The 68,724-nt window shown below is 39.2% G+C and overlaps 2 protein-coding genes and 4 non-coding genes across 6 annotated transcripts; 1 reads left to right on the plus strand and 5 right to left on the minus strand.

Annotated features, from left to right (window-relative positions):
• Window positions 1-9,659: 9,659 nt before the first annotated feature.
• LOC130456756 (small nucleolar SNORD12/SNORD106) lies at window positions 9,660-9,754 on the minus strand. The gene has a single exon (XR_008915799.1). It is a non-coding gene; the product is annotated as a small nucleolar SNORD12/SNORD106 (small nucleolar RNA).
• Window positions 9,755-10,076: 322 nt separating this feature from the next.
• LOC130456753 (small nucleolar SNORD12/SNORD106) lies at window positions 10,077-10,168 on the minus strand. Its single transcript, XR_008915796.1, has one exon. It is a non-coding gene; the product is annotated as a small nucleolar SNORD12/SNORD106 (small nucleolar RNA).
• Window positions 10,169-10,481: 313 nt separating this feature from the next.
• On the minus strand, window positions 10,482-10,573 carry LOC130456754 (small nucleolar SNORD12/SNORD106). Its single transcript, XR_008915797.1, has one exon. It is a non-coding gene; the product is annotated as a small nucleolar SNORD12/SNORD106 (small nucleolar RNA).
• A 1,296-nt stretch (window positions 10,574-11,869) lies between these two features.
• Window positions 11,870-11,960, minus strand: LOC130456755 (small nucleolar SNORD12/SNORD106). Its single transcript, XR_008915798.1, has one exon. It is a non-coding gene; the product is annotated as a small nucleolar SNORD12/SNORD106 (small nucleolar RNA).
• A 794-nt stretch (window positions 11,961-12,754) lies between these two features.
• Window positions 12,755-30,802, plus strand: ZNFX1 (zinc finger NFX1-type containing 1). The gene is made up of 14 exons (XM_007475761.3): window positions 12,755-13,213; window positions 16,041-16,142; window positions 18,879-20,705; window positions 21,197-21,328; window positions 21,565-21,713; window positions 22,439-22,582; window positions 22,806-22,932; window positions 23,151-23,395; window positions 24,169-24,308; window positions 24,786-24,940; window positions 25,687-25,832; window positions 26,397-26,507; window positions 26,732-26,827; window positions 27,298-30,802. Exons 2-14 carry the CDS (start codon window positions 16,082-16,084, stop codon window positions 29,734-29,736), a joined length of 5,772 nt encoding a protein of 1,923 aa, XP_007475823.1. The 5' UTR covers window positions 12,755-13,213; window positions 16,041-16,081; the 3' UTR covers window positions 29,737-30,802.
• Window positions 30,803-31,009: 207 nt separating this feature from the next.
• Window positions 31,010-49,163, minus strand: DDX27 (DEAD-box helicase 27). Its single transcript, XM_007475763.3, has 21 exons — window positions 48,958-49,163; window positions 47,835-47,981; window positions 41,551-41,610; window positions 41,131-41,296; window positions 40,542-40,585; window positions 40,309-40,392; window positions 40,061-40,166; window positions 38,986-39,159; window positions 38,286-38,436; window positions 36,847-36,946; window positions 36,559-36,700; window positions 36,284-36,437; window positions 35,700-35,781; window positions 35,395-35,572; window positions 33,972-34,078; window positions 33,349-33,439; window positions 33,070-33,164; window positions 32,878-32,998; window positions 32,492-32,579; window positions 31,663-31,737; window positions 31,010-31,573 (listed from the first exon to the last, which is right to left on the minus strand). Exons 1-21 carry the CDS (start codon window positions 49,048-49,050, stop codon window positions 31,555-31,557), a joined length of 2,277 nt encoding a protein of 758 aa, XP_007475825.1. The 5' UTR covers window positions 49,051-49,163; the 3' UTR covers window positions 31,010-31,554.
• Between the last annotated feature and the right edge of the window lie 19,561 nt (window positions 49,164-68,724).

Below are 68,724 nucleotides of genomic sequence, written 5' to 3' on the forward strand. Positions count from 1 at the left end.
CCTTTGAAGATGAGCGACGTCGACGTCTTGCCGCTGCGCGTGAACGCCGACACCAGGCCACAACCGCACCTCCCGTAACAACTGGCGTCCCAGGCCCCATGTGCCACAAACTGTGCACCTCAGCCTTTGGACTCCAAAGCCACATGAGGGTACACCGTAGATGAAACTGCACAAAGACAACAGTCATTCTCGGTCACCGAGAGACTACCACTATACATATACATATACATATATATACAGACATATATATATATATATATATATATATATATATATATATATATATATATAGTTTTGGTTTATATTTTTTATATTTTGAAGAGAGTGAGTTTATTTAAATTCAAGTGACACAGGGTATAGAGCACTATATCTGGAATCAGGAAGACCTGAATTCAAATCCAGCATCAGATAGTTACTAGTTTTGTTTCCCTGGGCAAGTTACTTAACTTTGTCTCACTTTCCTCAACTGTAAAATGGGAATAATAATAGCACCTACCTCCCAGGGTTATTGTAAGGATCAAATGAGATAATATTTATTTGTAAGGCATTTAGCACAGGATCTGGCACATAGCAGATGTCTAATAAATGCTTGTTCTCCACCTCCACCACCCCCTTGAAGAAGGCAATGTGGTTTAGTGGAAGGAGAGCTAGATTGAAGCCTCAAAACCTGGATTTGAATTCAGACTTGGTCACTAACTTGACCTGGGACCATGGACAAAATACTTCCCTCATCTAGGCTTCCATTTCCTTGTCTTTACAATGGGAAATTATGTAAAATAATCTCTGAAATAATCTTCCATCATTGGTATTCCATGTTCTAAAGCCCCTTCTAGGTTTAATAGTCTAAGTTTCATGTTCTAAAGTCTCTTCCAATTCTATCATTTACTATCTACATTCTGAGGTTCCTCCCAGATCTGATGGTCTAAGTCTCTATTGTTAAGGTGAATGAGCCCAAGAAAAGACTGGAAAGAAGATGACACCAATGATGAACAAGGTGGGGAACACTATGTAATACTGATATTTTATCCATGGGTTGATGTCATACCCATAGAGACACAGAACTTCAGAGCTAGAAAAGCCCATTGAGTGAGAAAGTAAAAATCCTTGGTTATACCTGTAGGAAAAGTGAGACCCAAAGAGAAGCAAGTTAACTTTCTCAAGGTTGCATAGCAACTTTGAGACACAGTCCCGGAGCAGAGATTTTCTTTTCTTTTTGTTCTTTGTGTCCTTACACATTTGATCATCCCGCTCAAATAGGGATTTGGTCTTTCTTGGGCTAACACAACTCAACACTGTGAAGATTAAATTTAACTCTCCCCTGATTGTGAAATTGAAATTAATTAGCTCTCTCCTGATTGTGAAAATCAAGTTAACTCCCCTGCCCAATTTTAGATTTAATCACCTAAAGTGTAAACACACTACTTAAAGTTGTGGGGAGATTTGCCCATTTTTAGATTTAATAACCAAAAGTATAAACACACTACTTACAGTTGTGGGGAGATTTGCCCATTTTTAGATTTAATCACCAAAGGTGTAAATACCCTATTCACATTTGAGTGGGGGAGGTCTATGACCCACGTGTGCAATAGCGGGTGATGGATCAGAATTAAACTGACTGCCCCTGGGCAGTCCTAAAGAAAAGCTTCAATTGTGATTGGTAGATGTAAAATTAGGGGAAGGCACAGGAAATGATGCAAAAGAAAGTGTCTTTAAAAGGGAGTGACAGCTTCCTGAGTGAAGTTCAACTTGGACTTCAGCTTCTTCTGGAGTTCTGAGTTGCAAACTGGAGAAGAATCTACTGACTGGACCTGAGACCCTATTCCTAGTGAGGCTGTTCTTAAATCTTTTCCTTTGTACTGACACATGGTGAGTGAAAAGGGCTGACTCCTTCCTGTATTTTCTGGAAAAAAAAAAAAACTAGCCTCAGGAGAGACCTACCTCTTGAGAGAGACATCCCCAGGTCCTTGGCTACAAGGGCCATGGCCTCTCTGGTTAAGGACTAAACTCCCCTTCCTGGTTTGAGCCAGGGGTCAGAGTAAATTACTTAGTGCTTAGGCTAGATATCTTACCCTATTCTCTCTGATTTCCTAATTTCACTCTTTCTGTATTTTGTAAGTAAACTGTAAATAAATCTCTTTGGAATAAACTAAATTTCTGGTGACCCTATTTTAAATATAATCCAGTATAATCTTTTTAATAATTAAACCTTTTTTCCCGTTACAACACAGAAAGAATCCATGTTCTCTAGCCTGAGAATTTATTAGCCCAGTTTTATGCTGACAAGTCATAATTCACTTGCAACCTGGGAAAGTCACTAAGAAACTCATGTCTTCATCCTATCCTATTACATTTGTTTTTAAAATCTTATCTTCCCTCTTAGATTCAATAATGTGTATTGATTTTAAGGCAGAAGAGTGACATAGTCTAGATAATGGAGGTTAAGTGACTTTCCCAGGCTCACAAAGCTAGGAAGTGTCTAAGATCAACTTTGAACCCAGGATGGACCTCCTGTCTCTAGGTCTGGCTCTCAATCCACTGAGCCAACTAGCTTCCCTTTACCCTGTTACATTTGATGAATGAGATATTCTTGATTTAATGAAAGGTGACCAAATTACACAGGTTCTGCCCTCAGGATCTTATGACCTAGGAAGGTCTTAACAGATCTTCTAATCCATTTTGCAGAAGAGGAAAATGGGGTTCAAGGAGTAAAAGTGACTTACCCAAGGTCATGCAACATGTTAATGGCAGAGCTATTAGTAGAACCCAAGTTTCCTGGCTTGTAGCCCACTATTCTTTCCACTACAATAATTAGGAAATGTTGGCAATATGTCAGAAATTATCTACCTCAAACTGCCCTTTTGGGAATTACCTCAGGGAGATATCAGTCAATTAGGGAGTCAGCAAACATTTATTATGCACTTATTATGTTCAGGTACTGCCCTAACCATTGCATATACCCACAAAAACAGTCTACTTTCTTTTTTTTTTTTAACCCTTACCTTCTGGCTTAGAGTCAATACTGTTGTATTGGCTCCAAGGCAGAAGAGTGGTAAGGGCTAGGCAATGGGGGTCATGTGGCTTGCCCAGGGTCACACAGCTAAGAAGTGTCTGAGACCAGATTGAAACCTAGTACCCCCACCACCACCCACCCACCCACCACCCACCCCCGTCTCTAGGCCTGGCTCTCAATCCACTGAGCTACCTAGCTGCTCCCCAAAACAGTCTACTTTCAAGGAGCTTCTGTTATAATGGTAAAGACAGTATGAGACAAATGACACATGCAAGATATAGACACCATAAATGGAAAGTTATCTCTCATCTAAAAATTTAATCCATTAAAAAATAGTAATAGTCATCAACAAACATTGATTAAGCATCTACCATGTGGCAAGCATTGTGCTTAGCACTGGAGAAAGAAAGAAAGAAAGAAAGAAAGAAAGAAAGAAAGAAAGAAAGAAAGAAAGAAAGAAAGAAAGAAAGAAAGAAAGAAAGAAAGAAAGAAAGAAAGAAAGAAAGAAAGAAAGAAAGAAAGAAAGAAAGAAAGAAAGAAAGAAAGAAAGAAAGAAAGAAAGAAAGAAAGAAAGAAAGAAAGAAAGAAAGAAAGAAAGAAAGAAAGAAAGAGAGAGAGAGAGAAAGAGAGAGAGAGAGGGAGGGAGGGAGGGAGGGAGGAAGGAATGGAGGAAGGAAGGAAGGAAGGAAGGAAGGAAGGAAGGAAGGAAGGAAGGAAGGAAGGAAGGAAGGAAGGAAGGAAGGAAGGAAGGAAGGAAGGAAGGGAAAAAAGAAAAGAAAGAAAGGAAGGAAAAATCCCTGCTCTCAGGGAGCAATATATGTAGTAATGATAATGTCCATTACATTAAAGGTTACAAAGTGCTTTCTGACCAAGTGCCCTATCAGGTAGATGGCGCAAGTATTACAATTCCCACTTTACAGAGGAGAAAAATGAGGTTCATAAAGGATAAACGATTTTCTGACGGTCAAACGTCAAGCTCAAGTGTCCTAACACTATGTCTTAAAGCTCTTTGCAGGACATCAAATGTTTCATGGTCATCTAACTTACATTATCTTGTTTTATCCTCACAAAAACCCTTGGTTCTTAACCTGGGGTATGTGAACTTGCCTTTTTTTGGGGGGGAGGGGTGGCATTTTGATCATTTTATTTCTATGTCATTCAGGTATTTATTTTATGCATTTAAAGCAGTATTCTGAGCAGAGTCCATAGGTTTGAGCAGTCTTCTCTAATGAAAGTAGTTTCTATATCATTATCCTTTTTTACATATGAATAAATAGATTCTGCAGGGTTGAATCAGTCTTATCTACTTGAACCCAGGTCTCAAGACCTCCACTGCATCAAGCAGTGGATCTGCAAGCTGATTATTGAAGCTCTACTAATGAAGGGGAGTAGGGAGGGGACAGGGAAGAAGTAATATTACTTTACAGCTTGGACTGCTTTGTCCCAGACAGAAAAATCAGTCCAGACTAGCTGAGCTATGTGCACACAGCGCCATCTGCAGGCAGAGCGAGGCTGATTCAAACAACCTCTCCAAGCATATGCCCAGCGGGAAATTCAGTGGCCAGGCCCCTGGATGGAAGCCACAGGTTTAGCATTCACAGGGATTGATAAACAGGGACACTTGGTTCCTTTTGTGTACCAGGAAGGACCTTGGAACATAGAATGCCAGAGCTTAGAAGGAGACTTTAGGACCCAAAATATGAGATATTCAATCTGAAACTTAAAATAAAACATTAGATCTGGGAGAGAAACTTGAAGCATTTTTAATCTTTTTAGATTAAAAAAAAAACAGATTTAGAGAGGGGAGGTGATTTGCTCAGGCGAAAGAAATTAAGTCATAGTAGGAACCAAGAACTCATGCTTCCTGACTCCCAGACCAGCACTCTTCCCAACACACTCTCTTTAATAAATGTCACTTACTGGTGAAAACACCAAAGAAAAACAACTGCTCAATGACATGGGTGGATGGGGAGATAGCTGGGGATGTAGACTCTAAATGAACATCCCAGTGCAAATACCAACAGCATGGAAATGGGTTCTGATCAAGGACACATGCAATACCCAGGCTATGGGAGGGGAGGGGGGAAGGGAGGGAAGAATAGAAAATGATTTTTGTCACCAAGGAATAATGTTTGAAAAAAAATTTTTTTTAATTTAAAAAATAAATAAATGTCACTTACTAGATAGCTAAGTAGCACAATGGATAAAGTTGCCAGGCCTGGAGTCCAGAGGATCTGGGTTCAAATGTGGCCTCACATACTTTCCAGTCTCTTAACCCTGATTCCCTAGCTGTTGCTGATCTTTTGTCTTAGAATTAATACTAATTAGAATTAATACTAAGACGGAAGGGACAGGTTCTTAAAAAACAAAATAAAAATAACTATCTCTTACCTAATCAATCCAAGAGAAGTTTAATTAATCGGCACTGGAAAGGCTTCCCTTCCCACAAAGGGACTTAGTGAGGAGGGAAGGGGACATGAGAGATAGTTCAGAGGTCATCGTTACACATTTCAGATGCTTGGCCAGGCTATTCCATCAGCCTCTGATTGCAGCCCCGGGCTGTTCTCTCCTCCAAAGAGCATTTCCTGGTTCCTGCTATCATTACTCCCTTCATATAGATATGGCATGATGGTCTTTCCTTCTGTCAGAGTCCTTGTTCTTGCCTTTCTACAGTCCGAGGGGAGGGACCAAAGGAAAAGAGCAGTTTCAATGGCTTTTCCTTAGTGGTAAGTATCTGAGGGGCACAAAAAACAACTATTCTCAAAAAGAGATGTTGGAAAGGGTCTTCCTGAACAGCAGAACCAGTGGCTCAGCTCTTGTTTTCCTAGATGAAGTGTTCCATACTTGGTACCACCTACTCTCTGCTGGGGGGGAGGGGGGATTGCTACCTAATAGCCTTCCTCACTAAATTATTAAGGCCCTCCATAGAAGCACCACTCGAAGTACTCTCATCAATAAGAAAAGTCCTAGCTCATATTTAAAGAAACCCTTGGAATCGTGACTCCTCCAAATGAGCAGATTCACTTTGAGGTTTTGAAAAATTGCTTTTCCCACCAATGGGACTCATTTCTTCCCATGTTGGTCTGAAACAAGAATCAAAGGCCACCTGCCTATTAAAGCTTCAGGGCTCTAAGGGGCCAGTGCTATCAGGCTCTGAGCAGGCACTTCCTATAAACAATTTTCCATGCATTTTATTAATTGAGCTCATGCTATCAGGAAGAAGATTGATGATAGCCAGGGAATTACTATAGAGATAGATGAAAGAGATTGGCAGAGGAGTGGAATGGGGGGAGGGGTCTCTATCTAGCCTTCTAGTCTTCCTGATGGCTAAAGATCAAAAATAGTCTTTATCAAGGTGCTGACTCAGAGAAAACAGATCCTCAACCCATTGGCTCTAGGAGGCTGAAGACAAAGGGCTGCCAGGAGTCCATCTTGGGAGTGCAGGTTCAGCACATTAGCAAATATTCTGGAACTAGAGATTTATCAGGCACTTCCTTTCACACCTTGAAGGTACATATATCTTCCCTTTCCCCCACAGACCAATGCAAAAAAAAAAAAGGTTATTACCAAGTGTGCCAATAATTTCTGCTTCTCTTAACTCAACTCATATTCATTTCTGTGTGCAGACTACTAGCTAAGACATGACCATAGAATTAAAAGATTAAGAGCAGGAAGGGGTCTTAAGAGATAATTTTAGTTCGATCCTCTTATTTTACTGGGGGAAACTAAGGACCACAACCTGGATGGTCTGAAGCAAGGTCACATGCCCCCTCTGGCATGTTTTCCTCAACTATAAAAACAAAGGGGTTGGACTAGATCAAGGGTTCTTAACTTGGGGGAAAGGGGGTCACAATTTTTTAAAAAATATTTTGAAAAGTGTATTTGGTTTCCTTAACAATCCTATGTATTTTACTTTATGAACTTAAAAACATTTTTCTGAGGAGTCCATAGGCTTCACCAGACCTCCAAAAGGGTCTATGACACAAAAAAAGACTAAGATCATCATGACTAGTTCCCTTTAGCTGACCTAGTCATAGTAAGAATAGCAAAGGAATTCAAAAAACAGTACAAAGGAAGAATTGTCAGTTTTACAATTAATTGAATATAAAGGACAAAAAAAGAGGATGAGGGGAAGAGAACCACGTTTTTTAGCTTGGGGAAAACCCTTCTCTAGCAAATTGCTCCCACCACCAATTTCTCTTCATCTTCCTTCTATTAGTTACTATCCTGCTATCTATAAACATGCCTCAATCTCCCCATCCTTAAAACTCTCTGCTCTCATCTCAGCCAAACATTGAGCTAAATTGTGCAAGATTCTTTCTCTCAGGAGCAGCTGGGTAGTTTAGTAGATTGAGAGCCAGACCTAGAGATGGGAGGTCCAATGTTCAAATCTGGCTTCAGACACTTCCCAGCTGTGTGACCCTGGGCAAGTCACATGACCCCCATTGCCTAGTCCTTGCTGCTCTTCAGCCTTGGAATCAGTATTGATTCCAAGATTAAAAAAAAAAAAAGATGCTTTCTCTCACTCAGTATTAATTGGCTTCACCATTCAATTAATACTGCTCTCTCAAAAAAAATGTATTTCATTTCAAATAACATTTATCATTTTCTTTTTTTATGGGGCTGGGAATGGGGAATCCTTTCTAATAAATATACGTAGTCACAAAATTTTCTGAATCAGCCCCATCCAAAACTATTCTGCAACTTAAATCCATCATCTTGTCAAGAAATGAATGACATGGTTCACCATTACTCCCCTAAAATTGCAGTTGGTCATTATATTGATCAGTTCTTGACTTTCAAAATTGTTTTTCTTTACATTATGTGAATTGGTTGCCCAGACCTTATTCCTTTCACTGTATCACCAGTTCATATTTTTCCCAGTTTCCCTGAAGCCATCTTTCATCTATTCCTGTGGCACAATATTACTTCATTTACCACAATTTGTTCAGCCACTGGCCAAATGAGGGGCACACCTTAAGTTTCCAGTTCCAGCAAAGGCCTAGCCTCAGACACTTCCTAGCTCTATGACTAGGCAAGACACTTGAATACCATTTGCCTGCCTTCTCCCTTGCCACTCTTCTTAGAATACCAAGACAGAAGGTAAGGGTTTAAAAAAGGGGGGCTGGGGGGGGAGGGGAGAGGAGATGCTATAAAGCACTTCTCTACTTTCTTCGGAAGTAATAGAACTAGTACTGGTATCACTGGATCAAAGGGCCTCCAGTTTTAGTGATTTTGAGGTATAGTTACAAAGTGCTTTCTCCAGTTACTATGTCCCAACTACTTAATCTAATGGTCTTATTCCTCACCCTTCCTCTCTAAATTTTACTGGCACAGTATTACCTGGGTTTTTTAGTGTCCTCCAGATTCAGAATCCCTTTCAAATTTCAGCTTAAGTACTTCACCTAATGCTTCCCCTTAAAAGAAATTTATTTCCTATACTTTTTCTCATACATATAAACATATAATGGCTAACTGAAATCAGAGAATGGTCAATTCTCCATGGTCTCCATTTTCTTGGCAGATACTGGTGTGGTTTGCAATTTTTCCAGTTCATTTTACAAATGAGAAAAATGAGGCAAATAGCACTGATTTTCCTGGGGTCACAAAGCTTTTGGCCATTTCAAGATCAGATATTAACTCGGGAAGATGAGTCTTCCTGACCCCAGGCCTGTATTGCACCACCAAGCTACTTAGAGAAAAAGGGCCTAAGGGATAATAAGGAATGGCTATTATAGGCAAGCCACTATGTCAGATTCTAAGGAAACAAAGACAGCAGTGCTGATTATATTCTTGGGAAGAGGTTCACATTCAGTACACAAATTAAAGCACTGGCAGCAATTAATTGGAAGTAATTTACTGACCAAGTATGGTTATTCTAATAGCACAGTTGAAGCAGCTCTGGAAGGAATAGAATTGCAAAAGAAATGTAAGTAATAAAGGGAAGAAAGGAAATAGTATTGACTTCAAAACCTGGGTTACTAGACCATAAAGATGACACATTTGGAGATGGAACGGAAAAATTAAGCTTCTTGGTATTTTTTGAAAGAGCCAAATTATTCTAGCAGTCTACTGGAGAAAAGGTTCAATGTCTGAGATAGTAGCAACCTCTGGAGGAAGAAATCACACTGGGACAGAAATTAGAGGAAGCACTTATACTACGGGGACCACATATTTTAAAAAAAACTAAAGAACTAGCTAAACTCCTGAAGACAGATCTCCCTTAAACCCAGATTAAAACCCAAACTCAAATTAAAATTTCTCCTACAAACATCTTGAAACAAAGACAGATGTCCAAAATATTTATTTGCAAAATGTAAAACAAGACTTGTTTTTTTTAAATAGCTGGGACAGGTACATATTTAATATTCAAAAGCAGGTTTGTCTCTTCATTTCAAGACCACACTTGGATTTTTCAAGTCTCAAAATTTCACTTCCTTCAATTCACTTAAGTCATTCATCCTATAAAAGAAAAAAACATTTAATAGCAACCCTTTAAATGCTTAATCATACAACTTTCTGTTATGTGCTCCAACTTTATTATGCTACAAGTTTAATTTATGTAAAGAATTTAATAGGTTCTTGTATTATTGGTCAGTCCCCACAGAACCATATGGGGGTGGAGTCATTCATACAACTACTCCAGGATCTGATGGAAATCAGACAAGTTTTGGCTTAAATGTATTCCTGATCAGCATTGTCGATCAGTTGGGGAAAAAAGTTTTAGTCATCATGTAACCACAGACCTGAAGGCACTTTATTTTAAAGGAATCTTGAAATGTGATCACTTATGCCCACAAAAGTTCATCTCCTAGACATAAAACTTTTCTTTATACATTCCAAGGAGTAACAAGTTTCATCTGTAGCAATTAACATGAGTTTCAGGAAATTCACCTTTTAATGAATGCTGGATCCTTTAATACCATTCTCCTGGTCTGTATGGTAAGGCTTGACTTGAATCTAACTTCTGCTCATTTTAAGAGCTAGCCTGTAAAATATAAGTCCCCATGAGTGAGAATGCTATTTTTAAAAACTAAATAGTAAACTATTAATAAACTATCTTGAAGCTGGTATGTCAGAAAAAAACTGGCAAAGATTAATTAGGATCAACATGGTCGATCTGATGGGGAAAAAAGTTTAGTCATCATACATACCAGCATTAAAACCTTTAGCATATATTACATATTTAAATACTTGTTAATTGATATCTTAGGAGAAATCAGATGTATCTGACATTCCTTGAAAACCCAACATTAAATAAGAGGCAATACCAAGTCATGTAATCACAAGTACTGTAGCACTTTAGATGAATGGGTGTTACTTACCAATCCTGGGAGGGACTGTCAAGGAAATCCAACAGTTCAGATCCAATTCAAATAACCAGAATGGCTATCAAGTCTGAGAAATTATAAATCCAGACGCAAGTTAATCCAACACAGGACACCCAATCAACTTAGAGCATTTTTTTAAAGCTGGTATATCAGAAAAAACTGGCATAGTAGTAGTACAGATCAACATAGTCGATCAGATGGGGAAAAAAGTTTAGTCATCATATATACCAGCAACAGAAAGGTCCAACAGCTATGAAAAAAGGGGGTACTGCAAACAGCCTCTAAAACTACCTTCCTTTAGGGGAAGACATCATTTATAGAATGTCTGCTGATATTAGTGGGCATGCAGTTCTAGGTAAATCCCTTAAGCTTCATGATTATGATTTATTTCTGGCACCCTAGAAATAAATTAAAATCATAACTGGGGGCACTCAGGTTGAGCCAGGCATAGAGATGGGAGATCCTAAGTTCAAATCTGGCCTTAGAAACTTCGTAGCCATATGATTCTGGGCAAGTCAATTAACCTGCACGGCCTAGCCTTTGTTACTCTTCTGCTTTGGAATCAACACAGTATTGATTCTAGGACAGAAGGTAAGGGTTTAATAAATAAAAACATACAACTTTCCAAACACCCTCATGAGAATTCAAGATAACTAGCAAAGCTCTCAGAGCCCCAATTTCCTAATTTCTGATTACCAGGGATAACTAGAACACTTGGAGAAACATTTAAAGGAGTTTTAATTAAATTCATCTACTTTTTACTGCCCACTTCACTGGCTGCCTCCCATTCATCTCCACCAAGCTTCCCTAATACCTTCCTTAGAAGTTCCAGGTAAAATCCCACTTTTTATAGGAAGCTTTTCCCCACCTTTCTTAATCCCAGTGTAGACATTGATTATTTCCTATGTAGCTGGCTTCAGATAGTTCTTTGCTCATATTGTCTCCACTATTAGATTGTAAGTTCCTCAAGTGTAAAATGTCTTTTACTACAAGTAAAGATGGGGGTGGGGAGAATTTGAATAAGGATTTATAAAGATGCTTATTCTGTCCCAAGTGCTTTACAATTATCTCATTTGATACCAGTTAACTCAAGAGAAGGTGCTAGGTGCTGTTATCCTCATTTTTACAGATGAAAAAGTGAGCAAAGCCCAGTTACATATCTGAAGCTGGATTTAAACCCAGATCTTCCCAAGGCAGACCCAGCACTTGTATACACTGACCAACTACCACTATTATGGACATAAACTCTAACTAAGTGTCAACTGACACTACCCATGTACTTTAAGAGTAATCTTGGCTTTGATTCAATAGTTACATCTACAAATTTCCAAATGCAACAAGTAATTGCTCACCAAAAGAGAAGTCAGCATGGGCATGGGCTCATGGTGCCCAAACACCAACATCTCCAAAATTCCCATGTGTCTTCCTCCTCCTTCCAGAAGCAGTCCTGTGAAATAAAAACCAAAATGTAACCACCTGTCGAAGGGTTGATTTAGTTACGATTCAGTTATGGCCTGACTTTTCTGGTACGGTGCATCAGAATCAAACTGGCAAAAATTCAAAGAGATCAGCAAGGTCGATCTGATGGGGAAAAAAGTCAAGTCATCATTTGCACCAGTCTCTATTTTAAACAATTTATTCTTTTGCCCCCAAATCAAGAAAAATTACAAAGCTTGTAGCCCTTTTCTGATTACCTGGGGATCTAGTCTGGGGGACAACTGATAGGAAGGGTTGAGAAAATGACCCAAAAGGACTGAGGCTCTGGATAGAAATCCAAGCCTTTTCAGTCTTCAGGGGGGAGAAAATCTGAAGCTCAGTGGAGGCCGGGCAAAATGAGCTCAGAACTCGGGGACTTAAGAACTATGATCTTTACAAGTCACCACTAAAGACCCCCGCCTTCCTTGGCGCCTCGCTGGACCACATAAACCTACCTAGAACCGCCGCGTGGGGGGCAAAGCACGAGGCGGCCGGGCCCAAGCCTGGCTGGGAAGGTATGGGGAGCCAGGCGTGTTAATGTGGAGGTTGGGCGAAGGGCACGTGGGCTTCAAGCCGGTGGGGGCGCGAGACATATAGTAATCGAACCCTGGAAGATACAAGTAAGGGGAAGATTGAACTCACCACCAAAAGGCATTCCGGGGCCACGATGACTCCGGATGGAAGACGATTCCTTACAACTAAGGAGCAAATCGAGAGGAAAAAGGAAGAAAGGCCGCGGACCGCCCTTATATAAGACAAAAATGCCCCGGCGCCTGCGCGTTGCATACATCCTGGACCCGCATGGCTCTCTGGGATGTGTAGTCTTCGGGCTGAAGGAAGCTGCAGGGTGGTATAAAAGGTCCTGCAGCAGGTTGCTAAGGACTGATGTCGGTTGCTAAGGCCTGATCCCGCCCCGGCCTGACCCCTCCACTAGGCCCGGCCGGAGTCGAGTCTCCGCCATGTTGCTCTCGCCTTTCTTTCTCAAACTCCGAAGCGACTTACGGCCCCGGCCAGTGGGTGTTCCTTCCCTCCTTCCCGCCCTTCCCCGCTCCGGGGCACATTATCGGGGGCTGGGCCGAGCGCTGCCCTCGGGGCCAGGGGGGCAGTCCCAGGGCCGGCCAGCCCTTGGCCCCCAGGGCCCAGGCCCAGCCCCGAGGAGTTTCCTCCGCCTCCTAGGGGAGGGAGGCGGGCCCAGGCCGCGGGCCCCGGATCCTCGCCCAGATCCAGCTCCTCCCTCCGGCCCTCCCTCGCTCCGCCCGCCCTGCCCTGGCTGTTGGGGAAAGGAAACTGAAAGTAGAGCCGGGGCCGGGCGGGGCCAGACCGACCTGGGCCCGATTCCTAGCAGGAGCCAAACCCGGAGCAGGCGGCGGTGGCGAAGGGAGCCCCCGGAGCTCCGGTGAGTGTCGACCCTCTCCCCACCCTGCACACTGGCTCCCCGCATCCCCCCACGGGTCCCCAGCATCCCGACACCTAGCCGATCATTGCCGGCCTGCTTTCCCCAACCCTTCCCCATCCTCCCCCCAAACCTCTTCTCAGGCCGGGCACCCCATTTCAGCCCTCGCTCCTCAGGATCGCTGCTCCCAGGAGTTGAAGACATTCCTCTCCCAGCCACATTTTGGCTACGTTATCGCCAGCCTGGATCCCCAGAACCCTGCAATTATTACACCTCCCCCAATTTTCGCCTCAAACCCCATATCTTTCTACCTACTTCTCTTTCCTCTAGATCGCATCTCTGTTTATCACATTGTTCATCTGTGGATTTGTGTAAACCCTCCTTCCCCTTTCAGCGAGCCTTCTCCCCCACCCAGATTTACATCTAAATACTTCTTTAACCCCCACCCCCACCCCCTTCTTAAGCATCACCTCTTTTTTTGTTTCTACTCTTCTTCCCTGTTTCCTGCCTTTCTCTCACATCTTTAGGCCAGGTTTTGTCTCCCTCCAACACACGGTTGGAGTGTGTTTCTGTGTTGGTATTTTTAAACAAGACGAAGGAAAAATTTTCCCCTCAAGGAAAACAAAAGCTGAGGCTGTAGCCTGCATTATGAGGCCCAGTTTGATGATGAGCAGAAGAGATCCGGGCTGGAAAGGAGTCACCAAACATTCCCAAGCTAGTGGACTTCTTTGTGATAATGAGTGCCCCTCCCCGATATCACTAATTTCCTCCTAATATAACCAATTTTTGACCATGAAAATTTTAAACACATATCAATAAAAGGCATAGATTCAAAAAGCTATTTTCCTCTGTGAGTCACACCCCCAGCACTACTACCCTGATGAAATAGCATTTATTAAGCTATCACTTTGTGCTACCTGATCCATGGAGATAGGAAGTCTAAGATCCAGCCCCTGCCCACAAGGAGCTTACATTCTTATGAAGATAACATGCAAAGAAGACATCTATTGTGAAGATGGAAGATCAGTGGAGGGGGGGGCCTAGCAGAGGGAAGAAAGATTAAGATTTGGAGAGGGATGAGAATGGTTGCAATCTAGTTATAGGGGAGATCTTTTGGAAAACCAATGGAGGCTAGTATTTCTGGATAGTAAAGTAAGTGGAAGAGGGAATAAAGTATAAAAAATGGAAAGGTGAGATGGGCTAAGTTGAAAAGGATTTTAAAAGCCAAATAGGATTTTATATTTTATTCTGGAGGTGAATAGGGAGTCATTAGAATTTAGTGAGTAGTGTGGTTCCATCCCATCCCATGACTCCCATTTGCAGTTTACTCCAGTGGTGTGCTATTTTCCTTTAGCAAATTTTACAGATGAGGAGACAAATAGAGTTAGGTGATTTGCCTTGAGTCACCCCACTAGAGTCTTGAACTCATGAAGATGAATCTTCATGACTCCAGGCCCAGTTCTTTATCCTCTGTGCCACCTACCTGCCCTAAAGTTTAATGAATAGGAAGATTTAATGGTCAGGCCTACTTAAGAATCAGGATGTTAGACCTGAGACTACCCCTGAGAGAGCTCTCTTCCAATAATGGTTATAATAACCAGATAGATGAAAGATGTAGGCATATTTTTAACTCAAAAAAAAAAAAGGACCTCATTGAAGATCTCAAGACTAAGAACTGAGCCCTTTTCATCTCTAAAATGCTAATTAGGGGGTAGGTGGGTGGCTCAGTGGATTGAGAGCCAGGCCTAGAGAGAAAAGGTCCTAGCTTCAGACACTTCCAAGCTATGTGACCCTGGGCAAGTCACTTAACCCCTACTGCCTAGCCCTTACCATTCTTCTGCCTTAGAATGAAGTATTGATTCTAAGATAGAAGGTAAGGGTTTTAAAATAAAATGCTAATTAATCATATGATAATAACTATTGTCCCTTTCAGACCTAACTCTTCATAAATCCTTTTGGGGTTTTCTTAGCAAAGATACTGGAATGGTTTGCCATTTCCTTCCCCAGCTTATTTTATAGATGAGGAACTGAGGCAAACAGGGTTAAGTGACTTGCCCAGAGTCACACAGCAAGTTTCTGAAACTGGATCTGAACTCAGGTCTTCCTAACTTCAGGCCTGACGCTATCCACAGCACCACTTTGCTGGTATTTTTTCTTTGGGGAAGAAAACTTCTATAGGAGGCAAGTATGAGGATTGCTTACTATATGTAATGCTTTTAAAATATGAAGACTATGAATATAAAATGATATAAATCCATGATGCTAGGTAAAGAAATATATAGCCCTTCTCTGCAAGTATTAGCCTTACTGTTTTATAGGTGAGGAAATAAAGTATAATAATTTGGTGTGCAGGGCATATGTTAAGCAAAAGTTTTATATGAGAATTTTGAAGAGAATCTTTGCAACTAAAACTGGATGTAAAGGAAATTTAGTCGTAAATAATTATAACTTACTTATATAGCACTTAAACCTTTACAGAATACTTTCCTGATCCCAATGAGATGTGAATTGCAAGGCATCTTCCCCATTTAAGATTAAGAAACAGAAATTAAGAGCCTTGCTCATGGTCTCACAGCTAATATGTAGCAGAGTCATCTGACTTCAAGTCCAGTACTATTCTTTCCACTCTACCACACTGTTTGTCTTTAGATTAGAAATCAAATACTGTTTTAGTTACCTAACATTTGAAGTGTCAGATGACTACCCATAATTAATAACCAAGTTTCTCTTGATTCTGTTTTTAAAAAATAAGTAAATTATCTTAGTCAAGACTTTGCTTCTTAGTGTTCAAGTAGTCCTGAAAGGTAACCTAAACATGATTTCTTTGTAGCAAAAAGCTGATTGGACAGATAACTGAAGACACTTTCTGAAATGGATGGCAGAAGACCTGGCCCAGACCCCCCACCACGGCCTTCTAATGTCGACCAAAGAGGTAAGCAGTATCTTCCAGTTTTAAGAGGAAAACTATAATAAGAATTAAAAACCTATTGCAGTGGTGAAGCCAAGACAGAACTATACATATTTCTCTTTAAAATGAAGAATAGAGCCAACCATTCTGGAGGACAATTTGGAACTATGCCCAAAAGGCTATAAAACTATGCATACCCTTTGATCTAGTAATACCACTACTAGTTCTGTATCCCAAAGAGGTTTAAAAAAAAGGACCTACTTGTACAAAAATATTTATATCTGCACTTTTTGTGCTGACAATGAATTAGAAAACAAGGGGATGTCTATAAATTGGGGAATGGTTGAACAAATTGTGGTATATATTGGTGATGGAATACTGTTATGCTATAAGAAATGATAAACAGGATGATTTCAGAAAAGGCTAGAAACACCTCCATGAACTGATACAGAGTGAAATAATAAGCAGAATCAGGAGAACATTATACACAGTAACAACAATATCATAAAATGATCAACTGAAAGACGTAGTTGCTCTCAACAATACAATAATCTAGGACAACTCTGAAGGACTCGTGACAAAGAATGCTTTCCACCTGCAGAGATAACTGTTGGAGTCAGAATGTAGATCAAAGCACAGTACCTTTCTCATTAGTCTAAGGTTTTATGGGGGGGGGAGGGAGATATGAGTATTCACTTACAACAGTGATCAATATGGAAGTATGTTTTGCATGATAATACATATATAACAGATCAAATTGCTTACCATCTCTAGGAGGGGGATAGAGGGAGACAATTTGGATCTTATAATTTCAGAAAACATGTTGAAAATAGTTGTTGCATATATTGGGAATTTTTTTTAAAACATTTTTTTAATTAAGAATAGTTTGTTCCATAGGAATGGTACAAATGATCATGATAATTGACGCTCTTCCCCCCACTTACCCAAGAGAGTTAATGCACTGGGATGATTCATGCAAACAAAAACTGATAAGAGAGTCAAGGACTGTAGTAACTTTGTAGTGTATTGTCCTATTCACAAATGAAGTGTTATTCCCAGATAAGCCTTCAGCTTTTTTATGGGAAGTACAATGGCCCATTTAACTTACTCATAATTTCCCAAAAACAAACTTCTGCTTTACCCAAGTATGCTGTATGTCACAGAAGTTTTAGTTGTGGCATAAATGAGGAACATTGGTTATCTTTGGGGGACAGAAGGAAGGTGGTAAATCAAACTGTTAGTATTGTGGAAATAAGAAAAAAATAAAACTTTTCCACAATGTAATGTCACAAAGAAATTTTGTGCTACCATAAATCATTTCAGAATGTTATATCATTAGTTTTCTTGAATTGTTTCTGCTGACCCACACTTAAAAAAAAAGTATTAAAGAGTAATAATAGTAAAAGCTTTAATTGCAACACTCTCATATGTATACTATTTATCTCATATGCATATCACATTTCCTTATAATCTACAGAGATTTTCCTGAATAGGCATTTTTACGATATATAATTAAGCATTGCAAAGTTCTTGTAGTTAATTGCATGTTACATTTTGTGCTTTTAGAATAATTTGTTCCTTAAATTGAAAACTCCATTGCTACTTCATTTGTGCTACCACACAATCATTTATTTCTCATTAAATTCCCAAGTTACTCCTTTTTATTTTTTTAACCTTTCTCTTCTGTCTTAGAATCAATTCCAAGAAAGAAGAAGAGTAAAGGCTAGGCAATGGGGGTTAAGTGACTTGCCCAGATCCACATAGCTAGGGGAAGTATCTGGTCAGATTTGGATCCAAGACCTCCTGTCTCTAAACCTGGCCTTCACTCTGCTAAGCCATCTAGCTGCCCTCCTAAACTACTCTTAACTTGGATTGATGTTATCTCTGTTCATAGAAAATGAAACTGAAAAGAGGATATATTTGGCTAAAGTTGAACATGAAATGAAAGTCAGTTTCAAGAATGTGTCAACTCTAGTTTCAGTCTATTAGGCCACAGTTGCTTTTTACATATGCTTCATGTCTTGTCCCTTTTCTTATATTCAGCATTAGTATTTTTAAACCTCTACTGTGAGTGAACTACTATTTTCATGAACTTACCTCCTACAATTTCCTGATTTCTTTTAAATTTGTACACTAGCATTCCATTAACTTCAACATATAAGCTCATTAAAGCCTGCTTTTTAAAGTTCTCTCATTGATTCTGGGATAAGTTCAAGAAATTTCTCCCTTTAGTTTATTGCATTTGGTATCATTATAGCCCATAAAATAGCTAGAATTTAAGACTACCATCAGAACTGCAGCCTTAGAAATAACAGGCTTTGGCGGGATCTAGAGTCTCTTAGCTTAAACTTTAAAGGAATAGGAATTCCCTCTAATATTCCCAACAACTTGTCATAGGCCTCTGCTTGAAATCAATAGGGAGCATCCAATAGAAAAACTGTTAGCAGCATAGTTGTGAGAGCAAGTGAACATATTTCTGTCTGAAATTTAAGCTGCAGCTAACCTCTTCCAGATTTATATACTATTTCCCTTCTTAATTTTGCTGTTTTATAATAATAGTTATTAACTGGGCTTCTGTTATTTTGTTCATTACTTTCACTATTTTTTTTAAAATTGCCCTTTATTCCATAGTAATCAAACAAGTTATTTAAGTTGCCATAAAAAAATGACAGCATGTTCTTTGTGGTTGTGTTAAGAGCCTTGCCCTTTGATTTCTGTGCCAGGAGCCTCTTGCTTATTGAGTATTTACTTTGCATTTAGGTCACATGGATGGAGAGCTACCACACAGAACAAGAAATTGGGCAAACCCACAAGTTAATGTTCTAAGAGGAAGAACAGACGTACCCAGAAGGGATCCTAGAGCTAACAACAACACCGTTCCTCGATGGCAAAGGGAAGAAAGATTTAGTGGCATGGGAAGGAATCCTCATCAGAGAAGGAGATACCATGGTGGACAGGCTGATGATGAAGGCAGAGGACAAAGAAATGGTCAAGAGAATGAGGGCAGAAGAAGAAATGGGAACCAAGATGGGAGAGACCGAAGGCTTCAACCTGCTGAAAATGTTCATTTTCGAAAGGATCCCATGAAATGGCGGAATCCACATCAAAAGGCTGGGGAACAGTCTCAGCAAGTTAAGAGGATTGGCTTTGGGTTCCTAGAAAGTCTCCTTCAGAAAGATCCTTCAGAGGTGGTCATCACACTTGCTGCTAACTCTGGATTTAAGGATCTTCTAGATAATACAGTCATGAAACCCAACTTACTTCAGCTCATCTGCCAAGTACTTAGGAAGGCATGTAGCTCCAGAATGGATCGACAGAGTGTTCTGCACCTCTTAGGCATTTTGAAGAACTCCAGTTTCCTCAAAGTGTGCCTACCCAGTTATGTGGCAGGAATGATAACTGAGTCTGTCCCTGCTATTCGACACCAGTACCCAGAGCATATTAATAACATCCTTTCACTTCTCCAAGACTTGGTAAGTGTGTTCCCAGCCAGCTCTGTGCAAGAAACCTCCATGCTGATGTCCATTTTGCCAGCCTCTCTCAATGCTTTGAGAGCTTCTGGCATTGATATTGGAGAAGAGACAGAAAAAAACCTGGAAAAGGTTCAAACCATCATTGAACACTTGCAGGAGAAGAGACGTGAGGGCACTCTAAAGGTTGATACCTATACTCTGGTGAAACCTCAAACTGCAGAGCATGAGGATAATTATCGAACAATGACTATTTACCCTACATATAATGAGGTGCACCTGGATGAAAAGCCCTTCCTGCGGCCAAACATTATCTCAGGGAGATATGAGAGCACCAGCATCTATTTAGACACTCACTTCCGACTCTTACGAGAAGATTTTGTTAGACCCCTGAGAGAAGGGATTTTGGAACTGCTTCAGAGCTTTGAAGACCAGGGCTTAAGGAAGAAGAAATTCAATGACATCCGAATCTACTTTGATACACGGATTATCACACCTCTTTGTGCATCCTCTGGTATTGTATACAAGGTACAGTTTGACACAAAGCCTTTGAAGTTTGTGCGTTGGCAGAATTCCAAAAGATTGCTTTATGGTTCCTTGGTCTGCATGTCCAAGGATAATTTTGAGACATTTCTTTTTGCAACTGTATCTAACCGGGATCATGAAGACCTTTGCCATGGAATTGTACAGCTTTGCTTCAATGAGCAGAGTCAGCAGCTATTAGAGGTTCAGCCTTCAGACTCCTTCCTTATGGTGGAAACAACAGCTTACTTTGAAGCTTACAGACACGTGCTAGAAGGACTCCAAGAGATTCAGGAAGAAGATGTCCCCTTTCAGAAGAACATTGTTGAGTGTGAATCATATGTGCGAGAGCCTAGTTATTTGATAAGGGGAGGAAGATATGATTTCACACCCCTTATAGATAATTGCTTAGCCAGTGAAATGGGAAAAGCACCTCTGAGGAGCATTCAAGACTTCCGAAGACCAAGAGTTAATATTTTAGACCTTAGCCAGTGGCCCTCAAAGGAAGCTCTGAATCTAGATGAATCACAAATGGCAGCCTTGCAATTTGCTCTTACTAAGGAACTGGCCATTATTCAGGGACCTCCAGGGACAGGTGAAGTTCTTTTTTTTTCTTCAAGCTTTATCATATTACCATTGGGATGGGCAGGAGAAGTAATTAGGTTTCTGAGGCATACCCAAACTATGATTGATCACCCAGAATTGTTTCCCAAGAAATGGTAGAATAAAAACATATGGCTGGGAAGGATTGCTAGAGGTGAAAAGATAGGATGTTATCAATCAAATACAAATAATTAACATTTTCCATCTCTTATCAAGGGATACTAGAATATAAATATTAATGAGCTTGTCAATTTTAACTTGAAGAAAGATGCCCATAGCAAGTATTTAAAATCTCACTAGTAAAAATACTTGATACTTTATAAGAGCTTCAAAGGGATTTTTTGTAGGTAGCTTAACTGATAATCCTCTCTGGTTGTACTCTTATTCCTCAACTCCCCCCACTCCCTTAGGAATGAAGACCACTAAGAATATCAGAAATAATTTTCCTGAATACTAACCTTTCTATTTTTGCTTATCTTATAGGGAAAACCTATGTGGGTCTGAAAATTGTCCAGGCCCTTCTGACTAATGAGCAAGTATGGCAGATAAACCCATGGAAGTTCCCCATCCTTGTTGTGTGCTATACCAATCATGCCTTGGACCAATTTCTGGAAGGTAAAATTTGCAAGATAACTTGTTCACTACTAGAAAGTCAATATTGCTATTAGCATTTACATGTCACATTATCTTATTCATCAATACCTATATGTTCCAGTCTTTTCCGTCAAGAAAACACAAAAAATACCAGGATTCTACTCAAACCAAAGCTACCCAATGTACTACTCATTCCAAAAGGAATTTTTTTGTGGCTTTTATCACTCGCCTCTTAAGTTCATTTTTTTCCACCTCAGGAATATACAAATGTCATAAGACCAGCATTGTTCGAGTAGGTGGAAGAAGCAACAGTGAAGTCTTGAAGCAGTTCACACTAAGAGAACTTCGAAACAAACGTGAATTCCGAAGGAATCTCCCTGTACATCTCCGGAGGGCCTACATGAGTGTATGTTCCAAATTAAGACTACCTAGGGAGTAAAAATCCTAAGAGATTGAAGGAAAACCATAAAATGAAATAATAGATATAAAGCACTTTAAGTAACTTGTAATTTGTATTTCTCCTAACTATTTTCTAAAGTGTATTGCCTTAGAATTTGGTTTTGAATGAATGGAAATGGAAATCCTCAAATGGAAATCATAACTCTAGTTTTGGGACTTGTGAGGGGAGGAGGGAGTTGTTGTTTTTAAGTACATGCATTTCTTTCCATTGCTATATGTTTTCTATGGGCCCAACTGCTTACTTAGAATACTTCCACACAGAGGTTCAAAAAATATTTGTCCTTGCTTGTAATTTTTTTGTTTTTGCTTTTTTTGTTTGTTTGTTTTTGCCCAGGGGGAGAATGGGGCAGGGGGGAGAAGGAAGACCTTTCCTTGCTATAGGGAAATCTCAGTGAAGAAACTCCTCCTACCATTGCAGACCTGGAAACTGTTCTGTAACATAGAATTAGAGTTGCCTTTGGTGCCGAGGTATTCATTGGTTTATGGCTTATAAGTGTCGGAAACAAAACTTAAACCTGGATTTTGCCAGCTCTCTGTCCACCATGTCTTGCTATCTCTCTCACTCTGATTTTCTTACTGAGTTCAATTTCTTTCTTTTCAAAGACTTGTTTTGGGGGGCTGGGGAAAAGGGAATGGTGTTTTAATTTTAACTATCTCTCCTTTCTTGAGCAGATCATGACTGACATGAAGCAGGCAGAGCAAGAGATCCACAAAGGGGCTCGTCATTTGGAGTGCACCACCAAGGGGGTTGTACATGAACGACATCTGCAAAAATACATTGCCCCACAACACTGGAACAGTCTGATGAATGGACCGGTAAGCTGCCAAAATCAAGTCAAATGAGCATAAGTATCTGGCTTGCCTCCTCCCCTCCACAACTAGATTACGGGTGCTTCAAGCCAGAAAGGTGATCTTTTGTTAATGGTAATTTAAGGACAGAGAAGGCACTATTTGAAATCCTCAAATGAAAATCATAACTCTTTTTGCCCCTCGTGGACAACAGGCTAGAATGCTTATTACTGCTATCTCCCTTTATCAGGATGTTGAGTGGCTTTACTCAAGAAAGGGATGGAAGCAGTCAATGATCCTGGAGTGGCTGGGCCTGGGTTTGACTGCCTTTACCCAAAATGTAGCTTCACCTCCTACTGAAGAGCCTGAGAATGCAGGTAAGAGGCTAATACTAACATAAGATAGTTTGGTAATGAAATGGGGAGGAGTAGAGAACCAAAACAATAAAAATAACAATAAAGTCTTTCAAGGCCCTAACTATATCAACAACCCACCCACATTTTCATAATTTGAAGATATCTTTTCTTCCTCATCCCCTAGAGTCTGTAGTATTTATGAATTTCTTTCCACAACCCCTTCATGATTTCTTCTTTAGCTCGTCAGGAAGGGGGCGAAGAGGAAGAAGGTGAGGAGGAAGAAGCATTAATTGAGATTTCAGAGGAGGCCGACCTGATCCAAGCAGATCGTGTGATTGAGGAGGAAGAGGTAGTTAGGCCTCGACAGAGGAAAAAAGTAGAGAACGGAGCCGTACAGGAACTAGCTAAAATGCTATTAGCCATGAGACTGGACAACTATGGCCAAGTAGCACCTGGGCAGGAGCAGACAACTGGAGAATGGGAGGTAAATGTCTTTTTATGTAACATCTAGATCTCCTTCCCAAAAGTGAAATTAAGAAAATTATTTATGATTGCAGAAATGTTATATGATGAAAATAGAAAAGTAGAAGACAGTTCTACTAGTGGCTTTATTCATAACACTGACCTCTAGCAGTTCCCTTCATTTCTTAGTTTTTAAAAGTGGAAGTGAGGGAGAGGCAATTTTAATACTCACCTATATTAACTTTTTAAATGATGTTCAAAAGTAGGGAAGATTAAACAAGGAGATAATGTAGTATTTATTGGGAAAATATTGGGGCATTTGGTGGCTCAATAGAGTTCCAGACCTGGAAATGAAAGGTCCTGGGTTCAAATGTGGCCTCAGACCCTTCCTAAGTACATGGCTCTGAGTAAGTCACTTTACCCTGATTGCCAAACCCTTCTCTCTCTCTTACACACACACACACACACACACACACCATTAATTATTGTCAAAACTTTTTAGGGGACAGCTAGGTGGCTCAATTCAATGGAAATGAGTTGAGAGCCAGGCCTAGACACAGGAGGTCCTGGGTTCAAATCTGTGGCCTCACATACTTTCTAGCTGTGTGACACCGAGCAAGTCATTAACCCCCATTGCCTAGCCCTTACTACTTTTCTGCCTTAGAACCAATACACAATATTCATTCTAAAAAGATTATGGGTTTAATAAAAGGAAAGACAGAAAAAATATTGAGAAGGCCTATAATTCTAGAAGATCATGAACTCAGTGGTCCTTATTGCTCCTTTTGCATATAGATTCAACCCAGTCAGAAGAAGAAGATGAAGAAGAAAGTAAAGGTAGAGATCCGAAAGTTGAATGCAATGACTGAAACAGAAGCTAAGGAAATAGAAGATGTGTGGCAACTGGACCTAAACACACGATGGCAGCTCTATAGGTATTTTCTTCACTCTGCCCCATCTGGCAATGCCAGTGATTTGTTTTCCTGACTTTTCCTTTGCTTTTTCTGTCTCCTCAGTCCTAACTGAAGATAATGTAATCTATGCTACTTCCAGTGGCAAGAAGTATTTCCTTAGATGTAATTGGGATCCTTTCGTTATCTTAGAATTATACAGTAGCTCCCTGGTGCCCATTGTATTAAATTAAGATCCTTGATTTAGGGCTTTAAACTTACCCCCACTTAACTTCTACTGACATCATTCTACTATTCTACAATATCAATTTGTCATCATATATTCTGGCCATTAAGCAAAATCTTCCTATTCAATTAGCTTCTTCTAGTCAGTAGTTTCCTAATGTCATACAATATTCAACCCAGTGGACACTCAACAAATGTGTTGTCTGAAGCAAGATACACCACCTCTTTCACAACCATTCTGTCAACAAATTACTTACTCTCATCCACTTTCCCCAGGATGTGGCTGCAGATGTACCAGGCAGATATTCGCAGAAGGGTTCTAAACCACGAACGACTATACCAAGCCTTAGCAGAAAGAATGGTAGAGCTAAAACTACAAGAGGATCTCTGTATTCTCAAAGATGCCCAAATTGTAGGCATGACAACTACAGGTAACTAAATATGGAGAAAACCTGCAGCCCATAACTATTTGAGTTTTGCTTGTCTCAAAAAGTGTAAATTATTCATCCTATTATTTGAAGCTCTGAGAGGCAAAAAGTGTCACATAAATCAAGGTGTTTGGTGTATTGGTTGTTTTATTTTTTGTGACTCCATCTGGGGTTTTCTTGGCAAAGAAACTAGAGTGGTTTGCCATTTGCTTCTCCAGCTAATCTGATAGATGATAAAACCAAGGGAAACAAGGCTAAATGACTTGCCCCAGGTCTGTGGCCTTTGGATGATTCTTCCTGACACTAGGTCCTGCACTCTATCCACTGCGCCACCTACCTTAGTGTATAGGCAGGCACAAAGGATAGTACTGTGTCAAGGAAGTTCATTCCCTCCCCCTCCTAAGTAACTTGACCTGTCCATCAAACATTCCTGACATAACAGTTGTACCAGGTTTGCTTCCCTCTACCTGCTGTATATGTCGATAAAAGTCAAGGCTTTGGGGCTTGAGAGAGGGAGAAGCAAGAAGAGAAGGAAGAAGTCAGGAACAGAGCAAGCAGGTGAAGGGAAGGAGGAACTTGCAGGCAAGGGACCATATGGTCAGGTTACTTAGAGGAATAATTGTCTAGCCTTTCTAATAAACTTTACAAAATATGTATCTGGGTAGAAATATTATTTCAATTCTTATAGTACCTGTTTGTAGAATGAGTCTTCATGTTGCACAAGGACATTCTTTTTCCCTATACTTGAGGTGCTGCCAAGTACCGCCAGATCCTACAGAAGGTGGAACCTCGGATTGTCATTGTAGAAGAAGCGGCAGAGGTACTAGAGGCCCATACCATTACTACACTGAGCAAAGCCTGCCAGCACCTCATCCTCATTGGGGATCACCAGCAGGTAAATTCAGGCCTACTTTTACACAGCCTGCAAAAAGGACTTCAATTAAAGGGGAAATTGCCTGTATGTTCCCATAATTCATGCATAATGAAATGCTTCTCTTCCCTCTGCTGACCCCTAGTGCCTCTACCTTTTCATAATTCCCTTTTGTTACCATTCTCTTCTCTGTTTTTAAAGTTTATTTAATTAAATTTGAATGTTTTTCCATGGTTACATGATTCATGTTCTTTCTCTCTCTTAAGCAATTCCACTAGGTTCTACATGTATCATTGATCAAGACCTATTTTCATATTAATATTTGCACTAGGGTGATCCTTTAGAGTCTGCATCCCCAGTCATATCCCCATTGACTCATGTGATCAAGCAATTATTTTTCTTCTGTGTTTCTACTCCCACAGAATCAAATCTGATAAGTATTATTAGGGAACTTGATATAATAGTTATCTTTTCCTTTTGTTACCCCTCAAGTTAACTAGTAATTTATCTGAGTTATTTTTGCAGTTTGTTTGGATATGCTTTTAACCAAATATTGACGTGTTATATATTTCTCCATTCCCCATATAGTTGCGCCCCAGTGCCAATGTGTATGATCTGGCCAAGAACTTCAATCTAGAGGTCTCACTCTTTGAGCGGCTAGTAAATGCCAATCTTCCCTTTGTCCGTCTGAATTACCAGGTGAGAGAGAAGTCTTGGCTAAAAGTTTTTCTTTTTGCTGAGTGAAAACTATTAGGATTCAGCCAGTAACAAAACTGGTTTCACATGAATGTAAAGGAAATGTATGTGACTCAAATCACAGCTTTTATTTTTGTCTTCAAAAGCTTGATTCAGGCTTAGCTGATTTGGCCAATTGGGAATCGGGGGCTCTCAGGTTTCAAGTAATTTGTATCTATTTGTTTTAGCATCGAATGCGCCCTGAAATTGCACGGCTACTAACACCCCACATTTACCAAGATCTGGAGAATCATCCCTCTGTTCTCAAGTATGAAAAAATTAAGGTGAGTTTAATCAAACATGTTTCTAGGATTGTTACTAAGAGTTTAGAGAATTATGTAAAGGAAGAATGTAATTGATGAGAGTGGTATAGATACTTCTAGCTTAATCACAGGGAGTGAATTCAATAGAAAACAGACTTGGTAACCTAGTTGGTGTATGTGTGTGTGTGTGTGTGTGTGTGTGTGTGTGTGTGTGTGTGTTTGTTTAAACATGGATGTAGATTTCTAAATGCACAAAGAAAGTAAAGACTCCCTTCCAACTTCCATTAGACATAATCATGAGGACCAACCAAAGCAAAGGGTGGAATAAAGGTGGAATCAAATTAATGATCTGTAGGAAAAGAACTCCCAAAGAGTGCTCTAGAGATGACTGAACAATTCATGTCTTAAAAAATCACATCAGAAGTGACTCTTAAAGTAATGAGCTTTAGGGCTGGGACTCTGACTTAACAGTTTTCTTTTTATTTTCACAGGGAGTGTCTTCCAATCTCTTTTTCATAGAGCATGACTTCCCTGAACAGGAGATCCAAGAAGGGAAAAGTCATCAAAATCAGCATGAGGCTCGCTTCCTAGTAGAGCTATGCAAGTATTTCTTGTGTCAGGAGTATCTGCCATCTCAGATCACTATCCTTACAACCTATACTGGACAGCTCTTCTGCCTCCGCAAACTCATGCCAGCCAAGACATTTGCTGGTGTGAAAGTCCATGTTGTGGACAAATACCAAGGGGAAGAAAACGACATCATCCTTCTATCCCTTGTGCGAAGCAACAAAGAAGAAAAAGTTGGGTTCCTCAAGATCAAAAACCGAATCTGTGTAGCTCTGTCCAGAGCCAAAAAGGGAATGTACTGCATTGGGAATATGGGGATGCTAGCCAAAGTTCCATTGTGGAGCAAGATCCTTCACACCCTGCGAGAAAATGGTCAAATTGGCAATGCACTAATGTTATGCTGTCAGAACCACCCTGATACACAAACATTGGTATCCAAAGCGACTGACTTTCACCAGGTACCAGAAGGGGGTTGTAGTCTCCCCTGTGAATTCCGGCTGAGTTGTGGACATGTATGTACTCGAGCCTGCCATCCCTATGATGCTAAACACACAGAATTCCAGTGTATGAAGCCCTGCCAGAAGATCCTTTGTGCTGATGGGCATCGGTGCCCATCAGTTTGCTTCCAGCCCTGTGGCCCTTGCCAAGTGAAGGTCCCTAAGACAATTCTGCGTTGTGGACACCAGCAAATGGTCCCATGTTCCATGCCAGAGTCAGAGTTCTGCTGCCAAGAGCCTTGTCCCAAATTCCTCAAATGTGGACACAGGTGCAGCCATTCCTGTGGGGAATACTGCGTTCGTCTTTGTTCTGAGATGGTCACTGTCAGTCTCAAGTGTGGACATGACCAGCAGGTGAAATGTGGCAATGTGGAGGATCTTCAATATGGCTTACCTGTCAAATGTACTGCCAAGTGTACCACCGTCTTAGATTGTGGGCACCCTTGCCCAGGCTCTTGCCATGAGTGCTATGAAGGACGGTTCCATGAACGTTGCCAGCGTCCCTGCAACCGCTTACTCATCTGCTCACATAAATGCCAGGAACCTTGCATTGGTGAGTGTCCACCCTGTCAAAGGACCTGCCAGAATCGCTGTGTTCACAGCCAGTGTAAAAAGAAGTGTGGAGAGCTGTGCAGCCCATGTGTGGAACCTTGTACTTGGCACTGCCAGCACTACCAGTGCACCAAACTTTGCTGTGAGCCCTGTGATCGGCCCCCATGCTATGTGCCTTGCACCAAGTTGTTGGCTTGTAACCATCCTTGCATTGGCCTGTGTGGGGAACCATGCCCTAAGAAGTGTCGTGTGTGCCATCGAGATGAAGTTACCCAGATTTTCTTTGGCTTTGAGGATGAACCAGATGCCCGCTTTGTACAACTGGAGGATTGTAGCCACATCTTTGAGGTGCAGGCTCTTGACCGCTACATGAATGAACAAAAGGATGAAGAAGTTGCCATCAAGTTGAAAGTTTGCCCTGTCTGTCAAGTTCCCATCCGCAAGAACCTTAGGTATGGGACTAGCATAAAAAGGCGTCTGGAAGAGATTGAGAGGATCAAGGAGAAGATACAAGGCTCAGCTGGTGAAATCACTACCAGGCAGGAAGAGCTACAGGCCCTACTAGAATCAAAAACTATTATCCACCAGCTACTCCCTGAGGATTTCTTGATGCTAAAAGAGAAGCTCTCTCAGTCTGACCTATCTGTCAAAGCCTTGGGTCTAGCTGAAAATCAAATCAGCTTCTATGAGCGCCTGGCCAATATAAGGGAATCAATGAGCAAGATAGAAGTCAGTGAGAGGGCTGGGGTAAGGAATAGATTGGAACAAGTTCATACATGGCTAGCAAAGGAGCGTTTGAGTTTTACCAGTCAGGAACTGGAAGATCTCCAAAGTGAAGTACAGAGGATGACCTACTTGGTAAACCTCCTAGTCCGCTGTAAGATGGCAGGGGGAAAGATGAGCAGTTCAGTGGTGGAAGAGGTAGCCACCATTCGAGAGATCCTGGAGGGCACTTTTAAATTCAGTGAGAACAAGGAGGAGTTGGTAAAAAAGAAATTGAAAGCTCTTGAAGCTGTCCTTCCTTGCTGTGGCTTGGGCATCTCAGAACAAGAGCGAGTACAGATAGTAAATGCTTTGGGTTATCCCCGAGGTCACTGGTTCAAATGCCCCAATGGCCATATCTATGTGATTGGCAATTGTGGGGGAGCAATGCAAAGGCGTAAATGTCCTGATTGTGATGCACTTATTGGAGGTGAGAACCACACTCTGGAAAGGAACAACGAGTTGGCTTCAGAGATGGATGGTGCCGAACATGCAGCTTGGTCTGAAACAGCCAACCTATTAAATTTTGAGGACATCCGCAGGTTGATCTAGGAAAATGGTTTGCTATTATTGCCTTTCCTTTCCTTCCCCCTCAGCCACAGCCAGGCTGGGCTTGGCTCCCTGAAGAAGGGACTGCTGTTTCTGACTTCCCTGAAATCTTGGCATTCTACTGATCCATTTTAGGACTTTTTCAGTGTTTGTTCCTAGAGTTAGTCCTGCGCTTAAGTGAGCACTTTACCTCTAATCGAGAATAAAATTAATAGACAAGATTGTCCCTTTTCTTTCTCTTGTAAGGTCAACCTCCCTGGAGCATGTTTTAGGCTTAAGTTGACTACTGATAATCATCTGGCTCTATCTTCCTGCCTGTCTTTGTTAAATATCTCTCTGCAGTGCTTAATATGGCACTAGGCACATGGTAGGAGCTTAATGACTGCATCTCAGGCCCCAGCTATGCAACCAATTTTGTCCTAAAGGAGCTACAGAGAAGACAATTGTCCTTGAAAGGAGCTCCACTGGAACATTCTTGCATTCCTTTGGGGCCATCTTTATTCTAAAAGGCACTGAAGAGAATAAGGAAAATTCAAGACTGACAGGGCTAAACATCTAGCTTTGGCCTTGTATGTGTCTAGGCTGACCAAGGAGCAACAATAGTAACACTTTCATTGGCTTGAATTTCAAGAAGACAAGAAGCTTTTTTTAAATTGCAGTTTAAACAGGTTTGGAAGCAAGGCTGCCTTATGGGGCATGCCTCATTCATGCCTGAGTGGAATCAAATTGACGTTTCAGTACCAGCAGCACCTACTATCAGAGTGTAACCCTTTCATCTATCCTTCCTATATCATGGCTTTTGCCTGGGTGGAGCTTTTAGCATGCCTCCGATGTCTGCAGGCCCATAGCCTAGTGTACTGACCCAAAATGGGAAATGAATACTCAGGCCTCTGTCCTGCTTAGGTGTTGCCTCCATGGCACTTGTTCCATAAAGACATAGATTTCTCAGGTCCTTTCTACTGTTTGCAAGCAAAATTCCCCTACCTAATGTATGCGTTCCCTTTTTGTCTTTACTATGCACTTTAGAATATGATGCCAATTAATAAAGCAATTATTGACAAAAAATAAATGGTCCATATTTCCTTCTAGTTGTTGCCATTTTAGCTGTTAGCATCTCTGCTTTTTATCATCATCAACATGTAACCAGTGCCCCGTGCTTCCCTGGGGATGTCAAAGATCCCTTTGGTTCTCCTTCCCTTTATAAAGCTAATTTAATCTGTCTATAACCTTGATCACAAAGAACAAAATAAAAACACCATGCCTGAGAAGGCAAGAATTTGTCTTCTCAAACTTCACCTCTTTTAATTATTACCACAACATTCCCCATCCTTACAAAAGAAATGCAATTACATTGTTTCAGTTAAGTTGATGCCCTGGATAAAGAGTATTAAGAATGTTTCTATCTGAAAGCAACAAAACTAGGTAAAGATGCCCAGAAAAAAAAAAGGGGGAGTTATTTTAAAATAAATGCAAAAAATTACTCAGACTGTTTTAATTGAACTTAAAAAAAATTTTTTTACAATCAGAACAATGCAATTTTCTTGGTGTTTCAGCTGGGTCCAAATGTGATTCCCATTTGAGATTTTCATGGAGTAGTTTACCATTTCCTTCTCCAGATTATTTTACAGATGAGGAAATTGGATTCAGTTAAGCCTAGGGTCATACAGCTGGAAGTGTGAGGCCAGATTTGAATTCACAAAAGATGAGTCTTCCAGACTCCATTTCAAAGACCAACCAGGCTGCCCAGAAACAGAACTACACTTGCCCTAGGGAAAGTCCTTCAAAGGTAAAAGTCTTAAGAATTTCTTCAGGCAACAACTGTTACTTCCTCCTCTTGTACCTGTAGAAAGAATCAGAACTAGGATTATATTCTACTTACAGGAAGAGGGGTCAAGATCTTTTTTGAATCACCAAGTGGACAACTTTTACCTGGATTTAGACTTGAAGTTTCCTCCTTTCCTAGGATGGAGTAATCCCATCTGTTTCCGTTCTTCAAAGGTAGGACTATGATCAACACAGCAATCATGCAGGATATTAAAATCATTTACAGTTTCTTATCCACCATAACAGTTCCCAATACCCAACAGAGCAACTTCCACATTTTTTGAACAGAGAAAGAGAACATGTTTCATGGAGGGCAACTCCATCCAGGTAACCTTTCCATAGCTTGTCTATGTAATGGATCTAGAAAACTCTTCTCATTTCTACATAATTGGAGTAGAGTCATGTAGTTTAGAGATTAGTCTTAAAGTTCTAAACTTTTATCTACTGCAAACTGTTACATGAAGAAATTGTTTTCCAAATGTGTCAACATTAAAGGAAGGATGAGAATTCCAACATGCTGCTCACATATGCCTGGAGGGAATATAAAGCTGACCCAAAATAGCTGACCACAAAAATAAGTAAACTTGGGGATCTACATGCAGCTATCCACTCCACCCTACATTTTAATTAAATGTACTGTTTTTTAAAGCCCTCCCCACCTCCATCTTAGAATCAATACTATGTATTGGTTTCAAGGCAGAAGAGCAGTAAGGGCTAGACCATGGGGGTTAAGTGACTTGTCCACCAGGGTCACACAGCTAGGAAGTGTCAGGCTAAAGTTGAACCCAGGACTTCCTATATCAGGTCCTGGCTCTCAATCCATTGAGCCACCTCACTGCCCCACCCCACAAATGTACTCTCTTTTAATTGTAAAGCAGTACACATAAACTAAGCATTCAAGGTGTGAATAACTTTAGATGAATGAAAATCCTACCCAGCTCTATATTGTTTCAAAGCTTTCTTGCTAGTGTTGGTAAGTTCTTCATCAAACACAGATTTCTTCACCTTCTTTTGCTTCTTGGCTATAAAAGGAAAGACTGGGTTAAAAGTTAAGGCCTAGTACCTTGAGGCAAACTGCAATGTTGTTCTTCACTCGGGTTCCTAATTTATGTGGTAACATTGCAGATGGGCATTAGACAAATCAGGTCTGATTTATCAAGGACTAGAGGAAAAATTAATGTGGGATGACCTTAAGAGACTCCTATTAGCAATATTCCAAGAAATAAGTAACCACTCTAACCCCATTATATTCACTCCTTCATAAGCTGCATAAGCTGCATAACACCCACCAAGGTCTGAGGTTACACAATGTTTGCCTACCTGGGACTGAGGCTGGCTCCTCAGGCATGGCTCGTGCCCTCTTGGCCCTACGATTCCTCTTAGCCAGTCGCTCAGCAAACATCTGTGACTTTAGGATCTCAAACTGAGACCTTTCTTCTGGCTGGAGAGAATGGAATATAAGTTTCTGAATAATAATAATCCACCCATCTCCCCAGGACTTCCCTAACTCACTGTCATTTCCCCCTTTTTCTTGGAGTCCTTCAAAAACTTCTTTCTCTTCTTTTTTCCCCTCAAAGCCAAGTCAAACTCTTGTAGGGCCTTTGCAACTAAGGAAAGGAAAAGGACACAATTCCCAAGCAATGAATTTCTAACAAAGTTAATCAATAGTCATAAAGTACAAAAGCACTACTTTGAGAAGAAAGTCACTGATAATTATTTCCAAATTTTCATTCTCTACTATGGAATGACTAAGAACCTAAAATACAACAGCAGAGCCTCATCATGACTCACTTTTTTCCTTTTTCCTCTCCTCTTTACTCTGGAACCAAGTCCGCTCAGGCTCTTCATTCCCTTTCTCTAGGAGTCGTTTGGCTGTATTTATCTGTGAGATAGATAAATGTGAAGCACAAAGCACAACTGCTCAAGACTGGTAAGCCAACTGGCCACCAATAAAAAAAAAAATCTGTTTTAGTACATCCATTATTCCACAAAACACTAACATTGAAGAGTCTTGTCGCCTAAGACGGTTTCTGATTCCAATACAGTTATCAAATTTACCAGATGGAAGACCAAAACAGTACCCACAAAAATAGGTTGCCTATATTGGATGATGATTATCTGTGAAAACTTGGCTACTCTCAGCAATGCAATAATCTGGGACAATCCTGAAAGATTTATGACAGTAATGCTATCCTCCTCCAGAGAAAGAATTGCCGGAAGTCATCTTTTACATCAGTGTATTTTTGTTCTTATGGGATTTTAGTTATGTATGAGTGTGCTCTTACAACAACAACCAATATGGAAGTGTTTTGCATGACAATAAAAATTTTTTAAAGGAAAAAATTTTTTCCTAATTTAATAAAAAGGTTGCCTATCAAAGTAAAAGAGCCATTTCCTCCTGCTGCTCTTCTTACCTGGGCTTCAGAGTGCTGCATTTCCTTCTCCTCAGCCTCTAGTCTCAAGACTGCATACACATCTTTCTCCATCTTCTCAATCTTGCCTCGGAATTTTAGGATTACATCTAAGTGGAATAAGAACAAAATTTACATGTAACCAAAAGAGCAACACAACATACAGATTAGGGCTGAAAAGGCTACAAAATGGCCAACAATAATGCACAGAAGTGAGACAAAAAGCATCATTAGAGATATATCTAGAAAAAAGAGGCAGGCCATTCATGTTATAAGAGTAAGGAATAGTGTGACCCTGGGCAAGTCACTTGACCCCCATTGCCTACCCTTACCACTCTTCTGCCTTGGAGCCAATACACAGTATTGACTCCAAGACAGAAGGTAAGGGTTTAAAAAAAAAAAAGAGTAAGGAATACACAGACCACCTGAATGATAGATATTTATATCATTCTTAAAAACAAAAAAATCTCTATTAAAGGCAAAAACACACAGAATGAGAAGGCATGGGTAGTTTGTGATCTATATCATATATCAGTGAAGGATTATCCACACTGATGAACTCACAGATCCACTTGAGTAAAATTAAATGAAGAAGGAAAGCCAAAAAGAGGTTTAAAGAAAAAGATGAGGGACAGCTGGGTAGTTCAGTGGATTGAGAGCCAGGTTCAGAGAAAGGAGGACCTGGGTTCAAATATGGCCTCAGACACTTCCTAGCTGTGTAACCCTGAGAAAGTTGCTTAACTCTAATTGCCTAGCCCTTACCACTCTTCTGCTTTGGAACCAATACCCAGTAGATTCTAAGACAGAAGGTAAGGGTTTAAAAAAATTTACCCTCCCTCCCAGATCAGTGGCTCAAATGCATAGAAATGCAAGCCAGGATTCAAATCTGGCCTCAGACACTTTCTAGCTATGTGACCCTGGGCAAGTCACTTAACCCCCATTGCCTAGCCCTTACCACTCTTCTGCTTTGGAACCAATATACAGTATTGATTCTAAGACATATGGTAAGGATTTAAAAAAAAAAAAGCAAAGAAAAAGAGGGATCCGAGCCTCCCTCATCTGAATCAGAATAATAAATAGGAGATATAGTTTTTATTCTCAGAAACAGACACACCATGTACAGAGAAAAGTTCAACTTCTATCTACCACAACTTTGGTGACAATTACAAACCAGAGAAAAATGCAAACCAATTTTTTGCAATAGTCAAGTTTCCTATTTCCATCCAGAGAGCCAGATGATGAAAAGATATCCAGAAATATATATTGCATGGCCACACTGGTATAACCTATATTATTAGACTATTTATTGCTGGGAGGAAGATCTGAATCATGAAATGTCAGATAACAACTGCCAAAAATTGTTTTTACAATATGTAAATGGAAAAAAAATTTAAAAAATATATAGAGAGATATCTAGAGCACCTACCTTGAGGAAGTATCCTGGCCTTAACAGGTGCTTTGGCCGACTTAACAATCTCCTTCAACATCTTACGTTCCTCCTCTCCCACAAGGGAGACAGAGCGTCCAGCTCTGCCAGCACGAGCTGTTCGTCCCACCCGGTGCACATAATGCTTGATGGTGTTGGGCATTGTAAAATTGATGACCTAGAAGGAAGAAATTAAGTCAAATTCAGCCTTATAACTGAGAGGGATTGAGAAACAAGAAAAATAGGGCTATAAGCAGTAATAAAAGTTCGTTCATGAATATGTGAAAAGAAATTAGTTGTCTCACTGTTTTGACACCTTCAATGTCCAGTCCTCGGGCTGCCACATCTGTGGCCACCAAGATATCAATCTGTTCATCCTTGAAGCGCCTTGAAAAAGAAGAAAAATAGAAAGGATCATACAGAGTGACCCAGGAAATATTCAACATGAAGCACTGACTAGTTGGAATCCACAAAGTTGGAAGACTTTGATTTTTGTTTCTAATTCTGATACCGGGACATAACATCTTAACAAGAAAGTCTGCCTTTCTCCAATTCCCCCTCAAGAATGTATTATTTAGATTATGTACTCTGAACTACATCTCCCATAATTCCCTTTTCCCTTTCCTATTGTGTATCATTTTATGTGGATTGAGGTTTTGTTTTGGTTTTGACCTCGCTAGCTCTCTCTGGCTAGACCAGCGTGGAGAAAGGGAGTAGCTGGCTAACTTTCTCTGGCTTTACTTTCCCTTTGCTCTGGAAGCCAATTTTAATAAATAGTATTCAATATAATACTTGGGAGTATTGTATATTAATTTTAATCTTTACAAGAAGCTTATGTAAATTTAGTGAAGTTCCTAGATCCTTTCCCTGAGATATTCCATATCTTTACCTTAAGGCTTCTAGACGCTGTGTTTGAGAGAGATTCCCATGCAACTCCCCAACCTGTAGCCCCATAAGTCCTAGGAGGATGTGCATACGATGAGCCTGCTTCTTGGTCTGGGTGAATAGCATCACATGATCTGTGAAAGTTCGTGTCAAAAGAGCTGAGGGAAAGAGAAAAGCCGTGAACAAGAGACTGACCCAGTATCATTTACTTCCCCAAGCTCAAAAAAAACCGAAAGGAAACTCTCCTCTACATCTTTCATGCAACCCCTCACATCTCACCTGACACAATGGCTTCACGGTCTCCTTCTCGATTAGGTCGGATTCGAATGAATTCCTGCCTCAAAAATGGAGCAACATCTGTATTGCTATTCACAAAGATCCGGACAGGATTCTTCAGTGAGACTGAGGCCAGATCTTTCACCTGCCAGGCATTAAAAAAATGCTAACTCGTTTACAAAAGAAGAGGAAATCTCCTTGAGACAATTCTATTTCCCTCAAACCTGGCATCAGATACTTCAGCATGCCAACCTGAGTTTACATATGCTAAGATGAACTGAAGAGGCCCACCTCATCTGTCATTGTGGCTGAGAAGAGCATGGTCTGGCGGTGATGGGAACACATCTGAATGATTTCTTTCATCTGTTCCTCAAAATATTCATCTAGCATCCTGAGAAAAGAGGAGTACCATGAGACAACAGATATAGGTTAGATTTCCACTCTCAAGTAAAGAACTAAAACCCCAAGATTTAAGAGGAACACTGGGGCAGACACACCTGCCCCAACACAAAGATCTAAAATACAAATATTTAAATAAAATACAAATATTTAAATAAGATCCAAAGGGCAAAATACAAATATCAATAATCCCACAACTGACTATTTTCTAAATAAGGGTGTTATGGCAAGATATACTAACGTGTTGGGCTTGTTCAATTTCAAGAAATGGTGGTAACCACTGATGACAGAAGGATATTATTTAAGAAATATGATTTGAAATAGGGGTAATAGATGGATCAAGAGTTAGACTAGTGGCCTATAATTTAATTAGAGAAGGTGGAAGTATATTAAGAACTCACAATTATATATAGTTTTAAGGGAATAATAAAACATTTTATATGCATCTTGGCTAGTTCATAAATGAAAAGGGACAGAATACACATATAGCTTTTTAAATGGTCATGCCTAAATATTGTTCTTTAAAAATAGGTATCTGGAAAGCAGCCTGGAAGTAAAGTTGCAAAAGCACACATATTCATTTAGAACTATACCCCAAGAAGGATGATAGGGAAAAAAAAACCACTTAACTATACCAAAATAAACCAAGCACTGTTATTTATAACACCAAGAGACTGGAAACAAAATCAGTTTCCAATCACTATTGAAAAGCCAAACAAATTAGGGGATGTAAAAATAATGGAATATTACTATATCATATGAAAATTCAAAGGAATATGGGATGGTTTAAGGAAATTAATGTAAAGCAGTTAAGAAAAGCAGAACCAGAAACATAGTTTGATTAGGGAAGGGGGGGGGGGGAATTAGTCAGACCTGAGACTTCATTGGTATATGAATTTCTGATATTCAAACTCCTTTTACCAATAAAGAAAAACACTTGTTCTGCCACTAAGAATCATAAAAGATTTGCCTGGGGCACTGAGAAATTAACTGACTTGCCCATAGTATATGTCTCCTAACTCTGAAGATGTCAATCTACATACTTCTTGGTGTTGAGTTAATGGTTAATTCAAGATTCAGACACATGTACAATCATTATACCTTCTTATTTTTATTGGGTTCCAAATCTGGATACTTGCTTTTCCTCTTTGCATATGTTCTAGTTCATATATTTTAATATCTATACTTGCTAATGGAAGTCAAAATAAAATTATATATTTCTCAAAAAGTGGGCACAATACCCTGGAAACTAGGGAGAATACTGAACTAAGGCTGTTGCTATCAGGTTCTTAGGATCCCAAAATCGCTAGACCCCCAAGATTTCTACTTACCTGTCAGCCTCATCCAAGATGAGTACTTCAATGCTACTCAAATGGAAGGAAGGGCAATTGTGGAGATGATCAATGAGCCTGCCAGGTGTAGCAATGAGGATATCTGGCCCAGCTCGAAGAGCTGCCTCCTGAGATTTCACATCCAAGCCACCTAAGGAAGAGGAGCCCAGATGATATCATGACCCCCTATAAGAAATAATATCTGAGAAGCAGAGCATCTAAGTTGTTCAAGGGAAAACTCATAAATACTTCTCATTACTACAGTAAGCAGAAGACAATCAATAGGACAGTTCATCATTGGCAGAAGACCTGATCTCTCACCCTCAATTCATGCTGATTATCAACTAGGCAGGACAAAACGTAATACAACTAAAGTAATATCTCTAGAATAATAAAGCTGGACCATAGGTGGTAACCATAGTGATAGTTGGGAGTCTGAGGTAGGGTGAAGTTTAAGAAGTCCAAACCTTGGGAAAGAATGCCATGTGTTCTGTAGCAATAGTAAATTGCATTCTTTCTTTAATGGTGGTGTCAAAAGTATAAGGATAAAAGGAATTAGAAGTTCTTTAGGAAAAAGAGAACCACATCTTTCTTTTGGGCTTTTACTAAAAGGAGTATGTCTTCATTAACAAATACATAGAAGCACTACAGAATTTGAGAGTTATTTTAATTTGTTTTTATATCTTAGCAGACAACTTACCCACTGCAAGGCAGGTGGTGACAGTGCTGAACTGAGCCAGCTGCTTGGTGACAGAATGTACCTGAATACCCAATTCTCGAGTGGGAACCAGCACAAGTACACGGGTTATGGGAGCCTGTCGAGGTTTGTAAATAAGACGCTCCAAGACAGGAAGCGCAAAAGCAGCTGTTTTACCTGAAAAGAAAAAAAATAAATAACAAGAATTAAAGAGGGGGTTCAATAGTGAAATAGACTTACTCAAGAGTATATGCTCATCTACATCTGACATAGAGAGTGTTTCCTGATAAAAGGAAAGGGCATCAGCTCTCTTGTTAGCTCACAATAACGAAAAAGGAAAGACCTAGATAATACAAAATAACCTAACAACTAGGATAATTAGTACTTAGCCCTAAAATAGTGTTAGAAACCTACTTTATCTCATATATGCCCCTTATATTATGGACTGAATGGCCTTCTTAGTTTAGCACTACTAAAACATATCTGAATACAATTAAGGAAGAGATTGGAGTAGGTAATGAATAAAGTGCTAATAATTTAAGAACTGAACTACAGTATATAAAACTTCAAATAAAGATGGTACTTGGCTCCCAAACTTGACTCGTATAAAACATAAATGCAATATAATAATACTGACATTTACATAGTACTGTACAGTTTGCCATATACTTTACAAGTTCTTTTGTAATTTCATTTCACTTAATCTCTACAACAACCCTATGTGGTAGTATATTTTATTTACTATTATACTTTCCCCATTTTTTAAATGAGGACAATTAGAAGTAAAAGTAGGTATGGTTAAAATAAAAGTCATATTCGAACAAAAACGTGTTTTTAAATTTTTATATAAATATTCCAATGCCTTTTTTCCTTTCAAAGAGATATGTAGAAATATGCCCCACATTCAGATGAATGTTGTATACTTATGATTTTAATACTTAAAATCAATAATGATGGTAATCATTTAAAATAAGTATAAACTTATTAAGCATGACTACCAGATCACCCATGTAAAATAAGAATTCCAATTTTCATACTACCAATATTTCTCAACCTACTTTTGTCCCAAATCTCTTACCTGTCCCAGTGGCTGCACAAGCACAGATGTCCTTCCCTAATAGCCCCACAGGTATGCAGGCCTTCTGGATAGGGGTAGGTTGTTTGAAACCCATGGTTGTGATGGCCTGAGGAGACATAAAAAAGTTGGATACAGGAGAATAAATATTGCTATTCTTAGGAACTACATATTGCCAAAAGCAAATATTTATGCCCAACCCAAAGCAAATCTTTCTAGTCATGCCTATGGCAAGCAAAATAGCCTTATACCTTCAAGAGAGGTCGAGACAGATTCATGTCCTGGAACGTGAGGTTTTCATCATACTGAGAGGCATCTTCAAAAAATCCTGTTTCCTACAGGGAAAAAACAGAAGGCTACCTAAAGTTAGGAATCAGTAAAAGAGGCCTTATTTACAATAAAGATTTATCCACTGGATAACCCCCTCATCCTCAAAAATTCTTCTAGGACTTAGAGCATCAGGATTTCCCAAAGCCATGATCACCTCTTCTTTCTTCTGTTTCTTTGTTTTCTTCACTTTCAGTGTATCTACAAAAGAAAGACAATGAAGATTATCAGGATAGGTACTATTTGCTACTTGTACCTGCATACCAAGGCCTGTTATAAAATTCAAGGACTGGGGGCAACTGGGTAGCTCAGTGGATTGATAGCCAGGCCTAGAGATAGGAGGTCCTAGGTTCAAATCTGGCCTCAGACACATCCCAGCTGTGTGACCCTGGGCAAGTCACTTGACCCCCATTGCCTAGCCCTTACCATTCTTCTGCCTTGGAGCCAATACACAGTATTGACTCCAAGATGGAAGGTAAGGGTTTAAAAAAAAAAATTCAAGGACTGAATACAAACTGAATATGTCACACACAAAAAAAAACTCATAGCTGGATGCATAAACCAGCTACACAGGGATTAGTAATAGGGGAAGGAACAAGGTTCCAGGAAAAGAACTGGAGTCAGGGCAGAAATCAGGATCCAGAAGAAAACATCTTAATACAGCAAGGAGAGGACCAGGAAAGAAAGTCTCATATGAAAGATCTCTTTTCTATTCATTTTGCAAGACAGTGAAATGTAACATCTACCTGCTTTGGTAAGGATGTTTTCATCAGCTGAGGAATAGTCTGTTTCTGAGTCTTCCTCTTTTGCCTCTTCTTCATCTTCTTCCTCAGAATCAACTTGGTTTTCCTTTTCAAAACCCTCATTTCCTTCCTTCTCATCTACTGTTTTCCCAGATCTAGCTTCTTTTTCCTGAGAAAAATCAAAATCTTGTATTCAAAGGAAAATTTAGGGTCTAATGAAAATAGGTATGCAGGTCTACTGTCTCTTATTAGTCATAGTAGTGGGTTCTAAATAACTAGTAAAAAACATATAAGAAGCACTTTCTTTGTCCCAATTCACACACAAAAACCCTTAAGGGGATTAAAAGCACTAAAGGGAAGTTCAGGGTAAATAGCAAATGAGAGACTTAACTATGAAAAGATCACACTGCTCTTCTTTCTCACCTCATTCTTCCGTTTTTTTCGGACTTTCTCAATCTTATCATCAAGTGTTGTGGCTGCTCTCTACAAACAAAAAAAATTAAAGGAAAATATCTTGTTGGAGACAGACTTGTGATTTACATAAACAAAATTATAAAACTCTCGAAATAATGATATCATTTGAAGAATATTCACTTCTCATTGTTTAGCAGCACAAATATAAAGATGATTATGTATTATGAAAAAAGATATATATACACACATATTTTTAAATGATAAAAATTATGGATGCTATACCAATCAAGCTATCAAGCAAATATTTTATAGTGCTAGACAAAAAAAAATAAGTCATTTGAAGAAGCAAAGGAGCTTTTTTTTCCCAAGAGAAATAATGAGGGGAAAAGGAATTAAGGGGATTAGTACTTCCAGATATCCTATAATAAAGCAGTAATCATCAAAACTATCTGATACTAGTTGAAAAATAGATAATGGAACAAACAAGGTAAGCTAGAACCAGAAACACCTAAACTCAATAACCCAAATGTTTGATAAACCGAGAACATAAGATAGGTAAAAACAACCTTTTTTGAAAAGAAGGCAAGGAAACAGTTTAGTAGAAATTAGGCTTAGACCAACATCTTACACCATATACAATAAGAAATACAAAATGAATATAAGACATGAATATAAAAGCTCACACCTCAAAAAAATTGAAGAAAATGAAATCAGATGCCTTTCTCAACTATGACTGGGGAGAATTTTTAACAAAGGATAGAGGCTATTACTAAAGATAAAATAGACCATTTTGATTTAATGAAATTGGGAAGCTTTTGCATGAATGAAATCAGTACAACTAGGATAAGAAAAGCAAAATCAAAATTATGGGGGGAAAAGTTGCATCAAATAAATCAAAGGTTTGATACTAAAGAGATTTAATAGAGAATTAATGCAAACAACATAAGAACAATTCCCCAATGGAAAAGCAATGGATATGAAAAAAAAATGGTTATCAAAAGCATTACAAATCATTAACTACATGAAAGACTATTCCAAATAACTAACAGTAAGAAAAATCAATAACTGAGGTTTCATCTTACATTCAACAAACTGTAAGGGATGACAAAAGATGGGAACAGTCAATATGGAAAAGCTGTGGGAAGAAAAGTACACATATACAATATTGGTGGAGCTGGATATTAGCCCAACAAATTTGAAAATTCTCTTTAGAATTATGCCAAAGAGACCAAAATATCCCTTTGGCACAAAGATTTCACTGCCAGGCAAGTACCCCCAAAGAAGTTTAAATATATATATGTTATATATGTAATATCCCATAGAAATAACAAAACACTTTTTAGCCAACACTTTTGCAACTTTGATAGCAAAGAATTAGAAAAAAATAAAGTTCCTGATATTTGGGAAATGACGAAACAAAAGTAATAGATTAATATTACACCTAAAAAAACAACAAATAGGAATTCATAAAAGCTTGGAATGCTTTTTACTAAGTGATACAGAATAAAATAAGTAGAATCAAGAAAATAGCATACAAAATACAATGTAAATAGGAAAACAAAAAGAAACTGAATGCTATTTTAATTATGACTTTGAAGTATAATTATGGACTTGGTCCTAGAGAACAGATGATAAAATGCATTTTTCTCTCACCACTAAAGAGGTAGGAGATCAGAGGTATGGAATATTGTAGTCATTATACTGGCTGGTTTTACTTTTTTCCTGTCTTCTTTAATCTTTTTTTTTTTTTTAACCCTTACCTTCCGTCTTGGAGTCAATAGTGTGTATTGGCTCCAAGGCAGAAGAGTGGTAAGGGCTAGGCAATGGGGGTCAAGTGACTTGCCCAGGGTCACACAGCTGGGAAGTGTCTGAGGCCAAATTTGAACCTAGGACCTCACGTCTCTAGGCCTGACTCTCAGTCCACTGAGCTACCCAGCTGCCCCCTCTTTTTTAATCTTTTATAAAAAATGGCTCTTATGTGATATGTTAACTTGGAAATAACATGAAACTATCAAATAGTCAGAAAAACCAAGTCTTTAATCAGGATAGGGATAAATCCAATATTTACCCCTTTACTCTGAATCTGGCAGCACAAATTTTACAGGGTTTACACCCTGGATGTACACCGGGGATATTATCCCTGGGAGTGCCACCACCCTAGATGATGACTCCGAGGAGCCATTAAAGTTGGGGTGCTTAAATACCTTTCTAAGTGAAACATGGGGGCTGAGGATGAGAGGGACAGTTGATTGGAGTTTACAATGGTAACAAAGGAAAATGAGGAGTTCCAGACAGGAATAACAGTGAGGGGCTGATGCTTTACAACGGGCACAAAAGGGAAAGACCCAGCCAAAGGCTGGGCCACCTAGGTAAAGGACTTTGGCCTGGAGGAAAGAAACCATTGGGTCAAAAGAGATACTTAACATGTGCTGAGATTAGCTATTGCCACCATAACTAATTTAAGGTCTACTAGTAGTTAGTCTGAGGCTAGTGAAGTAGAACTTTCCCTATGGGAGGAACTCTCAGGTGACAAGGCTAAACCTGAGGCTTTCAACTTTAAGCTAAGTAAACTGGGGATCACTAAATCTTTCTAGGAGGCTTCTAGATTCCACATTGACCGATATAATACAATTTTATTGCACTGTTAAGAAATAAGGAAATGCAGTTTCAAAAAAACCTAGAAGGATCTATATGAACTGATGTAAAATGAACTGAGTAAAACCAGAATAATCAGTAATAAAATAACATTACAAAGAAAAATAATTTTGAAAAACTTGAGAACTTATTTAATGGAGTAACCAATTATATTTGAGAGAACTGATAACGAAGCATGTTACCCATTTCTTGACAAAATGCAAAAATACAAAACTAAGGGACAGACTAAGATGAAACTGAAAAGATGTTTTCAGACACAAACAATGAAGGAATTTTAGTGCTTAAGTCTGTATATTTGGGTTGGGGGGAGGGTGGGGTTGGTTGGTTTTAAACCCTTCCTTTCTGTCTTAAAATCAATACTAAGTATCAGTTCCAAAACAGAAGAGTGGTAAGGGCTAGACAATGGAGGTTGCGTGACTTGCCCAGGGTCACACAGCTAGAAGGTATCTGAGGCCACTTTTGAAACTACACCCTTCTGACTTGAGGCCTGGCTTTATTCACTGTGCTACCTAGCTGCTCCACTATGTATATTTGTTACCATGGCTTCTCTTTTTTTTTCCTCTCCAATGGAGAGAGAAAGGAATGTCAGAAGATGAGAATGATAGGAATAGAGAGTGTAGTCAGAAAAAGGAAAATAAAGAAAAGAGAGTCACTGAGGGTTTGGGATTTTTTTTTAGAGAACAGAAAGGTCAGAAAGGTTGTGCTGCTGCTGCATAGATCTGTGTTCCCAGCCAGTCCCCTAGCTATATCACAGACCTCTCTTTCAGACCTCCGAAGTTGTACAAGGCTGGAAAAATGACTTGCCCTGAGCTTTTGTTAGCTATGCTGCTCCGGAATTCAACTTGATATGTTATTTTAAAGCTGTCTGGAGGGGAATGCTGGAGTTTGGCTGAAATACTCCCTCTACTCTGTCATCTTGTCTTCTTTCCCATTTTTTTTGTTTATTTATTTTTACCCTTTAGATCTTCTGTTTTAGAATCAATACTCTGTATTGGTTCCAAGGCAAAAGAGCAGTGAGCCCTTTGCTAAGAGTCACATAGCTAGGAAGTGTCTGAGGCCACATTTGAACCCAGGACCTCCAGTCTCTAGGCCTGGCTCTCTATCCATTGAGCCACCCAGCTTCCCCCATTTGTTTTGTTTTGTTTTTTTAGTTTCTTCTGGGAGCAGAATTGATTCTAAGGCAGAAGGTGAGTTTAATTTTTTTTTTCTTCTGACATTAGCAAAGAACAAATAGCATAGGCATGACCATATATAGAATGGAACAGATTATAATGAAACTACAGCTCTTATATACAACATGTTTTCCTTTTTAAATAAATTCAACCTATAGTTTGCAAAGTTGTCCTGCTTGTCTATGTTTCTTTCTGACTTTTCTATGCTCTTCTCTACATTTAAAAAAAAAACCTCAATTTTCTTTCTTTTCCTTTTTTTGATTACACTATCCTTATTCCAATCCCTCTCTATCCCGACATTCTTCCCTCTCCTCACATGGGGAGAATAGGAAAATTTCTGGTAACAAACATATATAATTAAGCAAAGAAATTCCCACACTGGCTGTGTCTGAAAAATATATGTCTTATCAACTTTGTCTTAGTCCACCCCTTGAACTTATATTTTTATACTTTGTCAAGAAGCAGGTGGAATACTTCATCATTAGTTCTCTAGAAGAAATCAAGAAATAAAACAAAGTTAAAAGAATGAAAAAAAAATTGGAACATCTCATTAGAAAACAACTGACTTGGAAAACACATTGAGGTCAAATAATTTTATAATTATTGGGGGACTGCCAGGTGGTTCAGTGAATAGAACACCAAGACTGGAGAGAGGAGGTCCAGGGTTCAAATCTAGCTTGACACACTTCTTAACTGTATGACCCTGGGGAATTTAATTAACTTTACCATTCTTCTGCCTTGGAACAGATATTTCAAGAAATTATAATGGAAAACTGCCCAAACATCTTAGAATAAGAGGGAAAAATTGAATTTGAAAGAATCCACTGATGACCTCCAGAAAAGGATCCCAAAATGAAAACTCCCAGGAACATTACAGCCAAATTTCAGAGTTCACAGGTCAAGAAGTATTGCTAGCAACAAGAAAGACAAGATTCAAATACTATAGAACTAGTCAGAATCATAAAAAAAATTTACCACAAGAAAGGAGCAGAGGGCTTGGAATATATTCCAAAAAGCAAAGGAATAAGGATTACAACCAAAAACAAACTACCCAGAAAAATTGAGTATAATCTTTGAGAGGAAAAAATTGGAGGGAATTTAGTATTACTGATGAAAAGACCAGAGCTAAATGGAAAAACAGACGTTCAAACATAAAAAAGTAAACACGAAAGAAAAATCAGAAAGGAATATTAAGATTAAACTGTTTACATTCCTTTGTGGGAAAATGATACATCTAACTCCAATGAACTTTATTACTAGATCAGTTAGAAGGAAGCTACATAGAGAACACAGCATGAAACCAATTACACTGTACAAACAGTATAATAAAGATGTGAGGAAATATTAATTTGGAACTTTTTATTCATTAAAAGAAGAAAGACTAAATACTCAGTTGTTACAGAAATCTATCTTACTCAACAAGGAAATAGGAGAGGAAGGAGATTACCTCTGGTTGATGGAAGGGGCTTACACATAGTTCAGGAAAACAGACATAGAAACACAAATGCCAGGTGGGCAGAGTGGGGACAAAAGTCACCTCTCTCTAAAAGAGAGGCCTACCTGTGGCAGTCAATTCTTCTGCTTACACTTGGAAGATTTTTTTAGGGTTCTTTTTAGTTTTTTGTTTGGTTGGGTGTTTTTTTTTTGTTTTTTTTTTTGGAGGGAGCCTCAAGGGAACAACACAGTACTCTACAATAAAATTAATATAGTTGTTAAAAAGTTAAAGCAAAAATTGTCAATAGTTTCAGGCATCCATTAGAGGTTCTCCCAAGGACAGGGGGCCCCTACTATACTGTAAAATTATAATGATCAAGCTTGTTCCTAAAGAAGAAATAAGCTAAGGCAAATCTTCCCGGTTGTTTCTTTACAAAAGTAGAGCACTTTGGGTGTTTACATTTGCATGTAATATCAGATTTTTTAAAATATATATTGGCAAGTTTCCCTGAACTTTTTCTTCTCATGTTTTCTTTATTATAGAACAGTGATGGTGAACCTTTTAGAGACCAAGTACCCAAACTGCAACCCTCATGCCACATGTGAGCCACTCCCTTACTCCAGATGGAGGAGGGAGGAAGCACTCCCACTGGGCTGCTGGACATAGGGGCAGGTGATGTAAAAATTGTCCTCAGGCCAGGTGAGGAGGGGGAGGTGAACAACCCCCCTGCAGCCCACATGCCATAGGTAGCCACCATGGTTATAAAGGATGGCTCTCTAGAGAAGAGGTAAAGAGAGACAAAGGAGAGGAATATATTAGTAAATATAGATGATGTAAAACAAAAGCTGCTGACAAAATCTTATTTTGAACATTTCATAGCATAAGTCCAAATGGAGTTCAGGGGTCTGTTGGATACCCAAGCAATGAAGGGCAAGTTCAATAACTAATATTCTGGTACTATAATCCATTCTCATAACCCCAAAATAAATCAGGACCCACAACTTAAATTTCTTTATCACTACCAAACTCACTTTCTTCTTAAGTTGATTCATAACATCAGCCATTGCCCAGCTCCCATCATATGCTCCCTCCTTTTCAGTAAAAACAAAGTCTGGATTGAAATCAACACTCCGATTCTTCCTCAATGCCTTCTGTTTTCTGCCCAGAACAATGGGTTCCTGAATACAATAAAAGGGAGAAGTAATGTCAGAAATCAGTGCCCAAACCAATTGAGATAGGGAAGCCTAGAGGATGGAAGCAATCTCATACTCAAAATCTTTATTTTTTTCTTATGCAAATTTTTATACCTTTTAGAGAACTAGGAAGAAACCCTATTAAGTCTATATTTACTAAATAAAATCTAACAAAAGTCCTCCATTATTAAGTTAAAACTGTCTTTTCAGGCTTGTTTCAAAGTAATGGTCTTCTTTACCTTTCCCCAAACTTCCCTTCTTCCATGTCTTTGTTCATACCTGTTTCCCAGGGCTGAAATACCTTTCAATGTCTTTTATCTACACCTGCTGAATTCTTTTGTTATTCAGTTATTTCGGTAGTGTCCGGCTCTTTGTGACCCCATTTAGGGTTTCTTTGAAAGATATATTGGAGTGGTTTCCATTTCCTTCTCCGGTTCATTTTACAAATGAGGAAACGAAGACAAACACGTTTTAGTGCCTAACACTTCGGCCACAGTCATTTGAACTTATGTCTTCAAGACTCCACTATCAATGATCTATCCACTTCATGATCTCTCTCAATGAAAATGTTTTCTTCCTCCTTGAACACTCAAAGCTATTTGTACCTTTATCATGCATTCATTCTGTTTAACAACTTTCTAACATGTTTATGTTTCATATCTTATAAACACTGTATGTTAACTGACCGAATCATCAGTTATCTATTTCCACCAACCCCATCCTCCAGCCAAGATAAATAGGAACCTCTATAGTGAAGTTGCTACATAAATGTCAAACAATCAATTAACAAGCATTTATTGAACACCACCTTTGTGTGAGACTCTGAGCTAAGCACTAAAATTATAAAGAAAAAAAGGAAAACAGTCCCTCCAGTATCTTACTCGAACTTTACTGACTCCTGGTACTTTTTTCCACTGAAACATGCTGCGACTCCGAAAAGAAACCGGTAACCCCCACCTACCTCTTCCTCATCATCTCCGCTGTCCGTCTCTGGTTCCACCGGGCCCTCATCATCCTCCCCAATAGTTCCGATCAAGTCCAGATCCTGAAGCATGGTGGCTCCAAAAACACTTCCCGCAGCGAGTACCCAGATCCTTCATCACTTCCGCTCGAGTCAGCCCCCGCCCCCCTACTTCCTTCTTTCAGCTACCATCGATTTACGCATACACGGAAGTGGGGCGGAGCCATCTACGTGTACTGAGGTTGGGGGCGGGGGGGGGGAGGAGATGTTAAAGGCCTTTCTCACGTCAGCGACTTCCAGGTTTCCAACTCCGCGCTTGCGTCCTGTGATTCTATGCTTGCTAGGCCGGAGAGAGAGTGGGGGAAGGGGGAGCGCCTGGAAAATGTGTTTCGTTAAATGGGCCGAGTCGGTCTCCTGAGAAGGCTGGGATTTGTTTCTTGTCTAATAAATTTCTGGATTGTCTAAGCCAGGAGGGACCTTGAAAATTCTCTACTACAGCGTCCTCATTCTAACAAATGAGGCAGGAAGTTGTAGAAAGGAGCTAGCTAAAAGGAGGACAAGGAGGAAGAAATGGGAAGTGAATTAGAATTCATGAGGCCCTAGGCAGGCTAGAGACAGGAGATCCTAAGGTTCAAATCTGGCCGCAGACACTTCCCAGTTGTGTGACCCTGGGCAAGTCACTTAGTGATTACAAGACGGAAAGTAAGGGTTTAAAAAAAAACTAAGCATTTTTTAAGACCTGCCATATGCCAAGCATTCTGCTAAGTGCTGACCAGATAGGATAGGGTGGCCAGGGCACCCTGTCAGGTAAGTAATTCAGACCTCAAAAATCCACTGGGAGAAGCGAGGGCAAGTTCTGAGGAAAATTGGCATGTTTAAACCAATGGGTAGTTTTAAAGATTACAGGTCTCTACAAAATTTTCTCCCATTGGTGTATTCACATGACCCCAGCTAGAGTTCAGGTCTTCTTCCCTTCTTGCTGTAATATTTCATTAACTTTTTTAACATTCTCCAAAAAATTCATTGCTTGGCATGAAACTTTGGGATAATTGAGCCCTCTAGGATCATTCTTTTTTTTAAAACCCTTACCTTCCGAAATCTTGGAATCAATACTGTGTATTGGTTCCAAGGCAGAAGAGCTATAAGGGCTAGGCAATGGGGGTTAAGTGACTTGCCCAGGGTCGCACAGCTGGGAAGTGTCTGAGGTCAGATTTGAACCTAGGACCTCCCATCTCTAGGCCTGGCTCTCAATCCACTGCCACCTAGGACCATTCTTAAATCCAGACCAGACCCAAAACTTGTCTTTCTTCTCTCTTTGAGAAACTAGTCACTTCCAAGCCACAGCAAGGCTTGGAAAGCATAAGAAGGGGCAGCTATGTGGCTCAGTGGATTGAGAGCCAGGCCCAGAAAGGGTTCAAATCTGGCCTCAGACATTTACAAGTTGTGTGAACCCAAACAAGTCACTTACCTCCCATTGCCTACCCATTATCTCTCTTCTGCCTTAGAACCACTATTGGTTCTAAGACAGAAAGGTTAACAAAAGCATAAGAGGTAAGCAGGTCACAAATAAAATATGAGCCAAGTTCTCAACTAAGCACTAAGGATACAAATACAACAAAAACTCCCAGTTCTCAAGGAGCTTATATTCTAATAAGAGAAAAAACAACACATTAAAGGGGATATTTTATCTGGTGGGGGGCAGAACTTTTGATGGATTAGCTGAAATATAAGGCAAAGAAGCTGAATGGTATCTTTGCTTTCATCTAGTCTAACCTCATTTAACAGAGTAGGAAACCGAGACCAGACAGAAGCCAACATGTGTCCTCAAGGTCACAGAGCAAATTAGTGCCTGGCCTGGTCTTTAGATTCCTAAAGTAGTGGGTTTTTTTTTTCTTTTTTAAAACTATTCAAGGCTACCTCCTCTTCCCTATGCTAGCTGCCACATTGCCAATTTCAATTTTTGGTATATACCCATAAGTACTGGTCTCTAAACATTTATCCCAGCCTGTGATTTCCCCTTGAAGTCCACTAAGCTATAAATATGAAAATTAAACATCACAGTGATTTTTGTGTGGAAGGCTATATTTTCCAAATCCAGCCTCAAAACACATGGTCTGACAAAGGATATTTCCAACAAGAATAGAAATATTATATATTCTTTTCTTGAAATTAAGAGTCTTGGAAAATCCAGGATCTAAGGCCACTATAATGGGCTTTAAACTATGAGCTGCTTGAAAGTAAAGACAGTATACTATAAGAAACCTAGCATATGCTCAAAAATGATAAGCTAGGGACAGCTAGGTGAGTCAGTGGACATAGAGCCAGGTCCTGGATTCAAATTTGATCTCAGATACTACCTAGTTCTATAACCCTGGACAAGTCACTTAACCCCAATTGCCTAATCCAGTGATGGCAAACTAGTCCAAAGACTGAGTGCCATTCCCTACCCTCCCCCTTACCACACATAGGGGAGGGAGAAAGTAGTCCCATTGGGCTGCTGGCCAGAGGGATGGGTGATGTGAAAAAATATTGTCAGGTGAGATGGAGAGGGGGAGGGGAGCAGCTCCACCGGAGTCCATCTGCCTTTCTAGTAACAAACTCTAGTGGGGTACCTTCCGTGCCACTTCATATCAGCCTTCAGGGCAGGCTTCTGTACCACCAACTGCTTCCTCTAGAAACAAGATCAAGAGGAGATATATGAATTCTGCCTCTGGCCAATATTCCAGTGTTGGCCACTATGCCCTAAGGAGGGAATCCAAGCCTTCTACTTATGCCTTCCTCCACTTGGGCTCCTGGAATGTAGTGATGTTAGTCACCTATAAGCAACTGAAACAGGCCCTGCTCATGGTTCTGGGAAATTCCTTTCTGAGCTCTCTCCTGCCAGTTCTCTGCCTTATACCCTCCCCACCTTCTTTTTGAGTCTAAGCTCTATCCAGCCCCGACTCCTTCCTTTCTCTCTTTCCCTTCCTCACTCCTGAGAAACTATCTTGTCCTCTTAAAGTTAGACACATTGAACCCTCCAGGCCCCTTCCTCTGCCACTGTAGCTTCACTCAGTTCTCAAGCACCTTACTCCTAAAAAAAGCTAGACCAGAACCATCCCCACCCCCAGGATGTCTTGACTTGTAAGTCAATTTCATTTAAGTGAGGCCTTCCCCTCTCAGAATTAGATAAATCAAACAAACAAAAAAGAAAGAAAGAAATTAAGGAGTAGAATCAAATTGTTCCCCTTGAGCCCTTTCCTTCTACCTTAGAATCAATGCTAAGTATTTATTCCAAGGCAGAAGAGTAGTAAGGATTGGGCAATTAGGGTTAAGTGACTTGGTCACACAGCTAGGAAGTATCTAAAACCATATTTGAATCCAGGACCTTCCATCTTCAGATCTGGCTCTCTATCCAATGAGCCACCTAGCTGCCCCATGATGAATAGAATTTTAGAAAAGTTAAATCTGACATATCTCTGGGAAAAACTGAATGGGAATAGAAAGGAATATACCTCTTCTTCAGCAGTGCATGGCACCATTACAAAATTGATCTTATAAAAGAACATAAAAGCCTCATTACCAAATGCTGAAAAGCAGGATTTAAGTATACAGAGTTGCACAAAAACTTCAAACTCACCCTGTCTTCTAGAGTCATAGAAGTCCAAAGGCAATACAAAAGACAGGGTGACCAAGCTCTAGGCACTCCACAGTACCAGTATCAGTCAAATTCATGGCTGTTGGAACAAATTGTTCTCATCCATCCATTCTGTCTTCACAACTTTGGGACAGACATCCCCCTAACTCATCAATGGGTTGAGTTATCCTCAACTTGGTATAGGTAGTCTGCTGAGACAGTTTTACCAAGACAAGGACAATGTGCATGCTACAGCTTTTTGGAATTAAGTATAAACTCTTTTATTTAAAACATATCAATCTCTGACTCCAACATACCTTTCAAAATCTATATATTACTCCCCTCTTTTATTCTTTCATCTCTGCCTTTGTGAAAGCTGTCCTAGCCTCATTCTCTCTTTTTTTAAGCCCTTTAATTTATGTCTTAGAATTGATACTAAGTATTGATTTGAAGGCAGAAGAGCAGTAAAGGCTAGGCATGGGAGTTAAGTGACTTTGCCCAGGGTCCCAGAGCTAAGAAGTATCTGAGGCCAGATTTGAACCTAGGTCTTGTGACTCTAGGCCTAGTGCTCTATCCACATGCTACATAGCTGCCTCTCTAGCCTCATTCTTGAAATGTAATCAATCCTTATCTCGTCTTCTTACAATCCCAGTTTCCTTCAAAGTTCAGTTCAAGGCCGTTCTTGATTCTACCCTACCTCCCCAGCTACTACCTCTTCACAATTATCTGTATGTGGTGTCTGTATACATTTCTTCTTCCTATATGATGTAAGCTTTTTGAGGTTAGGGACTATTTTTTTTCTTTGCATCCCCAGTACTATTGCCTGGCAGATTGTAGGTACATGATGCCTCTTGGAAAAACAATTCAAAGTCTTTTCCATAGAGTCATTTCCTGTTTAAAGAAAGAATCCTTCAGTAATACCCTACTCTAATATATTACCCATAATCCATAACACAGTGATGTACCTGTATGTGTGAAGATTGGATTTGACTCTCCCCTGATTGTAACAATGAAGGTACTTAGCTCTTCCTTGATTGTGAAGATTAAGTTGTAATGCCCTGTATATTTTTAGATTTTAATCCCCAAATTATAAAGCACAGTATTTAAAGTTGAGTATGAAGATCTACCCATTTGGGATTTTAACCACAAAAAGTGTGAATACCCATTTCATACACTGAGTGGGAGGTCTGTAACCCATGTGTGAAACAGTGGGAAGTCCTGGAGTGCAGCATCAGCTGTGATTGGTAGACATAAAAATTTAGGGGTAGTGATGCAAGAGAAAAAGGTCTTTAAAAGTGGAAACAGAGACACACAGAGGACAGACTCAGACTTGGAGGGAAGAGAGACTTGAAGGGAGTCACTTGGAGTGAAGCCTGCTGGAGTTGAGGCTGATAAAAGAATTTGCTGATTGAACTGACAACGTGGTGAGTATAAAGGTTGATTTCCTTCCTTGGCCTTTCTGGAGGCATGAGCCTCTGAGAAAGGCCTATTGTCTTGAGAGTCCTTTCCCCTGGCTGGGGCCTTTGAATTCCTACCTGGTTCAGAGGAAGCCAGAACTCTTTCTCTACCCTTTTCTCTCTTCCTTAATATCTTCCCTCTATTGTAAAAATAAACTACCATAAATTCCATTTTACTTTAGTAATTCATTTTTGGGATTTAGAAATTAAATCCCTGGAGACCAATTAAATCTATTCAGTCCAACCATAAAATTAACATGTGTCCTAAGGACCATATAACAGTACAGCACCAACTCTGGAACATCTATCAAGTTGGTTCTACTTGTCTAATCCAAGGGTTTATCTACATAATGCAAGTCACTAAGTAATGATATTTTTGGCAATATTAACTTATAAAACAATTTAATAAAGGCATGAACATATTGTGATCTGTGTCAGTAGAGAAAAGACCTACACTAATTTTTTTTTGCATATTACTATTTTCCTCCTTGTTCTCTTTTCCCCAAGTGTTAATGAGTGGGGTGAGAAAGCAGTGATTAAGAAATTATGGCTTTCTTTAGGTTCAACAATGCCTAATTACCCCTTATCTATCCAAATGAAATCTGAAAAATACTCATAATTCAATGTTTAGATAATAGAAGTGATTAACATTTTGTTTGAAACTCCATAAACATTTGAATGCCAAATATAATTGACCTTCCTTTTTTAATTCTAAACTTAATATGAACATTAACCTTGCTTAGCAACTTTTCATTTAATTTCAACATATAAAGTATCACAATTTTTCAGTTACTCTAAGACCTTAGGATTTTGTCATGAAACAATTGATTTAACTACTTTGGACCTCAGTTTCCTAATCTGTAAAATCAAGATTTAGACTTTATTACCTCATAAATTTCCTAGATCTATGATCTATTCATTCTCATTCAATTTTCCTTTAATATGGTTTTAATTAGTATGGACTCCATTCTTTTGACTCTATTTTGCATATGACAGACTTTTCAGCCCAGAAAAATAGCATATTTCTTCTTCTTAGTCTTCTTGGGTGTTAGCTGTCTTCTCTTTAAGAATTTGAGAGGATGGGAAAAGATGGAGAGGATTTTTCTTCCTCTCCTTTTCACTTTTCTTTTTGCAATTTGCTTATTTTTTTGGTAGTAAACTTTCTTCTTCATATTTCTTTTAGAAGGCTGTGCTTATCCAAAAAGATAATTCTCAATTTTCTAAACACTGTTTTAGAAACTATTTTCATCCTAAGAATTCTATGCTAAGATTCATTTATACTCTATGGCACACAATTAACAAGTATTAAGGGCCCACAATTTTCCAGGTACTGTGCTGGATGCTGAGGCTACAGATACAAAAACTGACACAATCCCTACTCCCAAAACATGCTAATACAGATACCACTTGTGGGGAGGTAACAGAAAGTCCTCTGGGTATATACATGTACCTGGGTTTGTCCTTGAAGGGTCTATGATTCATTAATGCTCCTGCCTGAATTTCTAAAAAAAAATTTCTAAAACAAATCTTAGGCCTCCATAAATATGGGTAACAGGAGCTCCTCCCACAAAGGTATATAATATATGTAGCAGTAATATGTGTAACTGTTTATTTCTTCTACCATAGAAAATGCATAAGGTACATGAATGTAATAGAATATTACTGTACTATAAGAAACAATGAATATGATGAATAGAGAGAAGTATGAAAAAGATTTACTGATATAGAGTGAAGTACACAGAAACAAGAAAAAGATAATAATCACAGTGACTTCTATAACATATAAATGGACAACCACAAAATAATCAAAAGTGAACTTTGCAAAATTACAAAAAATAAGCATGGCTTATTTTTATATTTATATTTATATTTATAAAGGAAGCATATGAGGCAACACTCATATGGCTTTGCAAAGTTAGGAGGTTCAAGGGTGTGATCCACTGCACATATTTTAACACTTTTTTCAATGTATGGATTTTGCTGATTTTTTTCTTTTTCATTCTTTTATTTTTCCATTCCTTTTTTTCTCTAACATAATATTTCTAATATGGGATCATTTTCTGGGAAGGGAAAGTATGCTCAGAAAAATTCTAAAGACACAAAAAAAATTTTTTTAATAATATGGGAGGCAGCTAGGCTCAGGACATTGAGAGCCAGGCCCAAAGACTAGAAGTTATAGGCTTAAATATGACATCAGACACTTCCTAGCTGTGTGACCCTGGGCAAGTCACTTAACCCCCATTGCCAAGCCCTTAATGCTCTTCTGCCTTGGAACCAATACACAGTATTAATTCTGAGATAGAAGGTAAGGGTTTAAAAAAAAAAAAGGATATAAGGAGCAGCTAGGTGACACAGTGAAGTTGGGAGGACCTGGGTTCAAATTTGATCTCTGACACCTCCTAGCATTGTGACTATGGGCAAGTCACATAACCCTTTTTGCCTAGCTCTTACCCTTCTGTCTTAAAGATACTACTAAGCCCGAAAGTAAAGGTTTAAAAAATAAAAGATATGCTTTAAAGTGCAAATGACTCACAATATACATAAACAAATACAGAAGACTTAAATTGCTCAAATAGCCCAGCACACTTTCTATATTCCCTCTGGAAAACAAGGGCCTTTTTTGTAGGAAAGAAAAGATATTTTGCAAAATCATCTCAGACCTGCACTGTCCTAGCACCTACAACAATTATGAGGGAGTACTGAGAAGACCCAGACCCTTCTTACATGGCTTTAGTTTGCCTGCTGCAGTATTATTCTGTTGATCTCCTTTGAGAAGTGAGCTCTTAAATACATCTTCCTCCTCGGCATGGCCAGTATCACTGGTACCAGAATTAGGAAATCAAAATTGCATAAGAAGCAACTACCATGGCTGGAAATTCCCAAGTCCATTTCTTAGAATCACTAGTCACTGACCTCTACTCAGAAAAAGAAACAGAAGCAGAAGACAGCAGCCAGAAATCTGAGGTTAAAAATTTCAGTCACCTGGGAAAACACATCTCTCATTGCTATGTGCTTTTTTTTTAACCCTTACCTTCTGTCTTAGAATCAATACTAGGTATCAGGTCCAAGGCAGAAGAGTAGTAAGGGCTAGGCAACTAACTGAGACTAAGAGACTTGATCAGGGCCACATAGGCAGGAAGTATCTGAGGCTGCATTTGAACCCAGGACCTCCCCTTTCTGAGCCACCTAGATGCCCTTATTATGTGCTTTTGCTAAAAGGTGCAGTGGGTAAGAGAAATCCCCTTTGCCTTGCACTCCAGATGCTAGATAGATATTTATTTTTCTTCCTACCTTAGAAGTCAAGGCACAAAAAGCAGGAAAAAAAATGTTCTAAACTAAAATTATAGTCTTGGGAGGAGACTTGGAGCTACAGGTGGGGACTTATTGGAAGAGTCCAGTGTGTCCTTCCAGCCAAGGACCAATGTTTATGCTCCTAAAGTGATTAGGATGGATATCCAATTCCACAGAATGCATTGCAGTCCTTCAGTTGGTTCCCCTCTGCCACACAAACAAATGCTGTCAATATGAAAAGATGCAATCTGTAATGATGATGTGACAGCTTTGTGTAAAGTCCAGCCTTTGAGACAGTTCTAGCTGTCTGACCCTCTGCGAATCATTTGATCTCTGTGTGCCTCCGGCAATGCCCCCCCTACTAAAACCTGCAGAAAAGTTTCCCATATGGCATTGAGAATGAGAATTTCTTCACTTGTAACCTTCTACACATGTGGAATCACAGGTTTAAAAAAAAACAACCTCAAGTAAATGACACAAATCTAAAATTTCCTTAACAATGTAGCCAAATCAGCTATATTGTCAATTATGTGTTATTAATATACTATAGGGTAACTTTTGACAGCACATGTAAAATCTATATCAGATTGTTTACTATATTGGCCAGGGGGTTGGTAGGAGGGAGAGAGAGAATTTGAAACTCAAAATTTTTTTTAAATTTATGTTAAAAATGTTTTTATATACAATTGGGGGAAAATAAGATATTATTTTTTAAAATAATTTTTAAACTATATATGGTATTCTTTTAACCCAAAATAGGACCAATTTTAGAAATTCACGGTAAAGTCAGAGTCTTGAATGATATGACAAAATACAAATAGAATGGGGGACAACAAGGTAGCTCAGTGGATTGAGAGTCAGGTCTAGGGACAGGAGTTCCCTGGGTTCAAATATGGCCTTGGGTACTTCCTAGCTGTGTGACCCTGGGCAAGTCACTTAACCCCATTGCCTAGCCCTTACTGTTCTGCCTTGGAACCGACACACAGTATTGATTCTAAGATAGAAGTTAAGGGTCTAAACAAAATACAAACAGGGTGAACTTGCTAAAATACCAAATTCACAATCTTCAACTGATTATTATGAAACCAAATTGAGCATTTCATTCATTACACATTCACATTTCTTTTTCTTTTTTTTTTCTTTAAACCCTTACCTTCCATCTTGGAGTCAATACTGTGTATTGGTTCCAAGGCAGAAGAGTGGGAAGGGCTAGGCAATGGGGGTCAAGTGACTTGCCCAGGGTCACACAGCTGGGAAGTGTCTGAGGCCAGATTTGAACCTAGGACCTCCCGTCTCTAGGCCTGGCTCTCAATCCACTGAGCCACCCAGCTGCCCCCCATTCACATTTCTAGCAGAGTGGCTACTAACTGATCTTTAACTTGACATTGTTAAAAGTTTCCAATAGAAAAAACTCCATAATTTTTTCCAGTAGTTTTTGTCTAATAATCTTTACTACATCTAATAACTGTAAATTGAGTTACATTCCATCTCCTTCTCTTCTAAGTAATGATAAAGAACAAGATGTAACCTCTACTTTTTATTATGCTGCTGGCAATAATTCTCTAGCTAAATTTCAAGTTGCTTGCAAACAGAAACTTGCCAAGTAGGCAGGCTACTTGTGAGGGTTTTTCCTTTTACTCCTGTCAGGTCCACTCCCTCTAGAAACATTTTCTTCACTTTTATACGTTGCCCTGTTATGTTATTGATTTTAAGGATGGAGGATAACTAGTCTAAATAGCACCATCCGCCATCCTTGAGCCTGATGTCCGACTAATACAATTGCTATTTAATCTTTTTTGCAGTATGTCATATCTACCCTATGGCCCAATGTTCTCTCCCAATAAGGCACCTTACAACAGACCCATTCTTGCGTCATGCAACATCTAGAGGGAGTTGTAATTGAAACCTAATGAAAATTGTAATGAAATACACAAAACCCTCCTCATCCCATTAGCTTATTTCTTTTCTCTTCTTTTTCTTAAAATTAAACCCTTACCATCTGTCTTGGAATCAATACAGAATATTGGTTCCAAGGCAAAAGAGTGGTAAGGGCTAGGCAAAGAGTCACACAGCTGGGAAGTGTCTTAGGTCACATTTGAACCCAGGACCTCCTGTGTCTGGGCCTAGCTCTCAATCCACTGAGCTACCCAGCTGCCCCCCCCCCAGGAGCTTATTTCTTCATTTTATTTTATTAATATTGTATTTCATTCCCCCCCCCCAAGTTACTTATTTTGCCACTTGAGAGAGTAATAAGAAGAAACGATATGGAAAATAATGAATTTCACAGAATCAAATAATGCCAGTTAGAAGGTACCTGAGAGTCAATCTAGTCCAACCTATACCTGAATAAGAACCTTTTTTTTTCAACTTTGCTTCAAGACTTTTGGTGAAGAAGATCCCATTACCTCTTGAAACATTCCATTCCACTTTTGAATTGGTTTTGTTGTTAGGCTCTTTTCTCTTGTGCCAAGCTTTTTAACTTCTCACTACTCTTTAGGTATCTCCCATTTAGGCCAAAAAGAAATAATTTAATCTCTCTTCCATATGACAACCTGGAATGTATTCTCTCCTCGTCTCCACTCCTGGTTTCCCTGGCTTCTTTCCAGTCCTACCTGAAATCCTATATTCTATAGGAAGCCTTTCCCAATCTCTTATTCTAATGTTTTCCTAGTTTTCTTGCATATAGCTTGTTTGTACATATTTATTTACTAATTGTCTCTCCTATTAGATCCTGAGCTCCTTGAGGGCACAAACAGCCAGGAAACCTGGATTCCAATCCTGATTCCAACATTTAATAGCTCTATGTGTCCAAGGACAAGTTACTTAACTGCTTTGAGCCTCAGTTTTCCCATCTATAATAGGGTTAAGAGTATCTGCATCTTATTTTGTATTTGTATTTTATACCTCCCAGAGTTGTTTTGAAGAACAACACACTCTGTAAACCTTTAAGTACTATCGAATATCAATTAAGCTCATCTAAATATATGTAATTATGTTAAGCTACAAAAATGTCTACTGAATAGAGCATTCAATTCAATATGCTATAAGGAATGATGAACAGATTGATTTCAGAAAAAACTGGAAAGACCTTCATGGATTGATGCAGAGCGGAATAAGCAGAACCAGGAGAACATCATATACCGTAACTGAAATATTGTGGAATGATCCAATGTGATAGACTTTGCTACTAACAATAATATAATGATCTAGGAAAAATCTGAGGAACTTATGACAAAGGAAGCTATTCACCTCCAGAGAAAGAACTGTTGGAACAGAAATGCAGATGAAAACATATGGTTTGTCACTTTTTTATTTGAGCATATGATTTGGGATTTTGGTTTTATAAGATTATTCACTTACAAAAATGAATATAGAAATATGTTTTGCATGATAATACATGTATAACCAGATTGAATTGCTTGTCAGCGCTGAGAGGGTTGAAGGAAGACAATATGTATTATATAACTTCAAAAACTTATGTGGAAATTTGTTATTAAAATAAAAAAATTCAAATAAAAAACCACAACAATCAACAGAAAATTCTTAAACACTTTTTATCTTTTAATTTTTAAAAATCCAATTCCCCCTTTAAGTTGTAGTAATCATAATAAATAATCCAATTTTTTTGAGATTCACTGTTGAAATGCTAAGACTGAAAACTTTTTAGATAATATTAATAATAGCTCACATTTATATAATTTTAAAATGTAATATTTTATAGTTTGCATAGTGACTGCTTTTGAGAGACTATACAAAGCACCTACACAATTCAAATCCTTTTTTTCACCTTTGTAGTGTTGGGCAAATAGTTTGTATGCCACAGTTTTCTAATCTATAAAAGGAGGGGATTTAACTATTTAATCTCTAAATTACCTACCATTTTAAAATTATATTTTGCTATGACTTAATTGAGGAGGTCCTCTGACATTCCAGGACATCATGCACTCAGCTCAGTATTATAGGAAAATGAAATATCTGGGGTATCTCACACAACAAAGGGAATTCTTCTTTCTCAAATTTTTTATAATAGTCTATGTATTTGCATCATACAACTGAAAAGCCTGGTTGTAGAGGTATCAAACCCCATGGTCCACCTGCCACAAGCTCCCACAAAACTCAGAAACTGATTAAAATACATTTGGGAAATGTTTAACTAAAGAAAATTAACAAAAATACAATACAACAAAGATAACATCAATTTGTTGTTTTCTAAATCAATATCCTGCCTGCTAGGATCTGTTTCTTTTTCTTTTTTTTTCTTTTAAATTCTAACTTTCTGTCTTAAAATTGTTATCAGTTCTAAGGCAGAAGAGTGTTAAAGGCTAGGGAATTGGGTTTAAGTGACTTGCCAGAGTCACATAGCTAAGAAATGTTTGAGGTCAGCTTTGAACCTAAGATCTCCCATTACCAGGCCTGGCTCTCTATCCACTGAGTCTAGCTGCCCCTAGATTTATTTATTTATTTAAAAAACTTTTTTTAAACCCATTCCTTCTGTCTTAGAATCAATACTGTGTATTTGTTATAAGGTAGAAGAGTGGTAAAGGCTAGGCAATGGGAGTTAAGTGACTTGCCCAGGGCCACACGGCTGGGGTCTGAGTGTCTGAGTTCAGATTTGAACCCAGGATTGCCCATCCCTAGGGCTGGCTCTCCATCTACTTAGCCACCCAGCTGCCCCACTTAGATTTATTTTTAAACAAAATATATTACAGCATTTGCCTTGGATTGAGTATTGTTCTCTTCAAAGTAATCATCTTGGCAATCAGCAACTTTATTTCAATAATTTTACCACTGCATGAAAACTTTTAGAATTCATCTTTAGGAATTCTATCAAATTCTACTTTATTTTAAATATCTTAATATTTTTAATGTTAATTTAGTAACTTCAAACAGAAACAGATATGTAAAGACAAAGTTCTATTCTACCTATCTGATCATTCTATCTCCTTTGTTAGATTTTCATCCTCTTTATGTCAGTATTCTCCAGGCCTCTGCCCTGTAGCTAATTCTTTTCTTTCTCTTGGTGGATGATCTAATCAACTCTCCTGGGTTCAATAATCACTTCAGCAGATGACTTTTACATCTACATATTCGTCTGTCATTTTTATCCTCAGCTCCATTCCCACATTTTACAAACAGCTTAATGGACATCTCTGCCTGGAAGTCTCAGAGTCATTTCAAATTTTACATGTCCAAAATGCAACTTGTTGCTTTTCCCCCAAAAAACCTTTCCTAACTTTTCTATTTCAGAAGAGGGCTCCGCCATCCTTGCACTCCCTCAACTTCTGAGTCATCCTCACATTTTTCATTCTAACTCACCCCAGAGTCAATCCTACTACAGAATCCTATGGGTTCTACCTTCACAATATATCTTACATTCTCTTTATTCACATGACCAGGAATCTAGTTTCCAGTCCTCCCCACCTCTCTGTTTTCAGTTGGCCTTCCTGCTTCCAATCTTGTTTCTCTTTAATCTCTCCTCCTTATAATTGCCCCCAAAATGTTCCCAAAGCCCAGGCTTGATGAGTTCACTTTTTGGTTCAAGATATTTCATGGGTTCCCTAATGCCTCTGGAATAAATACAAATTCATCTATTTAATATTGAAAACTCTTCATGGTGTAGCTTCAATCTATCTAGACATCCCTGTTACATTACCTTCTTCCTCATTTTCCACCTGCTACACTGCTTTTGGACTTACCTGGATTTCTCTATCATGATGCCACATGAACCTTATAACTGGGAAATCTCATCATCTTGTAAAATCAAATCAGTCTTGGTATTCACATCTCATCAGTGTCCTCTGCCCCTTTGATTGTACCCTCTGATTAGAGGATGTAGTTATGAGCTCCAAAAACATCCTTTAAAAAGGGAGCCCTAGGGCAGTTAGGTAGCCCATTGTTTAGAACTTCAGGCCTAGAGTCTGAGAGATCCTGGGTTTAAATTTGGTTTCAGACCCTTCCTAGTTGTGTGACCCTGGGCAAGTCACTTAACACTTAATTGCTAACCCTTGCTGTTTTTTTTCTGTCTTAGAACTGATACTAGAACAGAAGATACGATAAGGTTTAATAAGAGAGTCGGGGCAATCAATCCCTCATTTTCTACCATCAGTTCTGTTTTTGGATTTCTCTGGTTTTCTCCAATATGCCCTCGAGTCAAATACCTTCTCACCTCTGGCCCCCTACTACCTTTTTCAGCTTCCTTTTGTGTATTTCTTCCCTGCCCATTCCTACTCCCATCCCTTAGATAGTAAACTCCCGGCAGTTAGCAAAATACCTGACACATAGTAAATGTGAAAGGAGATTTTTTATTCTCTCTGTCTATATTGAGTTAACACTTTGTTATCAAGTAAGAGAATTCAAAAGTCAGTTATTTGGAGAGCTCCATCCTTTTAACCCAATCAATCAGAAACTTGTGAATCCTTTGATAAGGGTTGACACTTTCAGAAGATCAGGTGTGGATCCCACATACACTGCCCCTCTGGGCAGTGCTAGGCAATTTGGAAGCGGTGATTGGCCCCTGTGAAGAGGGGAAGGGACAAGAAGTTACTATAAAAAGTCCTGAATTTCCTTGGCTGGGAGATCCTATTCAGAGGTCATCTTCAGAAGTTCTCTTCAGCAGGTCATCTTTGGGAGTGGTTTTCAGGAGGTTACTTGGGGCTTGGACCTCTGCTTCAACTTGGGATCTTGGCTCTTAGACTATTTCTTGAATGAGTGAGTAGCTGGCTTTCTTTTCCTGGCTTCTGGAAAGATATTAGCTTTGGAGAGACTTTCCCCTCTTAGAGGAGGAGGCCATGTGGGTGGAATACCCAGTCCTCTTATCCAGGGTTAACAAGCCCTGTTGGGCTGAGCTGAGCATGGGAACACTATTTAGTGTGATAGGCTAGATATCTTCTCTACCCTCTTTTTGCATTTTTCTACTTTCACTCTTTCCACCTCTTTGTAAATAAAGCTACTAAAAGCCATTTTGGCTTGAGCTATAATATTTTTAAATCAGCAACCACACAGAATTCTCACATATTTAGTCAAACCCTTAATTTAATACCTTACATGAATGAATTCTGATTGACTGACATTACTTTTTAGCTAAACGGGCATGCTTAATGGTCCTATTTGGGACACTTTGTCATCTACCTCCCCTATCCATTGTTTGTCTCTTACTCTCCACACCCCCAAGTCCTGCCAAATTATTTTTTTATGTATTCTGTAAGTATTGACTTTTGTACATAACATTTTGCTCTAAGAAACTATAAGCTATGTAAGAGTTTTTCATTTTTGTCATTGAATCTCTTGTACCTCTCATAGTGAATGGGACATAGCAGGCATAGTAAAGGCATAGGTGGCTTAGTAGACTGTGAATTTTAAAATTTCTCAGACTCTACTTCAGAAGATTTGATTAAGGCTATTCCCTTATTATAACAAATGAAGGTACTTGATCAGGAATGTATTGGGAATTTTAAAATTACTCCACCCATACTTAGGCATACTTTAGGGGAAGATAAAGTTGTAAACTCCTTACTGAACAATGAAAAGTCCCCAACTCGTACTTATAGTGAAGCTAAAACCTTAAGCTAGGTCCATTTTTATATCAAATACAAAAGGGTGGTAAGTACCTATAAAGGTTAAATTAATCACTAAAAGGTCAAGCAACTTACAAAGGGCAAGCTTAGCAAAGAGGTGTGAAGTTTTAGTCTACTCAGAGAAGGTGATAACAAAAGAAGATGTGAACTAAGAATGGACAGTCCTGGGGAAAATGTCTACTGTGATTGATAGATGTGAAAATTTAGGGCAGGTGACATAAGAAAAATTTCTCTTTAAAAGGAGCTGGCTCTCTGAACTTAGGTGGAGAGTTTTGGAGTTAGTTTGGAGGAGCTGGGTCTCTGAACTCAGTTCAGGAGTTGAGGATTTCAGTGAAGGACTGGAGTTTTTGCTTGGGACAAATCTTGTGGTGAGTGATAAAAGACTGACTAGTCTCTCTTAAGGCTCAGGCCTAGGCCATTTGGCCTATGCCCTTCATAGTATTTTCTCTTATTCTCTCTCTCTCTCCCTTTCCTTAATTCTTTCATTTGTATTAATTAAAATCTCCATAAAACCCAGCTGACTTGGGCATTTTCATATTTGGGAATTTTTCCCATGGTAACCATTTATTTTTAATATAAAATCAAGACACTAAAAATTATCTTTACAGTTTTGGCAATCCACAGTCTTGAAACCCACATTTTTGCAGTCACAAGACAGAGCACTGGACCTAGAGCCAGGAAAATCTGAGTTCAAATCTGGCCTCAGACATTTACTAGCTGAGTGATCCTGGGCAAGTTATATAACATCTGTCTCCCTTAATCCACTGTAGAAGGAAAGACAAAGCACTCCAATAAATTTGCTAAGAAAATCCACAGAGGGCAGCATTAGTATGCTATGGTCCACAGGGTCACAAAGAGGCAGACATGACTGAAAAACAATAATCCTAATAAATGCCTTCTGAATTTAATTGAATGACTAACCCACCTCCATTTCTAATCACACATTTTCTTGATGTTGCTATACCTTTGCTTAGAAATAGTCATCTGCATAAATATTCATTAAACTTGCTTATACTTAACAAGAACATTTAGTGCTAGATCTCAAGTTGGGAAGACTTGAGTTCAAATCCAGATCTAGACACTTAACTAGCTTTGAAAGTCACTTAACCTTTGTCTTCCTCAATTTTCTCATCTGTAAAATGGAGATAATAATATTACCTCCCTCTCAAGGTTGTTATAAGAATAAAATTAGATATTTGTAAAATTATTGTCCTAAAGTGTAGGTCTGGCCATGTTACTTTCTTTTTAGTTGTGTCCAATCCCATTTGAGGTTTTCTTAGCAGAGATACTGGAGTGGTTTGCCATTTCTCTCTCCAAATTCATTTTAGAGATGAGAAATTGAGGCAAACAGGATTAAATGGCTTGCCCAGGGTCAAACAACTGGTAAGTATCTGAGGCTGGATTTGAACTCAGGAAAATGAGTCTCTCTGCCTCAGGCCTAGCACTATGATGAGAACCTTGTGTCACCTAGCTGCTAGACTATGTTACTCTACTTAGTAAATTCCAATGGTTCCCTTTTATTTTGTAAGAATTAAAATTAGGACTAGGGTCCTTAGAATTTTTATAGTTTATTAGAATTACTTGAATAGGTAAAGGCAGAGAGATAGAAAGAAAAGTCTATTCTAGCTAGCCACATGGCTTCTATAGCAGCACCCCAGCATCCCAGTTCCTGGATAGGATGCCTGAGACAGAGCCCTTACTTCCTTCTCTCAAATGGTTTTTCATACAATCCTTCCTCATCCCACTGACTCTCACATGTCACATCTCAGGAACCAATCATGGCATTCCATTTTGTCTTTGCTGGTCAGGGGGCAGTCCAGGGAAGATCATCCTGCACTGATGGTGTGGGGATATTTTTGACTCCATTGTTCCATTTTTCTGTCTGTTATTCTCCCCTCGTGACTAAATTGATCCAATGATTTTCTTCACACAGTCTTTGCTTCTAGCCGGGGTTCAAATAGCTGAAAAGGGGAAAAGGATAAATTCCTTTTACACAGCTTCTAAGATGAAATAGACTACTTTATCATTTAAAACATCTCAACATCTGCCACTACTCTACTTTTCCAGGTCTGTTACACATTAACTCCATTTCACAGACTATGGTCCAACTAAACTGGCCTTTTTACTCCTCCCTATACAGGAAACTTCAATTCTAATCTGTTTCATTGTATTGGCTTTCCCTCTGCCCAGAAGGCTCTTTCCTCACATCTTAGAATGCCTAGGTTCCTTTAAGATTCTGGAATCCTCTAGTTTTGGGTACCTTCCCTCCTCCCCTCAAAATGACTTTTTGTCTAGATATACTGTACTTACCTGTTGTCTTCTCATCGCCTCCCCCTCAACCTTTTAGACTAAGTTCCTTGATGACAAGATTTGTTTCATTTTTGTCTTTGTATTTCTGCCACTTATTATGTAGAAAACAATGTTTGTTAATGGATTGATAGAGTTGTTCCATATTCACAATTCTCCCACCTCTGTAAAGAAGGGACAGAGATGCATTTTCTCATTTCTTCTTCTGGCCCAGGTTTGGTCATTAAAATTCTAAGATTAAATTTTGGCCTTTTTGTTGTTGTTGTTGCTTTCCATTAACATTCCTGTAGTCATTGTATACATTATATACATTGTTTTCTTGGTAGTGCATACTTCACTTTGCATCTATTCACATATGTCCATGATGGTGAACCTATGGCACACATGCCAGAGAGGGCATACAGAGTGTTCTCTATGAGCACGTGGAGCCATCACCTGCCAGAGTTCATTACTAGAAAGGGAGAGGAATTTGGACAGAGCTGCTCCTCTCCCCCCCTACACTGTGCCTAATGACATTTTTTCACATCACTTGCCCCTCTGCCCAGCAGTCCAATGGAGTGTTTTCTCAATCCCCTGTGTGGGGTAAGGGAGGGTGGTGCATGTGGCACTTTGTCTGGAGGGGGCTAGGCAAGGCATGAGGTCTTGGGGGTGGGGAGGGAGTGCGGAAGGCATACAGTTTCTAAAGGGTTCACCCATCACTGATATATGTCTTTCTATACTTCTCTATAGTCTTCCTATTCATTTGATGGTACATAATGTTCCATTACATTCATGAATGTAATAATTTCCCAAATGATAAGCACCTACTTTGCTTCCAGTTTTTAGTTATTGCAAAAAGTGTTGGTATGAATATTTTGATGTATGTAGGACTTTTCCCCCCTCAAATTTCCTTGGGGTATATGCATATCAGTGGAATGTCTGGGTAAAAGGTTATGCAAACTTTATATACTTTCATTGCATAATTCCAAATTATCCTACTCTTTTTTTCTTTTTTTAAATCCTCTTCTGTCTTAGTTAAGAACTCTAAGATAGAAGGGTAAGGGCTAGACAAATGGTGCTAAGTAACTTGCCTAGGTGAGACAACTAGGAAGTATCTGAGGTCACATTTGAATCCAGGTTCTCCCAACTCCTGGCCTGGTGCTCTCTCTATTAGGCCACCTAGCTGCCTTTCACTCTGTTTTAATAGCAATCTACAAAACAAAATATAGTTTAAGTCCCACAAAAACACTATATGGCTTAAGTACCAAATATTTCTTCTTAAACATAAACAAGGGGCAGCTAGGTAGCTCAGTGGACAGAGAGCCAGACCTAGAGATAGGAGGTCCTGGGTTCAAATTTGGCCTCATATTTCCTAGCTATGTCACCCTGGGGAAGTCATTTAATTCCAAGTGCCTAACACTTATCACTCTTCTGCCTTGGAGGTAATATCCAATCTTTATTCCAAGACAGAAGATAAAGATTAAAAAGAGGAAAAAAACCCCATAAAGTTTTAGGGGGAGGGAGGACAAGGGAAGGACTGTGA

This window comes from Monodelphis domestica, chromosome 1 (genome assembly GCF_027887165.1).
Source record: "Monodelphis domestica isolate mMonDom1 chromosome 1, mMonDom1.pri, whole genome shotgun sequence".
NCBI classification, from domain to species: Eukaryota; Metazoa; Chordata; class Mammalia; order Didelphimorphia; family Didelphidae; genus Monodelphis; species Monodelphis domestica.

Coding starts and splice junctions, on each gene's coding strand:
- ZNFX1 (XM_007475761.3), top strand. CDS start 16,082: ATGGATGGCAGAAGACCTGGCCCAGACCCCCCACCACGGCCTTCTAAT. Junction 25,833..26,396: donor TCATTGGGGATCACCAGCAG/GTAAATTCAGGC, acceptor TTCCCCATATAG/TTGCGCCCCAGTGCCAATGT. Junction 26,508..26,731: donor TTGTCCGTCTGAATTACCAG/GTGAGAGAGAAG, acceptor TATTTGTTTTAG/CATCGAATGCGCCCTGAAAT.
- DDX27 (XM_007475763.3), bottom strand. CDS start 49,050: ATGCTTCAGGATCTGGACTTGATCGGAACTATTGGGGAGGATGATGAG. Junction 36,438..36,558: donor CCGTGAAGCCATTGTGTCAG/GTGAGATGTGAG, acceptor TCTTTCCCTCAG/CTCTTTTGACACGAACTTTC. Junction 34,079..35,394: donor GGCCAGGATACTTCCTCAAG/GTAGGTGCTCTA, acceptor TATTCCACTTAG/ATGTAATCCTAAAATTCCGA.